At 39.6% G+C, this 72089-nt stretch overlaps 1 protein-coding gene across 1 annotated transcript; it reads left to right on the top strand.

Annotated features, from left to right (window-relative positions):
• Positions 1-16910: 16910 nt before the first annotated feature.
• On the top strand, positions 16911-67019 carry LOC130082485 (neuronal migration protein doublecortin-like). Its single transcript, XM_056247338.1, has 7 exons — positions 16911-17042; positions 32257-32687; positions 37465-37799; positions 59904-60006; positions 60965-61051; positions 65483-65580; positions 66916-67019. The coding sequence occupies exons 2-7, from the start codon at positions 32297-32299 to the stop codon at positions 66970-66972; spliced, it is 1071 nt and encodes a 356-aa protein (XP_056103313.1). The 5' UTR covers positions 16911-17042; positions 32257-32296; the 3' UTR covers positions 66973-67019.
• The last annotated feature ends 5070 nt before the right edge of the window (positions 67020-72089 follow it).

Below are 72089 nucleotides of genomic sequence, written 5' to 3'. Positions count from 1 at the left end.
ACATCCTAGTACTTTAGAGACCTTAGAACAAACAGACATGGACTAAAAGCCACAAAACCCAATTTCATGGGGTCTGATTTCTGTCATTGTCCTTCACCAACCAACCAGCCAACCAATGTTTATCCATTTACAACCTCTTATACTTTAATACATTTTTTCCAAGCATGTTCATCAAGTAAAATGAGAGCTAAAAGCCATGCATGACTAGTGAATCTGGTAAACACCTGCTTTAACAATGGCAATGAGTGTTTAAATGAGGGACAGTTTCCTTTGCTGTGTTAATTGCCTTTAATCTCAGAGAGACGCTTTTATTCTTGGCTAAATACAGTCTCTCAGACAGACCTGACATGCTTCAGGAAGGAGGACACACACACGCACACACACGCGCACAAACGCGCACACACACGCACACACTAGTTAAGCCTGTGGTAATGCCAGACACACAGCATGGGCACAGCACAGGGTGGGTCGAGTACTTTTCCCTTCAATGCCATCACTGATTATAACATATCAAGGACTCTGGAAAAAGAAATCAAGTAACAAAAAAGCACCATGGTTATAGTTAATGCTACAATTCTTGGATATAATATCATGGTCATAGCATGTTTTTCGACATATATCGTGCTATTTAAGTACATTAGTGTGTCATGTTCAAATGGAAAAGAGAAAAACGGCTGATAATTTCATAACATGCACATTGAACCTATGCTTTGTGTTTTGTCATGGTTTTCCAGAGATCTCTCATTAAACGGTTGCTCTCTCCTGCAAACCTTCATTCCGATCCACACAAAAGACACTCTGCGTCCCGTAACCATGACAATGGAACAGCAGATAAAAGAAATCCAGGTCATGTCTTTCAGTTAACCTCCCCCTCCCTGCCTTCAACTCGTTCCTGTTCTCATTTGTCATTATTCCCTGCCTGTCTCCCTGTTAAGTTGCCCACCACACCCCTTCATTAGTTAATAGTTTGTGGATATTCATCAGCTTTCATAATCTTTATATTAAATGTTTCGCCTCTGAAATGACCTTCCTTTTAATTTGACATCGCTTAGTCTCATCACCAAACAACTGCCACATATGAGACCACTTTTCAAGCAACTCACGACAAATAAAAAATTGTTTACTCAAAATACACTATTTATATATATTAAATATAAATAAATATACCCGTGGACTCTGATCTTCATCTTTGAAACATCTCTACGAATATATATAGGCTATATTATGATTATTATTTGATTAATATACTGACTGAATGCAATAATAATGAAGATTATTATTTATAATCACTAACAGAACGTATTAAAAAGTACTGTTTGACTTTTGTCAAACCATTGTATGTTTTGAAGTATACTATATAAATATGGTAATCATTCCGTACCATGGTTTTACCATCTGACAGTGACATGATAAAATATATCTATTTTGTTTAAAGTCTACAGGGCTTTATATAAAACAGCAAAGGGTGTGTGTTCATACAGATAGTTCACACAATAATATGTGATGAGACTTTATTACACTCGATCTAACTCAAGCACAGAGTAGACACAGCTGTTTTCCGGTAAGAGTCTCGGTTGGTATTTTCCCCCTTATCCCATCTATATGAGCTGATCATCCTTTCCAGGAAATATGACTCAGCATCCTCATGTGTGCTTATTTGTGCACAAATATGTCAAAGATAAAGAACGTGAGAGTGTCTATCTATCTATCTATCTATCTATCTATCTATCTATCTATCTATCTATCTATCTATCTATCTATCTATCTATCTATCTATCTATCTATCTATCTGTCTATCTATCTATCTATCTATCTATCTATCTATCTATCTATCTATCTATCTATCTATCTATCTATCTATCTATCTATCTATCTATCTATCTATCTATCTATCTATCTGTATCGGTGCAATTTCATTATAACAATATAGTCTGACGTAGTTCTGTGTTTGCCAAAAATGACAGTCTGCATTTGTTCAAACTGACACTTCACATTAAAACTCACTTCCCTTTGCACCATGTGTGCTGTGAAATGTCCTTGTAACTTTGTAGTAGGATCTTGCTACCCATATTCCCAAATCTGCAATTTAACCATGAAGGAAATCTGTACATGTGTCACATGTATTTTGTAGGATATTTTTGTAATGTCACATGCAGATGGAGTATATGAAATTGATTTTAAGTGGCATTACGTGTCCTGTCTGCCATATGGGGGCTCCACAGCTCCTGCAGTGTCACTGTGCACACCTGACTGAGCGCCACTGCGTCTGGGTCAGCTGCTTCATGCTGGTGCTCTGTCGCTCTGGATGTCCTCCTGTTTCTCGTTTGCCCCTCCCGGTTCAGCTCTTATTCTCTCTCTCTCTCTCTCTCTCTCTCTCTCTCTCTCTCTCTCTCTCTCTTTCCTGTCGCCCACACCCCACCGCCCAGACATCTGCTGCCACCTCCTATCATCTGTTTATATCTTCCTTAACCAGACGCCACAGTAACACACATGCACATACACTACCAGTCTACATACTGGTTCCATGTTTACAGAAACACCAGCTGTATGTCTGTCCCTTACAGTCATCTTTACAGCTTTTATTGAAACCAAGCTGGCAAAATGTCTAGTTTACGTTATAGAGATGAATACATAAGACTGCCTGCACAGAATGACATAACTTTAAATAGCGTTAATTCCTTAGGATCCTGTTCAAAAAGTTGCAGTTTATTTACAACTATCTAAATGTGTCATAGAGGATTATGTGTTTGTTTGGTTCATTTCAACGTGGCTTCTTTGGTAAACCATGCAGGCTTTGCAAAGAGACTTTTTATAGAAAGATATGGACCTGGCAGTAATGCTGTAACATGTAACCGTGTTAATTCTAATGCCTAATCTGTGATCAGTGCTTTTTCATAAGTAGGGACTCGTGTACAGCTAGATATACTTTTTGCATTTGTGCGCTCAACAGACTGTGATCGACTATAATGCTCAGTGCTGCAACCTTTAATGCAATGGGAGTAGATCTACAGTAAATATAATGCTTTAAACAACACTTTTCACGATTAAATAATCTTGACAGCTGTAGTTAAAAGTTGTCAAAAGAGTTCCATATGTAGGCTATTTCAAATGCAAAGATGTTACCCAATCATAGCAGTGGGCGTTTACACTGAAGTTGTAAAGGAGGCACGCCCATTAAACAGAGCATTAAAATCAGGAGGGTGAACATCAGGGTAGTTTCTGAATTATGACAGTTTTTGATCTCAAAATCCTACTAACATTATATGGTAAAAAAAAATAAAAAAAATAATGTACAGACCATTCTTATGATAAATCCCCAGAAGGAAAATTGTATTGCTTGGTTGCTCTTTCAAAGCTCAAGAGACTTATCTAAGGCTGTCACAAAATTAAATTGGAGAAATAAAAATGACACACATCAATTAGCTCAGACTGTTTAAGAGTTTGATGAGAAATGTCTCATGAGATCTTGACTTTTTGATTGCAGACTGCGGTAACACATCTGAGCACACTTGAGGCATTGTTGAGACTAAAGTGCTAATTTGTGATCTCTTTTTAATCTCATTTCTATCTAGGAGAAACAACTGAGCATTTAAAGATACCTGATTTGTCATTATATTCCTTCTTATGGGTCATCACAAGAAAAAGAAAAAAAAACACTACAAAAAATCCAGGCAACTTAAATGCAACACATCTCGCTTTAGTTTTAACACAATGGTTCATAGGAAGTGCATGGTGTTTAAAGCTCATAGTTGTCATGTTGAATCGGGCTAAGCGGTGAGACTGATGCTAATGGCAACAGACTGTGGAGTGAGATGGGTAACGGCTGTAGTCTAGAAACAGAGGCTATGAAAGAAACGTGGCACGTGTTGCGTTTAGGACAAACAGTGAGATGTCCTGACTGCCTGCTGAGACCCTTAGATCCAAATCTCCCCCTCTTTTCCTCTATTCAACCCCCCAACCCATCGCCTTTGTTCATTTTACAAAGTATTTAAATCCACAATCCCTGTCCTTCTTCTTCTGGTTAAATCCTTTACCCCCAACCGTTCCTCTATTGTCTATGTGTGGTGAAAGCATCTTTATTATCATGGTCATTTTTATGTTTTCAAAAAAGAAAAAAAGGCATAAGTGAGATTTGCTCAGTTCATGTTTTTAATGAGTTTGTTAAATGTTAGTTGTTTGCAGCTATAAACTACACAAAATGCTATGGTTAATGCATTTATTCAGACCATTTATCTCTTAATTTACAATCATTTATCACTTTATTTAAATATTAAATATTCATATTTAAATATATAATTTATATAAATACATGTGGATGTATTATATCCATTTATTTATTTGAAAATGTAGTGATTATACGATATTTATATTTAATTATATTTAATTATATGATATTTATATTTAATTAAGTGTAGTATGTCATCATACATCATACAAAATCCTAATCTGCACATTTTTCATCAAGTTTCACAAGTTTCGTCTGTGCTTGATGGCATTGCAGGGCGTTGCAGATAAATGAATTTTCTCAGGTAAAGTGAACTTCAACATGCCCTGCTCAGTGAGTAAGAAGCAGTTAACGCTTTGTAGGAACCTTGTGAATCGAAATGCAGCCTAAGAGAGCTTCTACTTTTACTGCTTACTTAGAGATCACAATTTTCATCATTAGGGGCCAAGCACCAAAGGTGCAAAGGCACCTATTGTATCTGTCAGTCTTCCTCTTCTTCTTCTTCTTTTTCTGCTCTTGAAGTCTATGGCTGCCCAAAGAACCGTTTGCGAGAAAGTTAAGAAATTTGGAACATAAATAGAGGACAGTCTGAATATTAACCACAGAATATTTGGAGTCTTATATTCCCTTCCTCTAGTGGACCCCGACTGAGGCCAAACAACAAGCAAAATCCACTCTCAAGCCAGGAGAGGAGGACACTGTAGGACAGGTGCAGCAGGGAAGAGGGGGTTTTGGACTCGAGGCAAGCTGAACCACATGGTTCAAGGCAACATCCCAAGGTTCAGTAGCAAAAGGAGGCGGACAGATGCACAAAGGCACTCTCGCAGTCAAAACAGGGACAGTGGACTAACTGGGAAAACCTGGAGAAACGTAAGCTCACCTGGAAGGATCTCGTCAGCTGAAAAAAAATGTTTTTCCAAGGCTGCTACACCTGGAGTCGCAATCAGGTCCCGAGACAACTGGCGATTGTCCTGGAAGGAAGGAGAACCACCACCAATGCCCTTCCTCCTCCAAAGCTTGGATTCTCAAAATCCACCGCCTTCATAAGAGCAGTACAACTTCCAGTGAAGCCAACAACAAAAATGGAAACTACCCTACTGGACGCTGCCAGTAGGGTAGATAATCACAACTAAACTCAGGCAGGACCTGATCCTGTGGTCAACTTCGCAAAAGTCCTTGTTCATCATGGAACTAACTGTGCCATGGGAGGCTACTATTGGTGAAGCGATTGAACGTAAAAGGCTGAAGTACTCAGACCTAGCAGCCGAAGCAGTACAATGGGGCTGGGGAACCCAGTTGCTTCCCGTAGAGGTTGGTTGCAGAGGTTTTCTAGCCACAGCAACAACCAGGCTCCTGAAGGGGTGGGGAATCAGAGGACAGGCCTTCCGACAAGCCGTTAGGTCGCTGTCAGAGGCTGCCGAGTGAGGCAGCCAATGGCTGTGGTTAAAACAGAAGGATCCCAAATGGGCTGCAAAATGACCAAGAGGAGTAAAAGCAGAGGGGAGCGCATCTGGGATGCCAGGTGTCACTGTAGATTTGAGATGTCGTGGGCCTATCAACGAAACACTAAGGAAGGAGGGTGCCCACCTGATGACCCCAATGAAGTGATTACCCCTACCCCCCACTCAAGATGTCAAGAAAGTGCAGATTTTTCTAAGGGATTGTACTATCATGTCCTATACGCTCAACAAAGTGCCACCAACTGTCCGCAAGTTGCTCTCATGTTTATCCTCACTTGAACTCTTGAACCGTATGGGCTAGAAACGAAATTGGCCATTTTGGGTGTAGAACATTTAAAATTTAGTTGTTAAATGCTTTATTTTGCTAACTCATTAGCGTATCCTTATGAAACCCAGTATGTGTTATTGGGACTATGCACTGAAGGTACCCAAGAAGTTTCAGAACAGCGTTACCTTTTCTCGTCAAAATGTATAATAAACAAAATTTTGCATTTTGAAAATGCTAATAGCTTTTGATTAATTTTGTCTAATTTATTAAAACTTGTCTTGATGGATTCCTTGTGTCATAACAAGAACAAACGATAGCACTGATAGCAATATGCTAATGCTACCTTAACAAGCTATCAGAAATTTCCTACTTCCCACTTCTGAAATCGTGATTACGAGCTTGTCGCGTTCAAGTGCTTTGTTGTCAGAAAGAACAGGAATCATGCAGGACACCAGATTTATTCTTGCCTATTCATTGGGAAAATCTTATTAAAGCCCAAATTATATTTAGCGCACCATTCATGGACAACTCTATAAACATTCATTGCTCTAGCTAGATAGTCAGCTTGCTGACTATTCCAGAATTTAGGGTAAAATACAGGCTATTTTCGCTGTATATAAATCATACAATATGCTTCAAATGATTATTCATATTTGTAAATATGCAGTACTTTAAAGACAAGACAAGGCGGTGTAGCTGTTGTGGAAAAAAGTAATAAAGAATTGCAGTCACAGCAGCAATCGTTCTCCCCTCTGCCATGTTTAAAGTTTATGGCCCGCCCATCTCGGGAACTTGGGTTTCAAAAGTTCCCAAGAACACCCTAGCAATCAAATAGCCACATGTGAACACCAACTCTGAACACCTTAGCAACGGCATAACAACAACCTGGTAACCACGCACAAAATCCTAGAACCACTCGCATTGTGTTAAAAAAAAGCTAAATTTTAAGATTCAATTAATATTTTGTTCCTTGGTGCAGGAAGAAATTTCAGCATTTTCTCTCTCTTTTATTGAGAGGGCAGCAGCTGTGTGGAAGTGTGATAGAGATTGTGGTCAGCTTGTATCAGAGTAATGTGTGATATGAGCTGGGTTCAAGAGGCTGAGAATGCAGAGACAGCTGAAGACTGAAGAGGCAGAGAGAGGCATCTAAAAAAGTATCGGCCCACACGGAAGAACCGATAGAGACCTTTTGGAGCAACTAGAAATGAGTGGTAGTTTATGAAAAGGAAAATATTATATTGAAACACCTTTGGGTGGCTCGCTTTTGTTGTTTTTAGTCTTAAGGCTCATTCATACAACTATCCAAGGTCCACACTACACATATAGCGATAACAACACAGAGGAATAATATCATTGGAATTGTTTTCAGAACAATGTTTTTCCAGCTGAGGAACCATATTTTTAAGAATGTTAAGTAGCCTGTTCTAAGGGCGTTTGCCTTTTAAGAGGGTTGATGCTGTTGTTAGTTTGTTCATTCGGTTTACAGATTATCATCCAATTTTGTTGTTGCCTGTGTTCATTTAATTGCATGAACACCTATGTGTAACAGTCTGTGGTAGTATTAAAGCGCATGACGACAACACGATGAATAAAGCAGAATTTAATAATAAACACAGGGGAAATACAAAACCACATACTACATTGACGAGAACCGACAGGGGATTGATCAAAACAGGGAGCTTAAATACAAGATGAACTCAATGACTGACAGGTGTCAGCCCGAAAAGGCGAATCCTCGTGCCATACAATGTCCAACTGATTTTTGGAGGTGGGCATGGAGCTGGTAAAGGACAGGGACCAGGAGGAGTTGAAGACAGACACCATGGTGGAGCCGACTGCGCAGCTGTAGACCCAGAAGTCCGTGGTGGATGCTGAACTAGCTGAGGCTGATTCGGAGGGACGAGGAAGCCCGGAGAAGTCCTAGGGCTGGCAAACCACAGTGGAGTCGAGGGAGCGCAGAGCCGAGACTGAGTCGAAGGGCTGACAGACCAAGGTGTGCAGATTTGGGCCTGAAGGCCTGATGTGAAGCTGGGGGCTCAACCTCAAGACAAGCTGGTGGACGGGGAGCATGAGATGGAGCTGGAGAGCCACATGGAGCAAGCGGCGGGAGCAGAGCCGAGGAGCTGAGCGACACCAGTGGCACCGACGGATCCAGGGAACTGGATGAAACCAGCAGAGGAGATGGGGCGAGAAAATTGGGTGAGAACATCGGAGAAGGAAGATTTCCGGATAGGACCGGAGCATCCAGGCAGCCAGACAGGACCGGCCATCCAGGCAGCCAGAAGGCGTCTTCTCGCAGGGTTGGGGAGGGGTTCTCGGGAGAGAAGTGGATCATAGATCTATCAGGCAGTGATCCGCTCCTGGCTCTGAGACGGACTGGGCAGCTTGCTTCGAATAGGGGAAGACCCAGGCAGCTGGTTCTGGCTCAGGCTCCTTCTCTGCCTCGCTGATGTTACATGGAGGATTGCCCTGCTGTAGCCTACACCACCAGTATTCCACCAGCGCCCTGTTCTCACAGGTGATGAGCCTCTGCAAGACTGGTTGGTCCATGTCAAAAATTGTGGCAGTGTTAAAGCGCACGATGACAACATGATGAATAAAGCGGACCTTAATAATAATCACAGGGGAAATACAAAACCATGTAATATAGATGAGAACCGACAGGGGACCGAACACAACAGGGAGCATACTGTCAGGGTTGTGGTGCGGGTTGAAGAAGAGTCTGAGGCAAGAAGGCTCCAATTTAAACATTTACTGATAACTAACTCAAAACAGGTACAGGCAGGCAAACAAAACTCACACTAATACAACCATACATAGACGACGACCGACAAAGACTGAATGAACAGAAGCAAACTAAATACAGAGACAAATGAACACTAACGAGGTGAAGACAGGTGACACAGATGATGATGACGAGGGACAGGTGGATAATGAGGGAGTGAGTACAGGTGTGGAGACGAGGAGGATTCTGGGAAGTGTAGTGAAGATGACTAAGACAGACAGGTGCAGACGAAGACTGTGACAGAACGCCCCCCTTCAACAAGGCGCGACCTCGCGCCGTAGAACATCAATGGGGTGGGGGGGCGGGCGCCCTGAAGGCTGGCCAGGGCGTGGCCAAACTGGGACGGGAAGCCTCCAGGGCGGATCAGGAAGTGCAGGCGGCCAGGGCGGGGCAGGACGTGCAGGCGGCCAGGGCGGAGCAGGACGTGAAGGCGGCCAGGGCGGAGCAGGACGTGGCCAGGGCGGAGCAGGACATGGGCGTGGCCAGGGCGGTGGGGACCCTTCGAGCGGCCATGGCGGTGCGGACCCTTCGGGCGGCCATGGCGGTGCGGACCCTTCGGGCGGCCATGGCGGTGCGGACCCTTCGGGCGGCCATGGCGGTGCGGACCCTTCGGGCGGCCATGGCGGTGCGGACCCTTCGGGCGGCCATGGCGATGGAGGCCCTTCGGGCGGCCATGGCGGTGCGGACCCTTCGGGCGGCCATGGCGGTGCGGACCCTTCGGGCGGCCATGGCGGTGCGGACCCTTCGGGTGGCCATGGCGATGGAGGCCCTTCGGGCGGCCATGGCGGAGCCCTATGGCCCCCCCAAAAAAATTTAATGGGGAGAGTGACAGAGTCATTACTAGTCTCTGGGCTGGACGGAACCAGCAGTGAAGGGGTCTCTGGGCTGGACGGAACCAGCGGTGAAGGGGTCTCTGGGCTGGACGGAACCAGCGGTGAAGGGGTCTCTGGGCTGGACGGAACCAGCGGTGAAGGGGTCTCTGGGCTGGACGGAACCAGCGGTGAAGGGGTCTCTGGGCTGGACGGAACCAGCGGTGAAGGGGTCTCTGGGCTGGACGGAACCAGCGGCGAAGGGGTCTCTGGGCTGGACGGAACCAGCGGCGAAGGAAGCTCAGGGCTGGACGGGACCAGCGGCGAAAGAAGCTCAGGGCTGGACGGGACCAGCGGCGAAGGAAGCTCAGGGCTGGACGGGACCAGCGGCGAAGGAAGCTCAGGGCTGGACGGGACCAGCGGCGAAGGAAGCTCTGGGCTGGACGGGACCAGCGGCGAAGGCTTGATGCAGGACGGATCTGTCTCAGGCTGGGCAGGCATGACATGAATCATCTCAGGCTGGGCAGGCATGACGTGAACCGTCTCTGGCTGGGCAGGCTGGACGTGAATCGTCTCTGGCTGGGCAGGCTGGACGTGAATCGTCTCTGGCGCAGGATCAGCGGGCTCTGGCGCAGGATCAGCGGGCTCTGGCGCAGGATCAGCGGGCTCTGGCGCAGGATCAGCGGGCTCTGCTGGATCCGGGGTGAAAATGGACGGCGTGGCGAAGATGGTTGGAGGCATCACTGGGGTGATGGTGATGCGGAGACCTCTCTCAAACAGGATCCTGATGAGGTAGTCTGTTAGGGTATGGCCCGCCGAGTCCATCTTTTGTTTGGTCGGTCGTTCTGTCAGGGTTGTGGTGCGGGTTGAAGAAGAGTCTGAGGCAAGAAGGCTCCAATTTAAACATTTACTGATAACTAACTCAAAACAGGTACAGGCAGGCAAACAAAACTCACACTAATACAACCATACATAGACGACGACCGACAAAGACTGAATGAACAGAAGCAAACTAAATACAGAGACAAATGAACACTAACGAGGTGAAGACAGGTGACACAGATGATGATGACGAGGGACAGGTGGATAATGAGCGAGTGAGTACAGGTGTGGAGACGAGGAGGATTCTGGGAAGTGTAGTGAAGATGACTAAGACAGACAGGTGCAGACGAAGACTGTGACACATAGAAGATGAACATAAAGACTGACAGGTGTAAAACATTGGTAATCAGGTGTCCTTTAAAGGGATACTCCACTTTTTTTGGAAATAGGCTAATTTTACAACTCCCCCAGAGTTAAACTGTTGAGTTTTACCGTTTTTGAATCCATTCAGCCGATCTCCAGTTCTGGCGGTACCACTTTTAGCATAGCTTAGCATACATCATTGGAGTGGACAAGACCATTAGCATTTCTAAAAAAAAAAATGACCAAAGAGTTTCGATATTTTTCCTATTTAATACTTGACTCTTCTGTAGTTACATCGTGCACTAAGACCGACGGAAAATGTAAAGTTGCGATTTTCTAGGCTGATATGGCTAGGAACTATACTCTCATTCCTGCGTAATAATCAAGAAACTTCACTGCCGTACCATGAGAGCAGCAGGCGTAATGATATGACGCAGCGCCTGAAAATAGGCCACCTTCCGTCAACACAACGGAACTATTTTCAGGCGCTGCCTCATATCATTACGCCTGCTGCTCTCATGGTACGGCAGTGAAGTTTCTTGATTATTACGCAGGAATGAGAGTATAGTTCCTAGCCATATCAGCCTAGAAAATCGCAACTTTACATTTTCCGTCGGTCTTAGTGCACGATGTAACTACAGAAGAGTCAAGTATTAAATAGGAAAATATCGAAACTCTTTGGTCATTTTTTTTTTAGAAATGCTAATGGTCTTGTCCACTCCAATGATGTATGCTAAGCTATGCTAAAAGTGGTACCGCCAGAACCGGAGATCGGCTGAATGGATTCAAAAACGGTAAAACTCAACAGTTTAACTCTGGGGGAGTTGTAAAATGAGCCTATTTCCAAAAAAAGTGGAGTATCCCTTTAAGGTCCAGGAAGGGAGCCATGGTTTTAAGCATGGTAATATGAGCTGTACACATCCCGGTCAATGTGCCAGCCCATCCAATCAAATCAAGGGAAACTGATGGGAAAATGGAGAAGAATGGGATTGCAAAACTGCGGATAAGAACATCAATCAGTCACGTCAAAATCCACTATTCTTACTCACCACTCCACTGCTCCTGTTATCAGACAGGTTACTTTTGTAAAAAGAAAATTCTGACTCATACAGTTGGTTTGGACCCCTTTGACTTTCATTGTATGGAAACTGCTTTTATTTCTTTTTTCTTTTTTTTTTTGTTACACAAGAGAGCCATATAGGTTTGGAACGTCATGAGGGTGGAGTAAATTATTACTGCTAATTTGAACTAATTTATACACTTTATTATGCCCTTCCCTTGCTAACTTCTCTCCTTCTCGTTCACTTGGATGTAAGTCATTGCTTACGTTGCACGAGTGCCAGAACTCTTGCAATGGGTTTAAATGGAATTCCCTATGCCCTTGATCACTTGTGGGTAAATTAAGTAGGATAACTGCGAGTTGCTGCTGGGACGTCACAATCGTGTTGTATTGTGGTCTATGGAGCTGCCTGAAGTGTACATATGAGTAGACTCGCTCCCTCTGTCAAAATCGATGGGTCAAGGGTCTGTACAAAAAAACTTCCCTTGTCTACTTGAAGAAGTTTAATCCCCTTCAAAATGGTGGCAGGGATTCCACCATGGGGAAGTGCTTGGGGAAGTTTGCGAGTGTATGTCTAAAAGTGGTGTTAAACGCAGCCCATTTCAAGCCTAAAGGAACTATATCTCGTTGTTACTTCTGGAATTAAGAGAAAAAGAGAGAATGATTTTATGCAAACCACCAATTTCAAACAATTGTATCTTAACACAGATACAAAAGACATGGGGTAGACATGCCACAAAATAATTAGCACTCTTAAATGTTTAAATATGTCCAGTGAGTGTGTGTGCATTAATGTGTGTTCTTCTTCATTGTTTTCATTCTGCCATTACAGACAAATCAAGAGAAGTTAAGGCCAATTAAACCTCATTAGAAGGGAAGGGGAGAACAAGCTTTCATGTGTCAGAATGACATGGCTGGAATAGGCAAAGCCTCTTCTTTTGGCTATTATTTTTACTGAGGCGTGTTTCAGTATGACAAAATTCCTAAGCACAGGTAGGTCAAGAGTCAGGAAGTGATGCGAATGGTCTTTCTCATCCCAAACACACGCACACACACACACACACACACACACACACACACACACACACACACACACACACACACACACACACACACACACACACACACACACACACACACACACACACACACACACACACACACACACACACACAGACACACACACACACACACACAGACACCATTATTATATAGAGACATGTAGACACACAAACCTGCCCATGATGCTTTGGAGTTGCTCAACTTACAGTTTTTTACAATCACTTTGCTACTATTTTCAGAACCTTGATGTCATTTTTCAAAACTCTAGACACAAAACTCAAAACGATAATCACTTGTAACACAGGCTGTCTAATGTTCAAAACATTGCATTGTGCATTCACATCTTTAAAGAAATCTTGCACTTGCACAATCATTGGTTCAAAAAACAAATTAACTGTGAAATACCATTGAAACATAACTATAGATCACCCACACACAAGCAACCGATAGTTTCACTGTGTCATTGTTCGTACAATCATTAAATATTGTAGAGCAAAATAGGTGATACAGGTTTCATTATGGTACTACATGTACAGTAAATACATCTCTGTAAAAGTACTGCAGTAGTAGAGAGAATATTACAGACACAGTGGAATCATTGTGAACAAAGTTTGTAATATATTGATGCAAAACACTACAGTGCAATCACAACATGGTTTTTTGAATCAAAGCAAAAATATAATTAGCTATGAAATAGAAAAGAAAAGACAGTACTGTAAAACATCAAATGCAGTGTTCCTCAACTTGCTGTAAGAAACTAAACAGGAGTGATTACTGTACTTCTACACTGTCATCAACTCTGTGTTGTGGATTTGGCCACAGGTTCTCATCTACATCACAATGGATGTTGGAAAATGACATCTTGGAAAAAAACTTTGGCATGGCGAGTCCAGGCCTGACACTGCTCTGCTGTGATTGGCAGAATTGGACACGCAGTTACAAGGGCCTGCATCTATACAGTACTGTACTGTCAATACTGTACATAGTCTGAAAAGGTGGTACAGTATTTGGCACCATAGACACAGTGTCTGATGAAGCATTACAGTATGATAAAATATTAGGCTACATCCATGGATATTGTAGTCTAATTGGTTCATGCCATGCTAATTGGTGACAATGAATCTCATTATCTTGAAACTTTCATGATTTACTGTAAACATGGAAGATTGTGTGTCTGTTTCCATACAACTATGCATTAAGAGTAATGCAACAGTTACTTATCATTTTGAGCAGTTGTATCAATTGATAGTTAGATCATTGTAAGGAAATGAATAGACACTCATTTGAAATGTAATGTGTGAATTGCCTTTTGAAAGTAGTACTTTGATGTTAAGTTGTGTCATATTGAACAGGTGATTTTTGTTAAATGAACAAATGATCTAAGTTTTATGTGTATTGTATCCAAGCAATTGAGAAAAGGGTTAGAGTTTTGAAAAATGTGCTTTTTGATCATTGGTTGTGAGTTTTGTGTCTAGAGTTGTGAAAAATGACATCAAGGTTCTGAAAATAGTAACAAAGTGATTGTAAAAAACTGTAATTCCCATCATACTCAAACTCAGTGATGTCACATATAGTTTCTGTATTGTCAATCGACATAAATAATGAGTAATGAGTGTGTCATCCAACTGTGGTTTCTATTGGCAACTGCGCTAATCTTGGCATGAATCCAAATGTTGTTCTCACAGACTGTTGCTGCCATTAAAAGGGTTGAGTGTGAGTGTGTTATTCGTAAACGGTTATAATGTCACACAGTTAATCTTCTTTTATCATCGATTTGACACATCACAGGGCATGTGTTTGCTCAATGATTTGGTCCAAATATTTGAATCTTTGAAGTGAAGAGGTCATAGATCTGTACAATGAGCAATGAATAACTGTGTCCCTTAACCCACATGCAGCAGGCTTTACAGTTACGGACTCTTCAAAGCAAAAAAAAAAAAAAACTGTTTGCAAGTGCATGTGTGTTACTAAATGATTTTTAAAAATGATATATATAAAAATAAATAATATGACATTAATAACAAGGTGATGCCAAAGTTACAAACCTACAGTTTATTGTATTTTTACATAATGTAATTTTGTTAAAACTATATATAATAATGAAAACATTCAGAATGCGATTTCTTTACTAATTACTGTGTAGACAGTCTCATTTATGAATTCTCAAACCCAACCAAATGGGCAATATATTGTGATAGACATTAACTGTCCTTTCAATACTTTATTAAACAAATAAAAAAATAAAATGTTATGCTAATGACATTTAAAACATAAGTCACTTCTGTTGTTGTACATTATTATTATTTTCATCCCACTCTCCTGTGCCAGATGCTACATTTTATGATGTTTAATGTGGTTGAAAATATCTACAAAGTGATTAGTTTTGTTTTATATTTTACTGTGAAATTGTTATTTGTAAGTTTATCAGTTCAAAGTAATGTATATCTAGTTTAAAATAACAACTCTAGTAAGCAATGGCATTAGTGTCACTGATAAACATCAAATATACAAGTTCTGGTCCTGGATGATGATGAATACAGTTTCATCTGGACTAAAATCTGTGCACAGCCTACCTGTGTTGAAAATAATGAGAAAATATGCTTGGTAAAAATCATAGAGCATTGTATTGCTCAAATTCATGTGGCCAATATGCAAACATAGGTCTAAACTAGATCAAGGAATTCAAATTATGCCAGAATTGCTCATGTAAAACGAAGGTAAATAGCCACCAATATGCAAACATGGGATTAAACTAGATCAAGGAATAAAAAATTTGTCCGTTTTCCCCACAATCTCCCTTTGTTTCTTAAAGTGAAAGTGATGTGAAGGCCAAGTATGGTAACCCATACTCGGAAATTGTCCTCTGAATTTTACCCATCCAAGTTAGTGCGCACACATTGTGAGTAGTGAGTAGTGAACACAAACCCAGAGCAGTGGACTGCTATTTTCCTGTGGCGCCCGGGGAGCGACTGGGGGTTAGGAGCCTTGCTCAAAGGCACCCCAGTCATTTCCTGCCGGTATTGACAATCGAACCCGCACCAATCTGGTTGTCCCAAATGGCACCCTAAACACTCTTGGTTTTCCTACGAGTCCGCACTTTCGTGACATAATGCCGCTTTGACTGTCGGGAAGAAGTCTACTGCAGAGCTTCAGTAGGGGCTCGGCGAGGGCACATCTCGACTGCAAAGAGGGCTCAGTATACCCTTCCGACACTTAAAATGACAAATGCGACACCCTACGGTCTCATGGACTTAACGGACATGCGCACGTGGCAGCCATTGTAAGTCCACAAGTCTGTAAGGGCATATGAAGTGTGCCATGTGGGACAGGGCCTGACTCTCTAACCATTAGGCCACAACTGCCCTTATTTACTTCCACTTTCTTCCATTGTTGCAGACAGGAAATTATGTAATGATGTAAATGTTTATAGTATGCTCAAGTGGTCTTTCAAATATATAGGCCTATAAATATAAAAGATGTCAGTTCTTTTGTCACTGAAGTCGCTTTGCTAGCGATTTCTTATACACACAACACAAGAGGAAAAATCAAACATATAGGCACACAATGTGCCAACTTTCAGTACACGGTAAGGTATTCTATTGTGAACATTGATTGCAGTGCGTTCCACTACAAGGTTAGGTTCTTTTGACTCATTAGAAATGTTATTAAAGTGATAGACAAACAAAAAGTTATTATTTACTCACCCTCATGTCATTTCAAAACAATTTAGGTCAATTAGACTAAATAACAATTATGATAACTGGATTTTTTAAATTAAAGTATTCTTGTGAAAGGTTTTAATATAGGCCTACTTTTTTCACAAACTAGGCCTATTGATTGAAAATATAAGCAGTGTTAAGTAGCCTATAGGCTAGTCAATAATTGTGTACTCAGCAGTCAATAACATCTTTAACTGTAGCACATTCAGCTTCAAGTTGAGTTATTGACTCGTTAACGGTGTATTAACACATGAATGCAGATGTTTCTGGACGCAGCCTGCAGTGGGTGTTGACTGTGCTCAGTGGGCGTGTGCGGGGCGGCGCTAGGACCGCGCGGTGTGCCGGTAGAGAGGCATCGCAGGCAGAGCAGCTGAAGCGGCAGACAAAGACACGGAGAGCAGCGCGATCCTGCAGCATCCACGCCCACCCACACACACTCACACAGCAGCAGCAGAGCACTGTACCACTGGTAAGTCAAACGCCGGTACACTTTTACTTTAAAAGAAAAACGTGTTGATCGACACGTATTTCGTGTAGTTATGCAAATGTCTAGTGAGTTACTTTAATGTCAGATGTATAAAGACAGATTTTTGGGAATGTTAGTGGGTGACCAGTCATGGTTCAAGGTTCGAGGCAGCATGCATATATATATATATATTTAGATATATAAATTAACCATATATCTAAATGTAATACATCAACATAAGTGATAATAAAGCAAAATACAGGCTAATAGTAAAAAAATTAAAAAATAATAGTAATAGGCTATATCTCTTACCAGGAACAATTTGCCCTTGTCAAAAAATGCTAAAGGAATGTGCCTCCTACAGGATTTCTAATCTGAAACCCATACTAATGGGATCAAATAAGAATCCCCAAAAATCAATTAAGATCTTATGTCCTGGTATATGTTGTGTATTTTTTATTACAACTGTAATGGAATACCGTCTTGTTACTGGACAGTTAAGAGAAATCACAAACTCACAAAAAAAAAAAAAAAATTGATGAGATATTTTGTCTTATTGGGAATAGTAAGTAGGGAGCTATTGGGCGTTACAGTAAGTGTTCTAAAAGATCTGGAAAAGATTTTATAATCTTACAAGAAAATTCCTATTAGGGTAATTTTGGGTTAGTTCCAAATTGTCTATTTTAAAAATATTTAAATGCGAATTGGTAGCAAATGTGAGCGGAACTTTATTGTCTATATGAGATTTAAACTGCATGGTACTCTTCTCTAATACTCAGGAGGTTGCAGTGTGTGTGAGTGTGAAGTATAAGACACATCCTGAATTTGCTGTAGTGCAGCATGTGCCAAAGAGACACAATGAAACAGGCTCGCAGAGCACTCTGGGCGGGTGTATGGGGGGAGTGGGGTATACGGACTTGCCCCTGGAGACCATTTGCTTTCACTATGACCAATTTTATCCTTCTCATTGTGTGTGATTCAATGTGTGATGTGTCAAATGAGAATTTATTAACCAACAAAAAACTCAATGGGAAAAGTTTGAACCTGTCATTGTGAAAAAGCAGTATGTCATAAACGGCAAACAGACATTTGGCTTATGACTACCTTTACTGGCGGTCTTTCCCTTACAAAAGAAGTACCATGGTGCAGTGATGCTTTTACATGGTACAACCACTATGGTTTTGTTGACAAAAAATGCTTTCTTTATAAAGTAAATGTCTATCTAAAGTATTTCTTTTAAAAAATAAATGAAGAAATTCAATGTAAGACAGAAATATGCCCAAGTAGAAAATGAACATGAATAGGGACTGGGGCTTTCAAGCTCCAAAAAGGCAGAAATCACCATAACAGTTGTCCAAATGACTTATACACTAAATCTCCTGAAGCCAGACGATAGCATTGTGTGAAGAACAGACCGAAATGTATGCTTTAGTTTGGACATTCTGCTAAACATCTCATATTGTTTTCATTGGATAGAAGATTTTGGTTGATTGGTAATGAGATGAGAGTGAGTAAATGATTTCAGAATTTGTATTTATTAAAAGCATAGGAGGGGCTGTCTGTAATACGGTCATGAACTGGTATGTCTGGATGACACTAGGAATCTTGCTGATTCAGTGCATCTCAGTTGCTGGGTTCTGGTGTATGACTGTGCATTTGAGTCATCTCTGCCCATCATGGGGGGATGATAGGAGCCCTTGTGTCAGCTGTGGCCCAGGCCCAATCCCCCCCTGCACCAGTGATGGCCGTATAAAAGCACTCGAGGTGTGTAGTGTGTTTGTGTGACCACAATAAGGATGTAATCCCTCTTTTTTTTTAATACTGGTACAGAGGGACACTGTCCATAGGATTAGACAAATAACAGACTCATAAATCAGCACTAATGCACAACAGGGAGGGGAATATCTGTGGGCCACCTCAGTCATGGGCGTCGCCTCAACATTTTACACAGGCTTTTTGTAATCAAACCTTGAATTTTTCTTTAATGTCACATCTTAGTGTGCATGTCGTTTTCAAATTCTCTCGCTTCATACGTTTACTGTGTGCTATATGTCTTTTGTTTACAGATTTCTCAGCATTATTTTGTGTGTAATCCAAGGTGAGGCGAGAGGGGTAGTAGCCAGGCTTTAATTGGAAAAGCTGCTGCAATCCCTTCTGGCAGTCACACTGGACACAAGCCCAGGTCTAAATGCCACAGACCGCCCCATTGGCAAGACAACCCCCCCATACCATTTGTGCTAACTAATTACCACAAATGCATAATAACAGCTAGGCACTAGAAATCGCTAATGTTAATGATATTTTTAAATCCTATTGTAGAAATCTTGCTCATGCATACCTCAAATTGTGTGGCTTAAAGGGATAGTTCACCCAAAAATGAAAATTCTGTCATTACTCACCCTCATTTCATTCCAAACCTGTAAGACTTTTGTTCATCTTCGGAAAACAGATGAAGATATTTTTGATGAAATCTGTGAGCTTTCTGTCCCTCCATTGACAGCTACGCAACTACCACTTTAACGATAAAACAAATTCATAAAGAGATTGTAAAATCGTAAATCGTGATTCAGTCCAAATTTTCTGAAGAGACTTGATCGCTTTATATGATGAACAGATTAAATTTAGGCTTTTAATCACAAATAAACATTGATCAGTGAACATAAAGAGAAATTCAACAGTACTTGCTTGACGCGCAAGAACAAACCTCATTGGTTCTTGCGGAAGCTCAAATGTGTTGCGCAACACGAGAATGAACCTCATTGGTTCTTGCATGTCAAGTGAACATGCTTGAGCTTCCGTTGCGTTTACCACAACTGATGTGTGAGTTGATGAATGTTTAAATGTGAATAAAGGCCTAACTTCAATCTGTTCATCATATAAAGTGATCGCGTCTCTTCAGAAAATTTTGGACTAAACCGCTCAATTCATATAGATTTACGATCTTTTTAAAGTGTCAGTTGCGTAGCTTTCAATGTAAGGACAGAATGCTCTCAGAGTTCATCAAAAATATCTTTATTTGTGTTCCGAAGATGAACGAAAGTCTTATGGGTTTGGAATGACATAAGGATGAGTAATTCACCAATTTTGGGGTTAATTATGCGTTTTAGCTTGTTTAAGAAATTTTCTATTAGAACACCTTAGAAACCACATAACAAAGTTATGTCGACCACTCAGAACACCCTAGCAGCCACCCATAACCTAGCAACAGCATAACAACCACTCAGAATACCTAAGGTAAAGTTTAAAGACTTGGTCACTGAAAAACCCATAAAACCCCAAAACCCACCGCATCCCCATCAATGTCTATGGTGGTTAAAACCTCAGAAAATGTAAAAATGTAGTCTGCATAATCACTTTGAATGGTTGGAAAGTAAGTCCATGTGATGGTCTTTTGAGAATGTACAGAATTAACTCTTTCTTTCGCTCTCTCTGTAGTGCCGTGTTTTGATTTTGGATTGGGTGTGAGGAAGTCAAATAAGGTGACATGTAGCAACCTAGCTCTCAGAAATCCCATCATTACAGGCTAAAGATAGTGGAGGTCAGGCTGTGGGTGCTGATTAAGGAGCTAATTGAGGTGTCGTCAAGCTAGGTAGCACTGACAAGCATTTATAGGATTCCTCTAACTAAGTCAATAGAAATGGAAGCACCTTAGCCATTTGACAAGTCCTAAAGGATTTGAAAACAGTGCAGGTCTGAAAGTACTGTGAATCTGTGCTATGAATATAATAACACATGACAAATATCTTAATCATTTTTCCAAAATACAAATGAGACTATATACAAAGATTAAATGGAGATGTTTGCTTTAGCCTCTTGCTTCTTAGTTTTTATCATTCGAGACCACCTCAACTCCCCACCCACCCCAGTGATATCGCTTATCTCCTCTAAAGCTTCAAAAGCCAACTCAGCAATGCCAACAATGCTCAGATTTGTCAAGATGTCAGGAATCTAATTATCTGAGCTTTGTTGCACATTAATTTTAATGCAAGGATTTTTTTTATTAAAGGATTTTTATTAGAAATACCGGCAAAATCAATCATAGTTAAATTAAACATAACATGAGAATTTTCCTGAGATTTGAAAGAGCAGCCTTCTAATATTTAGATTATTTTTAGTCAACTGTTAATGCCTCTTCTTAAATGCTGATATGGATTTGTCATTTCATATCAAGCCTTAGATTAATAAACCATGCTTTGTGTTTGCTGTGTCAACACCGTTATTGATGAGTATCGATTTTTAAGCCTCATCTCAGTCGCTGAGCATTTTTTTTATTTTGTAGTGTTTCCCTCACTGAAGTCAACATGAAATCAAAATGGACCTTATTGACTTTCTTGAAACAAATTCCTGTGAATGATTCATCGGTGTTATTCCAAAGGGGAAAAAAATTGTTTTGTAATTTTTCATCGAAATGTAAACCTGAAAATGGCTTTTTGGCTAATGTCACCTCAGTGGACACAACTGATTAATGGTGATTAGTTAGGCACTATTTTAGGGTACTGTTGTAGTAATGCAGCCTTTCTAAAATCTTGTCATTGGTTAACAGTAATTTAATGCTGGTTATTATGTAAGTGATAATGTACATCCAGCCGGTTAAAGCGGAGGGGTCTTGTATCACCCTGAAGGGATTTATTTTGCGATAACAACTATCTGGATGTAATTTATCCCGCTTATTACATGACTACTTGCAACATAAGTTATTAATTTATCACAAAATATTGATTTGAGTTGAGGTACTTTACTAGCTCACTGAACTCAAATCTTCCGCGAGGAAAAACAGTTTCTAGCAGTTTTGAGCCAAGACAAATGAACACGTTCAAACAAAACAGACATTTAATGTACAATCGAACCAGTTTCTGTCAGGACCACTATAGTCAAATACGATTGACAATTAACATACAGTTAGGATTGGCGGTATGGTTCTGTTCTGGGCAAGAACTCCCTGCGCATCCATGCAGCCTAGCATGGAGAACAGCGATAACCCCCCTTAGGGTAAACAGAACAGAACCAACATGAATGTATGCAGATATCATTAATTCAAGATTTTAAAGTACAACATCTTTCGAGAATTTATTCTGATTCAAGGGGAATCAGAAGGCCAAATCCTGACTGGACGAGAGGAGGAGCTGGGGATGGAGGAGGGTAATTAGCTCCTGAGAAACACGATAGCTGTTGATAATACTGAAGGAGATTATATATGTATACAGTGATAGGCGTCGTATTCCTATATGTAGACGTTGATCAGCTGAGAGTCAGCTGATGCGAGCTTGACTAACGTGACCTGCCAGAACTGACGCTACGCTTAATTATTACACAACTTTTCACCACACAAATAATTAAGGGGTGGTAAGTATCGATTTGAGAAAAGAAATCGTTTTTAAAACCGTATCTGTTTATTATCTTATAATCCATTACATTGTACAAAAATCATTTTAGCAAACGAGACAATCTTCCACAATAATAACATAGGCCTACTATTCATACTGACGTATTCAGGATTTTTCAGATGATAATTTCTTTCACAGACATCTCAGTAACATGTACTTGTGTTTAAAGGGTTGTAATATGCGCATGTAACTTTACATGTGTCCTTTACAACTGCTTACTGATTTGTTACCCAGGTTGTTTTCTGTTGTAAAAAATAAAGTAGGTTAATCACTTAAATAGTCTAATACTGCCAGAGTTCTCTCTTTAACTCTGTCATACTGTTACTTTCTTACTCATGCCAAGCAACTAGATCAAATCAAGGACAGTTGTAGTGTTTGGCATTTCTGTAGTTGTAGATGACGTCTGGAAGAGTTTGGTTCATGTTGTGGACTGTAGTTGTAGATGACGTCTGGAAGAGTTTGGTTCATGTTGTGGACATGTCAAGAAGACACGATTTTCTGTGGTGCGAAAGATTTTCCACTTTACATGCACTTCCAAAGGATGAAGACTCGGGCTCAAATTACTACCGTTGAACCAACGGCATCGCTACTGTTTGTATCACTGTGTACACAAGTGTTGAAGAAGCTTAGTTACTGACACATGCTGTAAGCGGTGGACCAATCACAACAGACTGGACCATCTGACCAATCAGAGCAGAGTAGGTTCATGGAAAAGATGAAAAAACTTTTAAAATACGGTTCTATGGAATTCTGGAAGTTTTAAAGGCTTTTATTGACAAAAAAAAAACACTCAATAAATGCAAAGAGTCAGTATATACATGTTGACCCTTCTTCTTTACATAGACTGTAAAAAAATATGGACGTAGTGTCCGTGACGTCACCCGTAGGTTTCTGAAGAGCGTTTTTGAAGCCTAAAGTGGGCGGGGCCGGCCGTCGCCATCTTGGCAGCGCGTCACCTTTCGTCACTACCGGATAACAGAAAATGGGCAAAAAGGCAGGACGTGGGTGGAGCTACTGGCCTCGCGTTAAAGTGACAGCTGATTGAAGAATTAAAGCCAATAGTTAAAGTTCATGTTTTTGCCCTTCGAAATATTATAATAGTTAAAAGACGTAACTAAAAGTGAGACTGTGTATCGTGATGTATTATTATTCTGCTATAAAAATGTATTATCATGCAGTAAATCACAATATTGCTCTGAGCTTGATTCATGCGCATGTCAGTCAGTAGGGCATCGCACCTCAAGTTCGTAAAGAGCTTTATTCAGTCCATTTTAAAATCCGATTTTGGCCGCCTCTCAATTTCTCAAATGGGTTAAACCAAAAATATTACCTCAAAAGTTCAAGTAAATAGCACTAGAAATTCACGCTCATTCAAGGGTGTGCATCTAACGTTACTGCATGGACGGAGGGAAAGCACTGAAACCTGCAGGATTTCATCTGACGGCACTTTATATTTAACACTAAAAATTTAATAAGCATATCTGTTCCGTGAGAGCAACAGTAGCGCATAACGAGTGTGGTCTCTAAATTGTCAGACATCCATTGACGTTAGTGCATGCGAGGAAAACAACTGGAAATACAGCGCTGGTTCTCTCCATACTTAACAACGACGGAATCCAACGGCGTGGGCGAAGGTATAATGCGTGTATTAAATTGTATGAAATAATCCCGAAAAAAGCACAAACACGGCAGAGATGGCAAGTACAGCAGCTGCTGGAATTAGCTGAGGTGACGTTATCAGATAGCAGACAAACGCCCGCAATCCGCCTGTCACTCCAGTGGCCACGCCCTTAATTATGCAGGCTTAATATAATTTAAACGATGAGTTGTAAAAAAAATTCACCCCCCTCACAGTTGTCACGAATGGCAAAATAAGCTATAAAGACCAAAACCACTTTTTGCTCCAGGCTGTAAACATGTTTTTTTTCTGCTGTAAAGTTGGGCATTTTAACATGGGGGAGATGCAGATTTGACTCACTTCTGCAGCCTGCCTCAAGCGGTCAGTCTATGAATTGCAGTTTAATTCACTTCCGTGTTGGTTTCAAGAAAGAGACAGGGAGGTTGCCGCTTGCTTCTTCATAACCTCTGCAATCCACTCGGGTATAATGCTGGATATCAGCTTTGGGCCAAATCCTGACTGACGACAATCCATTTTAGTGAGAAAACCTTATTAGTGATCAGAGTTTATCACAATTTGTGGGCTTCTGCTTGTCTACTCGCCTTTTGAGGATTGACCACAGGTTCTCTATGGGATTAAGATCAGGGGTTTTGCCTGGCCAAGAATAAAACATTTCAATGTAATGATCTACAAGCCACTTCATTATCACTCTTGCCTTGTGACATGGTGCTCCATCATGCTGGAAAATGCACAGATCATCATCAAATTTCTCCTGGGTTGTTGGGAGAAGTTGCTCTTCCAGGACTGTAGCAAGCCTCAGGAAAGGAGGTGTGAACTAGCGAACGCTCAACGCAATATTTTAATTATAAATTAAACATCCACAAAATGAAAGTAAAATGGCAGCCCCTCACGGACGACTGGGGCATTTAAACATAATAGAAAAACAAACATGAAGTCCCAGGCCTGGTCCTCTCTTGTCTTGCAGAGACAACTGCAAGTCACTCCTCCTTTTATCCTCCTGGAGCTCCTCCGTGAGACTTGAGGCCGTGAGACTTGCTCATTTGCAATCACGCCACCGGCCTTGCTCTGTTCCACCGGCTCTCGGCCCCGCCCTGTTTGCCACATACCCCCATCGCCCCTTGCAAGCCAGGAGGTACCCTCAAGACTACGCTCTACTCCCCACCTCCGGGGGGCCAGTCATGGCGGCCGCAGCACCTGGTGGTAAGGACAGTCCGGAAGGACGAGGAGAGACAGAGGAGAGAGATAAAAAAAAATGAAGCCCCTGACTCCTCCAAACCGCCAGCAGACGCTCCAGTTCCACTGCCTCAAGTGTCCTTGGTGGCACATGCTGCACTATCCAACTCGATGGCACAGTGACTTCCTCACAGCGGCGAGGGCTCTATGACAGCGGTCCCTCTATCCTCCAAGGTTTCGGCACCAATGTAACAAGGTTTAAAGTTTAGGAAAAAAGGAGGTGGAACCGGTGAGCGTTCAACATAATACTACTTAACTATAAAATAAACAAACACAAAACGAAAGTAAATCGGCTGCCCCTCACGGACAACTGCAGCATATAAACATCATAAAAACAACAACATAAAGCCTCAGGCCTGGTCCTCTCTCATCTTACACTGTCGTAACTCCTCCTTTTATCCTCCCGGTGCTCCTCCGTGAGACTCGAGGCACGCAGTGTGGCACGCAGGTGACGCTTCTTTATTCATGGCAGTGTTTCTGCAACCCGTTCTCATCCCAAGGCGTCATCTAACTGACGCTTTTGACCATGTTTGACCATGCGTCAACATGCCGACGCACATGGTACCCCTTAAGCGTCAATATGAGACGCGCCTCCTAGTGGTCTAACCCTAACCCTACCCCAGACCTAAACCTACCCATAACGGAAGCGTCATCTAACTGACGCTAAAGGGTGCCATGTGCGTCGGATTTAGACGGATGGTCAAAAGCGTCAGTTAGATGACGCCCGAGGATGAGCGTCTCATATTGACGCTTAAAGGGTACCATGTGCGTCGGCATGTTGACGCATGGTCAAAAGTGTCATTTAGATGACGCCTTGGGATGAGAATGTGTTGGTTTCTGAGCAGAACTGTGATGGATTGATGGCCTCAGGATTTTTCACTGTTGGCATGACACAGGACTCTTGGTAGCGTTCGCCTTTTCTTCTCTGGACAATCAAATTTCCAGATGTCCTAAACAGTCGGAAGAGGGCTTTATTAGAGAAATTAGTTTTGAACCAGACTTCTGCTGTCCAATCATTGTACTTCCGGCAGAATTTCAGTCTATCCTTATTGTTTTTCTTAGAGAGAAGTGGCTTCTTTGCTACCATTCTTGACAGTAGGCCTTTGTGCGAAAGTCTTGGCCTCACTGTGCGTGCAGATGCATTCACACCTGCCTGCTGCCAATATTGAGCAGCTCTGCACTGGTGGTGACATGATTATGTGGCAGACTCCTCAGGAGAAGATGGTCCTGCCACTTGCTGGACACTCTGTGAAGTCCTGAAGCCTTCTTCACTGCAGTTCATTCTCTCTCCTTAAAGGTCTTAATGATCCGGTAAATGGTTCTTTCAGGTACAAAATCCTTTGGAGCAATTTCCTTACGCGTGAAACCATTTTGATGCAAGGTAATGATGGTTGCACATCTTTCTTAATAGGTAACCATTGCTAACACAAGAACACAATGATTGGAAGCACTTATTCCCTCCTTTTAAAGCAATAAACCTGCTCTTATAATCTAATCAGAATGATAGTGTGATTTCACCTGACTAGTACTCATTCACACTTTCCAGTGTGCTGATAATATAATTAGTGAAATGATGTTAGCTGGTCATTTTGTACCAGGGCCAAAAAACTGTGAATTTTTTTTTTTTTTTAAGTAATTAACAAAAACTTCTCAATAAACCACATAATTTGATGTACCATTCATGTCCGTGGCACAAACTACACAAATTATGCATTAAGTTTTATACTTAGCTGTTTGAAGGTGGGTGAAAAACTTGTTTTAGGAAGAAATAAAATGAAAGGGATGGAATCAAACATGGATAGCGATGAGTTAAACTCCCAGTACGGCAGTAATCCATTATTAGAGGGGTTGTATTGTTATTTAAGTGACTGTCCCTCTCCAGGCGGAATTTAAACAAAACCTTTAATCGACCAAATCCAGGACACGGTGTGATATTTGCCAGACAGGGAATAGGGAGCAGGAGTATTGACAGCAGGCGGTTCTGCAGACAAAAAGAGTTAAAAACATATCAGGACATTGATGAGTAGTTATTGATTTGGCTTTGAATAGGAGTCTCTCTCTCTCTCTGTATGTGTAATATGAGGTAGAGTGGTGTGAGTGGTGTAGCTTTATTGATCCATTGTTGGTTTATGGGGGTATGGGGGAGTATTTTGAGGGAATGTGTGCTCAGATGGTAAGAGAATGAGAATATTGACCAATTTCTGGGACAGCAGAAGGTGGGTGGGGCAAGTATAAGTTGTAAAAGTCTTGTTGGGGGCAGGAGACCTCTGTGACAAAGAGATGGACAGATGACCACTGTTTATTGAAATCAGATGGGGCATATGTTAGTGTGCAAACACACACACACACACACACACACACACACACACTGTGTCTGGTTTACGATCTTTGTGGGGACTCTCCATAGACGTAATGGTTTTTATACTGTACAAACTGTATATTCTATCCCCTTACACTATATAACCCATTATATATCCCTACCCCTAAACCTACCCATCACAGAAAACTTTGTGCTATTTTAGATTTTCAAAAAAGATCATTCTGTATGATTTATAAGCTTGTTTCCTCATGGGGACCAAAATGAAATAAAAATGTCCCCATAATGTAAACATTTACTGGTATTATCATACTTGTGGAAACATTTGGTCCAGGGAATATCAGCACCACACATACACAAATGTGTGTGTCTAGCACTTTGAGTGCATTATTAAGCATGTGTGCCGTTAGTGTGTTTATGTGAGTGACTTTTACATTCTTGCGCTTGCTTAATCACTTTATCCTCAAAGAAAGGGTGATGTGAAAAGATACAGTTGGAACTGCAGCAGAGACAACTGTCCTTTTCTAACACTCTCCTTCTTTCACTTTCTTTTATTTCTCATTTCTTTTGTGGAGGGTAGAGAGAGTTTTGTTTAAAGAGAGCAGCTGTGTTTTCGAAGTTCTGGCCCTGGTCCACATGGAGCTCAGTGGCCAGGATCTGCCTTCCTCTCAGTCTGGACTTTAATCAGAGAGAGAGACATGAACTCTGTTCCAAAAACTTGTGAGCTGCCTATCTAGACATAATGTCTGTTACAAAAGCTAGGCAGCAACCTTATGCTACCTTCCAAGATATCAATTTTTTTTGGGGGGTGGCAACTCTAAGGTTATCCCAGATTACATTGCAATATGCTCAATGAGGAAATCCAACCAAGATGATGTATGAATGTAAACTAAATTTAATAGTGCAATCCAAATGAAATGGATAATTTATTTTAATCTGAATGTGTATGTATTTTAATCCTTAAAGCATTGTGTTGTGCTTGTGCTTAATGCGCTGTTTATGCGTAGTATTATTTTGTGTTTCCAGATCAGTCATTAATGAGGTTCTGTTTAGGTTAGGATGCTCCCTTAGAAGACAGATGCCTAGATAGATAAGACAGCAAGACAGCTTACTAGGGTTTGAAACAGACTAAGAGAAGATGAAATATGTTTTAGTCTTCTAGCCAGCTCTGAGCAACAATAGCATTATCCATTACTTTTATCACATAAACAATTAGAACTATTAAAACTGTAGCTGGTTTCACATGCTTTCTATCTGATCCAGACTGTCCATTTAAGGCCAACAGCAGTCCATGCTGGTCTAGATGGTTGATCAGCTGAGCCACATGTTGGTGGACCTGGTAGGTCATCTTGGTCAAGCAAGTTAAAGCTGGTCTGAAAATAAGAGCTGGTTTGGAACAAGAATGCTCCAAAACTAGCTTGACCACCCCATGGTTTGACCTGGTTTTCTCACTCTCTCACAAAATTTATTTTTGTCTCATTATTTAATTCCTTCTTTTTTTTTCTTATTATTGGATTCTATGATTTTTCATGTATGTTTGTTTGTTTTTAGTTCTCCATGCTTTTACAGAGAGTTGTTGCTCACCCTATTTGAACATAATTTTAGAACATCAAATTTGCATGTATGTAAATGTTGCACTACTGTAAAAGAAGCCACTGGTTTATTTTACAAACCTGGACAACTTCTACAATGATCTCTTTACCCAGCCCACACCTGAAAAGTTTTTTTTTTGGAGATAAAAAACCATCCAATGGCAGTTGTGTTGGAGTGTTTCTGTGGAAATGGAGGCTAAATATATGTCCGCCTCTCCTCTTTTGTTTCCTTCTCACAGTTCTCGCTAACGGTGGAGTGGTGGGTAGTGGGATGATTTTAGTAGCATGATATTGTAGGTGGAATTCCAATGAAAAGTCAAGAATTTGCATATAAATAAAGACCAATGCATATATTTTAAGATTGAAAATGATGCATAACCTACATAACCTTAAACTTTTTTTGGAGTAATTGTTTATTGCACAATGCAAACGTCTTAATATTAAGCCTAAAATATGTTTTAATATCACTATTAGTAAGATATGATCACTGACTATATAATATTAGTCTTTAAATGCAAGATATTTAAAGGGATACTCCACCCAAAAATGAAAATTCTGTCATCATTTACTCACCCTCAAGTTGTTGCAAACCTGTATGAGTTTCTTTCTTCTGCTGAACACAAAGCAAGATATTTTGAAGAACGATTGGAACTTGGGCACCATTTACCGGTACTTCCATAATATTTATTTTTTCTACTATGGAAGTCAATGGTGCCAAACAACCGTTTGGTTCCAATCGTTCTTCAGAATATCTTCCTTTGTGTTTAGCAGAAGAAACAAACTCATACAGGTTTGCAACAACTTGAGGGTGATGACAGAATTTTCATTTTTGGGTGGAGTATCCCTTTAAAGTGTACCTAAATTATGCCTGCAATAGTTTAATAGTTTAGCACAATAACATATACTTAAGTATATCTTTAGCACTTGAGGATAACCAAAGTGCATTAAGTACAAAATTAGTAGGCTACATAATTAGTAAAATACTTTAAAGGGGTCATATGATGGTTCTAAAAAAACATTATTTTGTGTATTTGGTTTAATGCAATGTGTTTACATGGTTTTAGGTTAAAAAAAAAAAGTCATTATTTTACACATACTGTACATTATTGTTGCTCCTCTTTCTGAAACGCGTCGATTTTTACAAATCCCATTGTTCTTAAAAGCGCGGTGTGCTCTGATTGGCCAGCAATCCTGTGCATTGTGATTGGCCAAAAAAAAAAAAAAGATTTGGAACATCAGCTCCCAAACATAGACTGTAAAAAAATGGACAAAGCGTCTGTGACGTCACCCATAGACTTTCTGAATAACGGTTTTGAGGCCGTTTATGGCGGGTATGGGCGGCGCCATCTTTTGAAAATCTTGGGAAATCCTAACCCCGCCCACCTTCTGGCCAATCCATATATGGGTAAAAGGGCGGGCTTTGTGTGAGATTGAGCCGGCCGGTGGACGCGCCACTTCAGCCAAGCAGCCTCAGCTATCTGTACCGTTACAAGATCGACTGGCAGACTAGGCTACTTTTTACAGTCTATGGCTACTATATTCACTGCAAAGCTGCTGAGGAGTACAACCCATCACAATATATTAACACTCCAATGTGACGACAAATTTATTAATTTGGCAGACGCATTTACAGTGTTTCAAATGTCAGTTATAACCGGTTATAACCATAGGCATAGGCGTAATTTGCGGGTGGGACGGGTGGGACATGTCCCCACCACCTTTTTTTTTTTGCCAGGGTCGATATTGTCCCCACTCCCCACCAATTTTGAACTTGGACGTGCGCTTTAATCCGTTGCGAAGACTCTCTATTCGTTCCGGTGAAATCACAAAGTAAAATGCACACAAACGTGTCCCTGCTTAATATACAACCACTGATAAACATAATTTTAACGTACTTTAAAATTAAGTGCAACCAATAAATGTATTTAAAACAAACAAACCGGTCAATATTTGTTTTCAGTTCTTCCAAGGGTTTCAGTTACCCAGATAAATGGGTAATGAATGGAATGTTGTGAATCTGCATTTACAGTTAATGATCACGTGTGATTTGATGTTGACGTGTAGTTTCCATGCTTCATCTGTGTATCCTTTTAGAGAACATGGGAAGCTTGTGTTGCTGTTGCCATGGATACTGGCTAGTGAGGAACAGTTGATTGATTTAACTGTTGAATATGTTGTTATCAATGCTAGTATGTACTGTATAAATGTGTATAAACTCAGTGAACTTGTGCGTATGTCTATGTTCTCAATCTGCAGTAAGTGCATTTAAATACTGCCCGATGACTAGTTTAAAGATGACCATACCTTCAGTTTTCTTGTGTTTAGTTTTTCTTTGGGAAACGACTGTCTCCACAGAGAATTTTTAATAATAGCTCATGAGTGACATTGAAATGTGTGTGGGTCTGCTGTATGTAGGCCAATCCATGGTGGAGTGTGTGTTACTCAGAGAGCATGTGTAGATGTGTTGTACTTACACGATGGTAGGCGTAGATCGACAAACACACTTGGCTTCAGTGTTTCAGGTAAAACGTTTTTAGAATGAATTACAGGTTTCTATTTTACACACTATTTGGAATTCTGTCGCTTGCTCGTATCTTTGGGCTGTGTTTGGAGTGACAGAGGTGAATTAAGACCCCAAAAAGCATAATGATATTCATGAATTCATCATTTGTGACATTTGTATATAGGCTAAAAACCTTTTGAGGAATGATTAAGATGTGTACACTCACAATTAAGGGTTAGTTCACCCAAAAATAAAAATTCTGTCATTAATTACTCACCCTCCTCATGTCGTTCCAAACCCGTAAGACTTTCGTTTCATCTTCGGAACACAAATCTTGTTGTCCTCCATTGAGAGCTATGCAACTCCTACTTTGACACTTCAAAAAGTTCACAATTCTGAGGAAAAAAGTCCCAATTGAATTGTAAGAAAAAAAATTACCTTTTGTATTTTTTTATTCTGTGGTGGAAAAAAGCTTTCCTAAGTTTGCTTTCCCTAGTCAGACCAAAAATAATTCTTGTTTGTCTTTTATGTTTTTTCCCGTTCTATTAGACCCATAATTCCTCAGTACAAGACCTCCTTCACCACCACTATGGATGCCCCCTCTGAACACGTTGCCATGGAGCTGGACTTCGGCCATTTTGATGAGCGGGACAAGGCGTCTCGGACCTCACGAGGTGGACGGCCCAACGGCCTCCCCAGCCCCACTCACAGCGCTCACTGCAGTTTCTACCGTACACGCACCCTCCAGGCTCTGACCAATGAGAAGAAGGCTAAGAAGGTACGGTTCTACCGCAACGGCGACCGCTACTTCAAGGGCATCGTGTATGCAGTGGCCAGTGACCGTTTCCGCACATTTGATGCGCTTCTGGCTGACCTGACCCGCTCTCTGTCTGACCATATCAACCTGCCACAGGGGGTCAGATACATCTTCACCATCGATGGATCACTGAAGATCACCAATCTGGATGAGCTCGAGGAAGGTGAGTGTTTTGAGTTAGGCCTTTTTGTATTTATGTTAATGTTAACCATAATGATTATTCTCTATCATTTGCATAGTGTTGTTTAGCAAAAAAAAAAAACATCCACAAAGATGTTAGACTAAATACATTATAAAATACACATGTCATGAAACATGAATTCACGTTGGTTGATTTACCAAAAAAGACTTTCAAACTGCTCTGAGCACTGAAACACCTGATCATGAGCCGCACATGTGTAACAGTGTTGAACACAGTGCCACGCTTGACTCTGGAGCTCGCAGCACATATTTATCTGTTACTACTGTAAAGCTTTATTAAATAATTTTAGGATCTCATTAAATGCTTTCAGCATTTTAGCAAAATAATTTTGTTTCTGTATTTTTAAAATGAACATACACTCACCTAAAGGATTATTAGGAACGCCTGTTCAATTTCTCATTAATGCAATTATCTAATCAACCAATCACATGGCAGTTGCTTCAATGCATTTAGGGGTGTGGTCCTGGTCAAGACAATCTCTTGAACTCCAAATTGAATGTCAGAATAGGAAAGAAAGGTGATTTAAGCAATTTTGAGCGTGGCATTGTTGTTGGTGCCAGACGGGCCGGTCTGAGTATTTCACAATCTGCTCAGTTACTGGGATGTTCATGCACAACCATTTCTAGGGTTTACAAAGAATGGTGTGAAAAGGGAAAAACATCCAGTATGCGACAGTCCTGTGGGCGAAAATGCCTTGTTAATGCTAGAGGTCAGAGGAGAATGGGCCGACTGATTCAAGCTGATAGAAGAGCAACTTTGACTGAAATAACCACTCGTTACAACCGAGGTATGCAGCAAAGCGTTTGTGAAGCCACAACACGCACAACCTTGAGGCGGATGGGCTACAACAGCAGAAGACCCCACCGGGTACCACTCATCTCCACTACAAATAGGAAAAAGAGGCTACAATTTGCAAGAGCTCACCAAAATTGGACAGCTGAAGACTGGAAAAATGTTGCCTGGTCTGATGAGTCTCGATTTCTGTTGAGACATTCAGATGGTAGAGTCAGAATTTGGCGTAAACAGAATGAGAACATGGATCCATCATGCCTTGTTACCACTGTGCAGGCTGGTGGTGGTGGTGTAATGATGTGGGGGATGTTTTCTTGGCACACTTTAGGCCCCTTAGTGCCAATTGGGCATCGTTTAAATGCCACGGCCTACCTGAGCATTGTTTCTGAACATGTCCATCCCTTTATGGCCACCATGTACCCATCCTCTGATGGCTACTTCCAGCAGGATAATGCACCATGTCACAAAGCTCGAATCATTTCAAATTGGTTTCTTGAACATGACAATGAGTTCACTGTACTAAAATGGCCCCCACAGTCACCAGATCTCAACCCAATAGAGCATCTTTGGGATGTGGTGGAACGGGAGCTTCGTGCCCTGGATGTGCATCCCACAAATCTCCATCAACTGCAAGATGCTATCCTATCAATATGGGCCAACATTTCTAAAGAATGCTTTCAGCACCTTGTTGAATCAATGCCACGTAGAATTAAGGCAGTTCTGAAGGCGAAAGGGGGTCAAACACAGTATTAGTATGGTGTTCCTAATAATCCTTTAGGTGAATGTATTTTAATGACCGTATATTTATTATTTTATTTATTAAAATAAACCAAAATAGTCAAACATTTTGAACAAGTATCAACTTAGAAATTAAGAAAAAAAAAAATATTTTTAAGCTAAAGTATTTTTGTAAATTGTGAAAAAATGTTTTGCCCCATGCTGATTTTATCCCGTGTGTGGAGTAAAAGGCCCACCTTGCCACCTCATCCATTTATACGATTTTTAAACAAACAAACCACTTTTATGATTTGTTTTCACACAAAATCTGTTGCTCCATCAATATTCAATAAAAAAAAGATTTTATGCAATCATACACTATAGGGGTAGTGAAAAGCATTTTTCTTAAGGTGTGCCTTTAGCCCCGTTGTACCCTATTAGTGTGTGACGAGCACTAAACCAGTTGTTAGTAAAACACACACTGCCCACCTGCACTAAGCTCTCCAAGAGCTAAAAGCAGATTGGTTGGCCTGTCTGGTTGCCATGCCAACAGTAATGTGCCCATTAAAGGTTGACACCAGCTTTTAATCCTGAACATTCACACTCACACATGTCTAAGGCTACTATACCAGTGTAACAAAAATAGCTGAAACTGAGATTGAAAGCAGAAAACACTTCAACCGAAATTATGTACAAAACAAGTATTTTATGTAGTTCAGGCTGAATAAATTGTGGTTATTAGTTTAGAACAAACCATAACAACTGTTTAAGGAATATCAATACAGTGCCGCCTTCCAGGTCATGCATATATGGAACATGTCCAATGTACACATGCAAAGTGGCTTGTTTTCAACGTTGCTATTTGGCATAATTTAACTTAAACTTATAAACCACAGAGTAGGCTAGTGTTTTCAAACTGTGTCGCTCATGCATGCTAACATTTTAGTCACAGGTCAAAGATCAGAGGGCTTAGCAGTCATTCAGTACGTTTAACATGGTAATTACTTTAATCCAGCTCTTAAGTTGTATGGAGTCAATGCTAGTGCACTTCTCCTGTATGGATAGTTCACATGGGGAAACACATTTTGGATGTACTTTGAGTCGGTTTGTTTGATAAATCAGTGACCGCAGCTTTATCAGCTAAGTGTGGCATAAATGATCAGAAACGGAAGTTGTGATAGTCTTTTCTTCCCTATTGTGACGTATATCCGAGTGAAACTGCTTCTCAAACAAGAAGAAATGTAGGGAGGGACTTGATTTAGTCCATCAGGAATTGATTGGATAGTTGGATGGTTGTGGTTTGCTATTGGTCAGAGAAGAGAAGAGATGTCGCTGTAAAAAGGAGGGGAAGTTATTTAGATTAAAGATGACGAGGGCACATGTACGCAATACGACACTTCTATCATTTAATCTATAATGTACCCTCACTTTTTCTTGCATACTGGCACTTCTCATATGTTGTCGGTACTCTCATCCCCAATTCATCCTCTCATCCATCCTCTCAAGCATATAATGATTTTCGGGTAGCACTTTTATTTTTCAGTCCTGTTCCCTGTGTACACACCATGTACTTATTAGTAATTACAATAACTGGGTAATAAGGTACTAACCCTGAACCTACACCTAAACCTAACCTTAACCCATTGACATTATTACCCAGTACTTTTTTATGTAAGAACACTGTATACACGTAAGTGCATATACTGCAAAATAAAGTGCAACTGATTTTCTTTTATTTTTTTTAGTTTAATTTCTACCCACCAAACTATTTTACCGATTGGAAGCAGCAAATGTTTTCCACATGAAAAGACAAGACATTCTTCATTACAGAGCAAATCTGCTTTGTCAGTATATGTTGAATCTGAGATGAATCAAGCTGGGAGCAGACAGCAAATAAAGGAGCCTAGAGGAACATGCTCAAAATGTGTGGCACCCAGACACACACACACACACACACACACACACACACACACACACACACACACACACACTCAACCGCTAAACCGTGTTTTTCTGGAGCTCAGCTTTTTTGTGTCGCCTGCTGGTGTGATACATCTGCATGTTAACCGCACTGCCTATGCATTTAAGAGTGTGGCACGCACACACACACACACACACACACACACACACACACACACACACACACACACACACGTACGTTCTTATACAAACCTAATACTATTTTCTACAACCCCTCACAGAAACAGTTTAGAATTTTAATATTTTCATTATTTAGTGTGTTTATTAAGCTGTTTTCCTTTGACTGCTCCCCATAGTCACAAATATCCTAAAGGAATGTGTACAGGATTCCTGATGGAATTTGTGGCATGATTTGGAGGCAATTTTAAAGGATCCTAATGGAATTGATTGCGAAACAATTCCCACATTTCCTACAAAGTAAATGTCCTACAGGATTTTTAAATTATTTTCTCTTTGGATATTTAATAATAATATTTATCATATCTCTACTTGTATTGTACTGTAAACATGTTTTGTTCCTGTACAATTAACCCCCCTCCAGGGGTTTTACAGGGCCAGTTTATCCTATTAGTAATCATAATTATTGGAAATAATTGGGAGTCTTATTGGGAACTATATCTAAAATCTATTTTTTGTTTGAATCCGATGAAGTCTACATACGTCTGGCTATTAAAACTAATTAGGTCAGGCATTCTCAAGCATTTTCATACATTTTATCTTGACACACCTTTTCATCAAGTTGTTTTTTTATCAGGACACATCACAAGTCATGCTTAAGTTCACATTCATGCAGTTAGCATATTATTTTATCGTAACTTACAATAGAAGAGCTAAAGATATTTGCAGCATACAACGCCACGTTTATTAAAAAGCTAGATTAGAAGAGAAATACAGAGTGGGAAAAGAAGAGAATTTTATTGATTTATTTATTTGCAAGTGAATTGTTTTTGCTCGTGGAGTGGTTAAGTGCTGGCGGAAAAGGTGTGTCTTCGACTGCTTCATGAAAGATGTGATTGTTTCAGCAGTTCAGATGGAGGTTGCAGCTCATTCCACTAGAGAGAGCAGAGAGGGTGAAGGTTTTGGAAAGCAATTTCATTCCTCATACATCATGGAAGCAAAACACTGCAAATCAGCAATAGTTGTCATTTGAAACCAAAGCTGTCAGACTAAATGTACTGTAGTAGAAATGTGTTGAGCTGTTCAACCAGTCATCTTTCTTTCTCTGTTTCTGTGTTTTCCACCTCTTCAGGTGAGAGCTATGTTTGCGCCTCCGAGAACTACTACAAGAAAGTGGACTACACCAAAAATGTGAACCCCAACTGGTCGGTCAACGTGAAAGCATCAGCCAGCCAGAAGAACATGCTAGCCAACCGCTCCGCCGGTGAGGCGAGGGAGACCAAGGACTTTGTGCGACCCAAGCTGGTGACGGTGATGAGGAGCGGGGTGAAGCCGAGGAAGGCTGTCCGTGTGCTGCTCAATAAGAAGACGGCACACTCTTTCGAGCAGGTGCTCACTGACATCACAGAGGCCATCAAACTCGAGAGCGGAGCCGTGAAAAGGATCTACACACTGGATGGCAAACAGGTATGGGAGGACGGAGTACACTTATACACTTGAATACACTTGAAAGTGTGAATCCTGGGTTATCTTGCTTCAAGTTTCACATTGCTCATAACTTACCCGGGGTTAACCATTAATAATAAATAATTGTGTAAGAATGAGATGTTAATTTTAACTTTTGATAATAACACCAGCTTTCCCTGTATGTTTACAGCATTAGTTGAGAGAGATTTTTTTCCTTGAGTAAAAATTAACATGTAGGCACTACTGTACCTGATAATTAGCCAAATTAATCAATACTGAATCAAGATCAGAATCAATCTCAAGCTTTTGTATCAAATCACAGCCTCCCTCCACCCCGCATCCCCCATCCATAATTCTCACTCCAAGCTAAACTCAAAAGTTGGCAGCCCTGTTTCATAAGCCGGTACATTCCTAACCTTGGGTTAATGTCCTTATTTGCATATTTGCGGTGTTAGTGTCATTGATTGGACGAACTACGCGACCAGTTTACATAAAAGCTCTAGCATTTCACATCCTTGGCGGTCTTTTCTTCACTCAAATTGTGTTTTCTGTCACCATTTAACATTTTCCCCATCAAACACTGAAACTACTGTTTAATGTGCAGTGTTTCCGTGACTGTCCAAAACATGTGAATATGAGCCACGTGATTGGTTGTCTGTTACTAAGCATCTAAACAACATTCTAACACATCATCTTTTCACACACTGTACATGCTTGCCACCGTAATGCGGGCTTAACACTCTAGAAGAGGTCTCCTGAGTAGGGTTTCATAACCCCGGGTAAAACCTCACTTCTAACTATCAAGTGTGAAACGTTCCTTTACAAAAGATTAAAAGAAGGGTTAAGAATGATGTAATCCCGGGGTTAAGCGCAGTGTGAAAAGACGTTCTGAGACACTGTATGCAGAATCTAATACGTAATCACGATAGAGACAATGATTCAAAAGCTCTACCTGTTGACAAATTTCTTCAGGTTTATCACATCTACTAGTACATATGAGTGTGTTGTATTGTGGGAGACAGAATCTCACGCAGTATGATCTGTGGTAACCTGCACATTTTGGCAGTTGTAGTAGGTCCACTATGTGTACACAGTATACATACTACAGAAATAGAATGAGAAACATGGAAGTATGCCATTCCGAATGCAAAACATCAGAGTATATGAACAGGTACTCTTTGTTTAGTTTGATTATTTTTATGGGTTTTTATTTTTTATTTTTTTATGAATTGCCAGTCATTCATAAAAGTAAACCAATGCAACACACACACACACTCTGTAATAATCAAATTCCACTCAGCTAGGTTTTATGCTTCCTGTGGGAGTCTGCGTTGCAGGCCAAATATAATTTAGCCATTCATTCAACCTCACTAATGGAAGGTTTTGGTTCACAGTATAAACCACTGCCTTTACCATCATTAAATTAGTGTTCTTTAATGCTTCTATTTAATGTTTGTGTTCCTGTAAGTCATTTTTCGTTGACTCCTGAAATGTTTCCTGTCAGCACCAGTAGCCAAAATATTGATTTTCAGCTCCAACTAAAACTCCCCCTTCCTCCAAAACCCAGCTAAAACCAGCTTCTGATTGTTTGGCTAGTTTAATCATTTATGGTCATTAGCTCTTCTAAGCTTGTCGAGATGGTTAATTAGCTGGACTACCAGTAAGTAGATTAGGTTTCAGTTTTAAAAACCTGCTCGCTCTACTGGAAAACTCAATTAAAACCAATTTAAGGTACAAACTGTGTTCTGGAAGATGGTTGCTAGTTACTAGCCGGCCCAAACTGGTCTGGTTTAGGTAGACCAGCTGGTGGAGACCTGACTGAGCTTGTAAACCATTTTAGATCAGCAACAAGCCATGTAAAACCAACATGATTCATTTTAGCTCCATATGTATAAAACACTATCAGCTAACTGTGCTGTGTTTATTAATGTGCAGCTGTACGTGTGCTTGCTTTTTGATTTGGATCATCGGATCTTTAATCCTTCACGTCTGCTTCACTTTGATATCATCATTAATTGCAGCTGTAACATGCATCTGCAGAGCAGCAGGGACGTGACCCTCTTTTAACCTTTTGCTTTTCTCTTTCCTTGTTCTCCTTTTCTGTCAGTCTCGTCTACTGTATCCCTCCGTCATTTTATTAACATTTACATAAGCATGTTCTCTTGCCCCCTTTATCTCACTCTGTCCTTCCTGAGTATCCTTTGTATTTGCTCACTCAAGCAGAACTGCTCCCTAATGAGTTCTTAAGAACCGGATTCTGAACTGCAAAATTCAGATAAGATGAAAATCCAGACTTCTACCCACAATTCATAGTAGCAAGAGAGAATGTAGATCCTACACAAGACTTGTATTTTTGTAACTCTAATAACTGAAAGTTTGGACTGGATAACAGCAATATGTCAGGAAAGATTCATTGAATTTCATGTTAACTAAAGTAGGAAATATATTTTAGCATGAACTGCATGCTGGGAATTATATTTCATTGAATGGTGCTAAAAGGGCATTAGAGTAGATTAAGGGCATATTATAGTATGATCAACTTTGGCAACAGAAATCTTAGATTTTTGGCATATCCAAATCAAATCCATTTGGTTGTTTGTAGACTCAACAACAAAAAACACATTAAGGTTCGTTTTTACAAACCTGGTCCAAGCCACATTCATGTGGGGTTTGAAATCTAATATGGGATTTTTAAAAGACAGTAATATATTGTTACAAGCTCCGAAATTTTGAGTTTTCCATTCGCTCTTTTCGAACTGATGAAAATCATGCATGCTGCTAACACTTACATCATTACTATGGCAACTGATATTAGCAATACTGGATTTTGACCTCACAGATCCGATTCCAGCACTTGCAGAAGGACAGAGCGGATATTCAGTCCTAAATTTTGGATTTGAAAAGCAAAGCCGAAATGTTTGCACTGTGAACAAAGCATGCGCTCACTGAAGCTTTTGTCACACATATTTAGACAAGATATAACAAAGTAATGTCTGGACTTCTTTAGCTGTAGACTCTTAACAGGTCTTTCTGGTTTATTCATACCATCTTTTTTAGATGTTGTCCAGACTTATTTCAACTGCTCATCTTTGTTTGCTTTAGTATTACTCTAACTGATTGTGTGTAAAAAAGAAAACCATTGAAGCAAGGCCAAGCTTCCCATTTTACAGTAAGAAAGATATTCAGATTATAGTGCAGCATGTCCTTCTCGAATAAAAAAAATACATAATTTATCATCTTGAAGGCCATTTTGAATTTAAATTCCAGGTGAGGTTTGGAGACCTTGCTGGAAAATCCAATTCATGGCAGGTCATTTACGGTCGTTATTTCTTCCACTCTGGGTTAGATTATTAGCCTAGTTAGGTGCCTCTGACTAATTCACATTCAATTATTGATAATATGCATAGGCTTTTATCCAATATGACCTATTTTTTCATATTTTTCACTCTACCTGTTTCTGTCTCTTTCTCATTTTCTGTCACTGCCTCTTCCAAGATTAAATTTTACTTTTATTTGTTTAGACCCAAGACATTCAAGGCCCCCATGATGAAGTAAAAAGGGAGGGAGGGAAAGAGAAAGTCAGATAGCTATTGTTCAAGGTCCCTCAGTTGCCGTGAGGCATACACATTTCAAACTCTCTCTCTCTTTTCCTCTAAGGCTTGTGTCTCTAAAGGGTTTGCCAGCTCTGTGCTGCGCGAGTGTGTTTCCTTTGTATTAAGTGATGCACTACACACACACACATGCTAACAGATGGAGGTTGTAGGATTAGAGTGTTCTACAGAGTTAAAGCCAAGCTGTTTCTATCCCACCCACTCTTCTTAGATATGGGTAATTGCAGCATTTGCTGTGGTCCCACTGGAGTCTCTTATGTCTCACACACTTAATCGCTGACAACAGCAATCTCTTAGCTTCCGGCTGAGGGATTCAGAGTCCAGGTTTGGTAGGATGTCACCCCTCACAGCCTGTTTATGAATGTCTTTGCATTATGTAAGAAAATGTGAAACCAAGTGCCATTTATTTTAAAGATAACACAAACACGCTATTCGGAATATTTTTCTTAGGAGGTTTAATTATAAAACAACAGATATACTGTTGAAAATGAAGACTGCTTACGGTTGTCAAAAGTTAATGGATCATGTTTATAGTTAATGTGGTTACTCAGATTAGTTGGTTAGTTACTCAGTGGTTACACACCTTTGTGAATTTAAAGTTGGCATGAAATGCAAGTTGCGATCGTCTTTTCTTCTCTACAGTGGCGTATATCCGAGAACAAACTGTAAGCTGTCAGTCAAGCGGACTTAACTTGTGTGATACATCTGCTGTCTTGATCTTCTTGATCATCTTGCTGTGCTTTCAGTGGCCATGCTAATGGTTTGTCAGAGCTGCGTGCTTTGCTTTCATTGACATGCTCAGATTAATTCTCACAATTGAATTGTCTTTATACCGATGAGCCAAGACCCCTAGGTGTTCTGTGGTGTCTGGCACCAAGACGTTAGCAGAAGATCCTTCAAGTCCTGTAGGTTGCGAGGTGGAGCCGCCATGGATCGAATTTGTTGGACCAGCACATCCAACAGATGTTCAACTGGATTTAGATCTGGGTAATTTGGAGGCAAGGGCAATACCTTTAGCTCTTTATCATGTTCCTAAAACCATTCCTGGAAAATGTGCGACTAATGGCGCTTTTCCACTGCATGGTACGGTTCGGTACGGCTCACTTTGGCGCTTTTCCACTGCATGGTACGGCTCGCTTCGGCTCGCTTTAAATGGTACCACCTCTGTTGAGGTTCCAAGCGTGCCGTACCGATGCTAAAATGTAACATGAAAACACTACAGATCACTTATTGGTCAGAGAGAATCGTCACTACCAGCGTCATTGGATTTGCAACACGAGACACCAAACCCGCTAGATTTAAATAGTCAGCAACAGCCACCACAGTATTATTTGTTCGCACAATTTTTTGAACGACTTGCTTGAAAAAGAAATAACTAAACTTGAAAAAAGAAATGGCTGAATCGCGTTGACTGGTCAGTAGACGAGGTGCATACGTTTCTCTCGTTGGTGAAGGGGAAGGGGCGAGCAGGAATGAAAACGTTTTTCAGCAACTTTAACGATCAGTCTATAATCCCACCCACTTTGAAGCGGTACTAAACTGCAGTGGAAAAGCGAGCCCGAGACAAGACGATTCGAAAAGTGATGCGATTCTTACCACTGCCAACCGGGTTCAACCCACAAACCTTGCCTTTTCTGAGATACTCTGATCCAGTCGCTTTGCAATTTGGCCCTTGTCAAAGTCGCTCATATCTTTATCCATAGCATCCAACACGTTGATTACGAGAACTCAGACCTTAATATGTGGCCTTGTTAGGAGATGATCAACGATATTTGCTTCACCATGTTTTGGCTCATCAGTGTATAGCTCCTAACTTAATAAAAACATACTGTGTTACTATAAGGAATTATTACCTGTATGCAAGTGTAATGTACTTTATCTAAATGAAATACATCCACATCCCTCGCTTTTGCTCATGTGCCAGCGACTACCCCATTGGTATGTGTGACATGGGTCTAATTGGGCAGTTAGGGTTAGGTTTAATTCGTGTTAATTAATTAGAATTAAGAACTGTAAATTTGTACTGCATAAAGCCAAGCTTGCCGTTTTGAGAAAACTCTTGCCTTTTTGAGCTTAAGGTGCATCAAAATGTGGGTGTGGCATCTGAAGCTTTTGGGGTTTAAGATTATGAGGGCACATGATTTGAAAACACAAAAAAACAGGAATTGTCCGTTTTGATTTCATGATGACTTTAAGCTTTATGGAGCGGACAGTTATTACCAGACAATTTGCATATCATCATGTGTGTGGTGCTGAATTTTAAACAAGATGGAAGGGGGACTAGAAACCTTGTGCTGTACAACACATGGACAAGGCATATCCCGTTTTCTTGCTGCCTCTCAAGCTCATAAACTCGGAGTTCTGTGACGCTGTCTGCGATGATTTTCATGTGGAGGTCAAAGTGGCGCATGATGCTCGTGTTGAGAGGTGCGTCTCCTCTCTTCTCTCTCAGTATCGGCAGCTGCTATGGCTGGTTGCTAAGCAACCACATCTCTGCACAAAGACGGAGCCCAGCTGGGGTGGACTAGTCTGCCAGTCAGCGCGTCCTTCCGGAGGTGTGATTGTGAATGTGTGAGTGTGTGTGGAGGGGTTATTGAGTTTACTGTATGCATGTATGAGCTGAAAAGCTTACAGCTCCTTGTTGAATCATATGATCAATAAAAATATTTTAAAAAATCGCCCCAGCTGTGTTTATACACACTTCTCATTATATAAGTATTTACTAGATTTTCACCTTTTTACAAAAAAAAAAAAAAATCCTTGCATGTGCAAAACTCAATGCTAGGGTGATAAGGTTAGATTTGTTGGCAGTCAAAACAGTCGGTCCCCTGGTCTTTCCTTAGATACAAGTCTTTGGAATTTTCATCCATTTTATTGTCTTCCAGGAGAAAAATGTAAGTCATATAATAGTTCACCTCTCCTGAACGAGCCACAAAATTTCAGGTATCATTCATGTCTGTAGCACAAAACAGTGCAGTAATGGTGTTGCTTGCCTTAGCAAACACCCTAATAATTATATACTTATGCAGAATTGAGCATGGAATATGATAATAAAATATAGAGGAATTTATTAAAGCATAGTTTGATTTTTTGTGTGTGTCTGAGAAACGGATTTTCAGCCTTGATTAGAAAGGGGTGCAATTTTGTTTAACATATTCTGAAAGAGGCATAATTATTCTCCGTCTGTGATCACGAAAACGGCACCCCTTCATTCCGGGATCTCCTCAGAATAACGCAGGCAGGGCGAGAGAGACAAAGAGAGATGGGGCCATTTTGTTTCTCTTTCCCTGTATTCGGCTGCAATCTAGTGGTTGTGCACTACACTATAAATCTTGAGCCCCTTGTGTAGTACTACACTCGACAGTATCACACCTCACAGCTGAGACATGATTAGTGTAGCTCATCATTTCTGTATGAAAGGGGTCATGAACTGCATTTTTCTTTTCTGTTTCCCGGGGTGCACTTATAATATCAGTAGGATTTTTACTCTGGAACCTTAAGGGTGGGGAAGAAGTTATCAAAAAAAAATTTGATTCACAAATCAACCTATATTATTCCTATATGGTGAAATACAGTGAACGTGACTTCACCAAGTGTTCCTGGATTAACATTGATTGATCCTGGAACAACATTCCAATCAGATTTGATAGACAAGTTTACAGTTTATATCAGGTTTAGGCTTGCAACCAGGGTTAGGTGCTTCTACATCAGTGTTTTTCACCTGTCATTTCCCTCTGATTTTTGGCGTAATTTATGGGTTAGGATTAGGACTACATTTTCGGACAGGAATGTTGTTCCAGGACCAACAAAATATGTTAACCCAGGAATATGTCTTACTTGGCAAAATCACGGTGACCCTCTGGGGGCTAACAATTTCTAACAATCAGCCATTAATATCAATTGGAATGGGTCTTATATTTTAATGGTTAGTTCACTTTCTTCTTTCAAACACAAACGGAGTTATATTAAAAAATATCCTGGTTCTTCCAAGCTTTATAATGGGAGTGAATGGTACCTTGTTTTTTGAAGCCCAAAAAAGCACATCCATCCATCATAAAAGTAATCCATACGGCTCCAAGGGGTTATTAAGGCCTTCCGAAGAGAATCAATGTGTTTAAGAAAAATATCTATTCATAACTTTAAACTATAATATCTGGCTTCCGGTAATGGCCGTACGCGAGTCGTGTTCTGGTGGAAGAGTGACCTCTGACCCGACGCATGACTCGAACTCGACTCGTGTACGGATGTTACCGGAAGCCAGTCATTATAGTTTATAAAGTTATAAATATGGATATTATTCTTACAAAAACGCATCGCTTCTTTTCAGAAGGCCTTTATTAACCCCCTGAAGCCGTATGGATTACTTTTATGATGTATGGATGATGAGCTTATTTGGGCTTCAAAAAACAAGGTATCATTCACTCCCATTATAAAGCTTGGAAGAGCCAGGATATTTTTTTAATATAACTCCAATTGTGTTTGGCTGAAAGAAGAAAGTCCTATACACCTAAGATGGCTTGAGGGTGAGTAAATTATTTTTTGGTTTGAACTAACCATTTAAAATCAGTGTAAATAGTTCAATAGCTTAACATGTATTAAAAGCAGATGGAAATTCAATTAATATTGATAAAGGATTATAAATATCAGTTTGCAAAGAAGTCTTTAATCTAAATTATTCTAAATCATTAAATGTTACCTTAATGTTTATATATCCTAATGTTATTGATAACACATCTGTCAAGTTGCCAGACATAATTGAATATATTGATGTCCTACTTAAAGAGACAATAATATTGTCATGTTATATTAGAAAAAAATACATGCTACATTTTGGCATACATGACATGGCAGCTATATTTATTTTATTTTAATCTATTGTATATTTTGTGTTATATTTTTTATTTTAACCAAATGAGGCAAACTATGTTTTTTTTAAAAGATGGCTACCAATGTCCAGGGTGGATCAGTTTCTTTGTCCAGCAGGTTATTTGTATTCCATTCGGTAACTAGTGTGTGCAGTACAAAGCTAAGATATCTCTCTTATCAATGCTGTAAGCGCAGTTAGGGGAGGGGTGTATGCGCTTACCTCCAGAGGAAGATGGACGTCCAGTATTAAAATTCAGCACAGTCTTTGTGCTGCCAGAAACAAAACTACGAAATAACCTTCTTAATATGCGGATGATCTCACTCACAGCCAATCAGATTCTTTCATTCCCTCACACATGCCCTTATCTGTCTAGCCATTCAAGCGAAGGTTTTTTCCTCTTTTCTGTTCTGCTGAGTGAGCGGGCTATAGACAGCAAGTAATCACAGAGGATGTTGCTATGGCGACAACAAATCTGCAGGGCGAGTGATGGAACAGCAATTGCTGTGACAATAGTGCTGCAGGAATACGCTGAGTGGACGCTTTATGTTCAGCTTCACAAGACCAAACACGTGGTGGTACAAGAAACCATTTAAATCTACTGTACCACACACCCTCAGATTACATACTGCAGTGCATTTCTCTACTGTATTTAATGCAAGGGCCCCTGACAGATACACCCAACCTCCTGTATGCTCTATATGACTGCTTATAACACACCCAGTTTGAATCCTACATCAGTCAGCTATGAAACAGCTGGCCAGACAGTTGTCATGACAGCAGTGTCATATGGGACTTGTGGGCAGTGTATTATAACATCACTTTTGAGTGTGACCTTGCAGATGACTGGAAGGGAAGAAAGCAGCAGGGCAGAGGGACAAACATAAGAAATATTTATTTACAGTGTAGCGCTGTAATGTTGTACTGTGTCATGTATTGTGATTGCTATTTGATGACAGACATTTGATCTTATATTGCTGCTACTGAGACGTCCGGGCAAAAAGAACAAAGAGACCTCACTCTGCTGCCAATAGTTGCTTTTTAAGGGCATTCACACTCATTCTTTACAAGAATCTATGGATGCTTGAAAAAAATAAAAGGGGTTACTGCGTCTTTTTTCTCGCAATTGCGAGTTATAAAGTCAGAATTGGGTGACATAAAGTCAGAATTGGGTGATATAAAGTCAGAATTGCGAGAAATAAAGTCAGAATTGTGAGAAAAGTCAGAATTGTGAGAAAAGTCAGAATTGCGAGACTGTCAATTCGGACTTTTTTTCTCGCAATTGTGAGTTTATATCCCGCAATGAGATGTAAACTTGCAATTGTGAGATAAAACGTCACAATTTTTTTTTTTTTTTTTTTATTCCGTGGAGGAAACAAGCTTCCATAAGAATCAACTAAGACCTCTTTCAGCAAACAAATTAAAAAGAGTAAAAAAAAATTGCAATGACTTTAAAGTGGACTCAAATTTGTGTATAGCCAAAATCGCACCCGGCTTTAGCTGAAAACTGCAGGGAGATCTTTAAAGTCAACATGAAATCAAAATGGATGATTCTTAATTTTATGGAATATTGTAGTTTCTATTATAAATTATTTATACATGCACATATAAATTTTTTTAATTCCTGTGCCCTCGTGATTTTTAATCAGAATTACTTCCCCTCCTTCATGAAGCGACATCTCTGCTCTGATGATGTGTTTACTGGCATGAAAGCGGCCAATAGCAAACCACAACCATCCAACCAATTCCCGATGGAAAAATCAAGTCCCTTCCTACATTTTTTCTTGTTCGAGAAGCCGTTTCACTCGGATATTCCTCACAATAGAGAAGAAAAGATTATTGCAACTTCTGTTTCATGCCAACTTTAAGTCTTTGTGTTTAGTAGACAGCAGGTTTATAAACACTTCTCAATACAAATAATCTGGTAAAATACTGAAAACCAAATGTGAAAATAAAGTAATCTTGACACACTTTGTATTCCCAAATGCACGTCAAAAGCGACTCAAACTCGCAGCACTTGAGGAGATGAAGTTTGTGTCAAGCAGCATTTACTGTGACCCAAGCCGCTCAGAGACGCTGAAGCTGCATGTGTGTAATTGAACACAGTGCCCCGCTTTACTCTAAAACATGCAGTGCATCAGACCAAATTTCTCCCAATTTGATAATCACTCTCAACTGCTGGGTCGCGACACAAAAGTGGGTCGCAAGACCGTTTTGAGTGGGTTGCAGTGTGTGCAGACAAAGAAACAACAACAAAAACGTAATTCTAAAAGTTTTTCTGACGTGAGACTTTTATTTTGAAACGTGTGTTAATGCTGTTGAGTCTTCTGGCAGACGCAGTTTAAGCAGAGTGCATGAGACAAACACGTCCTGTTTCAGCTTCTGCTTTCAGATGAGATGTTGTCAGGCAATATGTCAGTGTCAATATTCTAATGTTATATTGGTAATTTGTTACAAAATAAAGTCTCTCACCTCAGAAAATGTAACTGTCAGACGTTATACTGCGCTCGTATACGCACTCTTCAATTGCAAATGCAAATGTGGAGGCGGGCGCTGTATATCACTTAACTATACATAAAGAGAAAATGAAATTTTTGCAAACATTATTGAAATTATAACATAAGTGGTACATCATGTGTTTGCTGGGAAGGATTTGCATGCAGGCATGATGTTCATTCTATTCATCAGAAATAAATATAAAAGTATACAGTATGTATATACTTTTCTTCCATTTGCTGATTCAGAATCTGGCTGATCCATACATTTTAAGGACACAGTTCATCTTAAAGCCACAATCCAGAGAAAGTCTTCCTATATTATCATATTGCTGCTCCGGGAAGCTGTGATAAAAGATTATTCAGGGTGAATAAGGATGACACTCGTTTTTAACTGTCTTTTGTTAGAACCAGTTTCTCAGCTGTTTTTTGGGATAGGACAGAGCTTAGCAGGTATTTGACTTTATGCTACTGATAAATGCCCAAACAGTATCTGCATACTTTTTAATATCTACTTTTTAATATATTTTCTAATGTGTATATATTGATTGATTGATTGATTGATTGATTGATTGATTGATTGATTGATTTACTTGAGCCAGTAAGTCTACAGAACATCTCTGTCTGTGTCTCTCTCTCCTCTCCCTCCTTTTTTCCTTTCTCTTAGTCTCACCTTATTTGCCTGTGTGTATTGTTTCTTTTGGCATACGCTTTGCATGTTCTGCTGCTATGCTCGCTCACGCACACGCACACGCACACACACACACACACACGCACACGCACACGCACACACACACACACACACACACACACACACACCTTTCTGGGTTTTTGGGTTAGCCATTAAGTCCTCTTTATTGTTCTCTTTTAAGTGAGAGCCGACATTAATTAGTGTGATTACTTGGGGCGATACCACATCTGAGTGTTTAAAAATCATTTATCATTCACGTCCTTTGCTAAATGAATAGCAGCATAAATGCAAGCGCAGACAGTCACCGCCCATCCCCAAAACAAATAGAGCTCCCAGAGGAGGGACGAGGGCTGTGTCTTCATTTTTTGTTCTTTTGTTTTGGCTATGAACAGCACATGCCTTTGATATTTTACAAGGTATTTGCGAAAGCCTCCTTAAAATAGTGTGATATAAAAAAAGCACTCGACTCAGTTTCTTAATGAATCTCATTTACTCTTATTAAATCTACACGCCTCTATTTTTGTAAATGAACAGAATTACATCTCAGACATATCAGTAATCTGAATAGCTAAATTATAGGCTGATGTTATCTGCCATTATGAGCCAGCATTATAATTGACTATTACAGATAGGTAATTGACAGTAATTGACTGTTATCGACACAATTTTATTTTGCACAATATTTACACGAAATATGCATTATCACTTGGCATAGTACTTTGAAAAAAACACACTTCTGTTAATCGGCCAAGTACTTAAAGTGTGATTATCAGCTTCATCTGAAAATAGCTGAATATTAGCAAACATGTCAGTCTGGCAGTATTACAGTGTATTAAAGCACTGAATCACTCGTATATGAAGCATTCACTTTGTAGGCTATATGAATGTGCCAGCATCATTCATATTCATTGATTTGTCTTTCTAACCATTTATTTGCAGTGATCTGAAAAATAAATATGAAAAAATATGAATTAAAGGTAAAGTATGTTGTTTCAGTGACACTAGTGGCACCTAACAGAATTACAAAATAAAGGGTAACACTTTACTTGAAGGGGTGTACATAAGACTGACATGACACCTTCTTAACCATGACATGACATATGTCATGAATATGAAGTAGGGTTTATGCATGTTTATGACAACTGTCATTAAGTGTCTTTCGCTCAATAATGACATTTTGAATGCAAATATGACATTGTTTAAGATGTCTTTGTTATGACACCTTGACATAAACCATAACATCATAACCTGTCAGTGTCTTTGTCATGACAACTTGACATTAAATTAAGTTAAACTGTCATGTGGTTGGTTTTGACATTGGCTGTCATCAGTCCATTATAACTGTGTCATGAATATTTTTCGTAACCTCAACTACAGTGGTACAAATTGAATTTGTCATTAAACAGTTATAATGGCTTCATGACAGCCAATGTCAAAACCAACCACCTGACAGTTTAATGTAATGTTAACCAATAAAGCTAAGTGGTTTCTTAAGTTTGATAATTAATCTGCTATGTCATGTTTATGACAGGTTGTGTTGTCTTAGTAATGTCAAGTTGTCATGACAAAGACACTGACAGGTTATGATGTATTGTTTATGTCAAGGTGTCATAACAAAGACATCTCAAACAATGTCATATATGCATTAAAAATGTCATAATTGAGCAAATGACACTTAATGACAGTTGTCACAAACATGCATAAAACTTCCTTCATATTCATAACATGTGTCATGTCATGATTATGAAGGTGTCATGTCAGTCTTATGCACACCCCTTCAAGTAAAGTGTTCCTTCCAAACATATCGTTCAACGTATCTGCGCCGGGTGTATGTTGTGACATGACGCGACACAGCTGTTTGAGTCTGTCTACACAAGACATTTGTTTTTCTGAATGGCTGTGTGATGATGCTGTATGGTATTGAAGTGTCCATTGTAGCGCGTTCCATCGCAATGTCCCATTCGCTTTGACATGTTCATGACCTGTTTAATCTTTGACGGTCTAAATGCAGTGAATTTGGGCTTTATTGTCTGTAACCAAAGATGTTCCCATGTAATGCGAAAAGAGCTGGAATGAGATGTATGGATCTTAGCAGACTTTTATGTTTTATGATGCCTGGGAGGCTCTATGTTTACACTTTTGGTGGAGATAAACCCATGAATGACATACTCATAGTAGTCAATGAACAATAAACTGGGTTAAGATAATGTATTTTGTAAGAAAAAATACCAAACATAGCCTACTTGAGCTTTAAATATGAATGTTCATATGGATATGATTATGAATGATATGAGATCTGATATAAGTATTATTCCAGAACATCTGGATGGTGTTAAGAATATTATCCAAGCTTTTGCTGTTTTTCCTCCTCATATGGTATCAGAGTGATATTTGTATAATGGAACTGGCAAGATGTTTTAAGACTAGCAAATATTTTAAGAATGATATTCTAGTTTCCAGCTGAATTAGAGGCAACCTGTTTGATTGTTAGAGAACCTGGCACCTGTTGTTTATATCTAAATCTGAAATTGTGCAGCATTTAAAGCTACATTTGTAACTTTTTGCTATTAATGATCAGTGCATAAATAAAGTTATATACTGTATATATAATAAAGTTGTTTGTGCCAATGCATATTCCCAGACAGCAACATAGTGTCATCCCAGATCCGGCCCACATCTGCTATGTGTGGATTCCACGTGTACCAAATGTGGGCCGGATCTGGGCCGACACTATGTTGCTGTCTGGGTTGAAACATTAAAATAAAAAGTTATTTGTGTGAACGCATATAATTCGCCTTTGGCTAAGCCACACCCTAGAATGTAGATTGACCAATCACAGCGCAGCCAAGAACGAGCTCCCACAGAGGTCCGACACTTTTTCACAGCGCTTCATTGCCTTTAACACAGGTGTCTCAAATTTTTGGTCTCGGCAGGCTATTACCGTCGTAGTTTTATCAAAAATATGGTTAAACGTTGTGCCTGGGGCATTTGTAACACAGATACGCGTTTCCCAGAGAGGTTGGAGGGGGGTGTCCGTTGTTTTCCCTTCCCAAAACCGAAGTCAAATCCTGACAAGTGTCGTCTAGCTAGCACACACTGCTAATAAATACAACGTTATACTCGCGTAGTCCGTTTGCTTCGTAATAACGATTATAGAAGTGAATAGAGACCTACCCAGCTTTGCATGAACAGTGTTGCTCCTTGACATTGTTAGTCCCAGCCTCCGTCTCGATTAGTAGGATATGCGGTGGTTCATTTTTTGACTGTGACCGGTATGCTTTTGCCTCTATTTTAGATGCCTTGTTGTTCCTTGCGTTTCACCTGTCATGAACGTATGCCTTCGAACGTATATTGCAGCCCCTTTTGACTACTTCTATCGGACACTTTATTTGCTGCTTTATAAGGCCCCGTCCACACTACTGCGTTTTCGTTTAAAAACGGAGGCCTTTTGCTACGTTTGCACCTCCCGTCCACACTAAAATGGCAAAAACGGAGACCCAAAACGGAGAAGTTTAGAAACGCTGCCGATCCGTTTTTCGTCTTTAGAAACGATGACGTAGTAGAGGCTCACGCTCGGCTCTATGATTGGGTGTCATCAGTCATCAGTCATGGCGTATATCTTTGCTAGCAGCTGTTGTACAAGTCAATTCTGCATTTTACAACGCTATAACTGCCTACATGCGCCGGAGTCAAGCTATTATTCGAGCGATCTGTGACAATTCCCGTGTACAGCGGCGGCGTTGACCGTACATGGAGCGTCGGTTTGGGGTTAACCCAGAGCAAGTTGTGTTTACACCAGCACGCGCAATGCCCAGTGTTGGTGAATGGTCACGTGATCCGCGTTTTCAGTCGTTTTAATGTGGACGGAGATCAATTCTAATACGCTGCTAAAATGCTGGTGTGGACAGAGATCGTATTCGTTTTAATTATCCGTTTCTAAACTAAAACGCAGTAGTGTGGATGGGGCCTAAAAGTTTGATCAAATTTCAGCAGGAAGAGCTGTCACAGCATAAGCCATGTTGATACCAGAGCCCAGATGAAGTTTGTTTGTCGGACGTAGCAACAGTAACTAAGGGGGCGGGGCTTAGCCAAAGGCGAATTGTGGTCAAAGTTTCATTCGCGGATAAGACTGACCAATATTGAGTTGCCTACATCTTGGATAAGATTCCTGAAAGTTTCGCACCTACAGCACACATTACAGACATGCATAAACGCGGATTTGTTCTACATGTCTAAGGTACATAGAGTCTTTTAAACTCCTTGATTTTGCTTAACAAGTTAAAATTTAATCCGAATGCACAAGAAAGTATAGTACAAATTATTTACATCTCTCGACAGAAAGGTTTTTGCAGGTTTTAATAAAATGTTATTTAATAACAGTAGTCACAATAAGCATATTTCCAGGAGGACGTGCCTCAGGCTTAGTATTGCCAACTCACTTATCAGACTCCTCGGTAATCCTCGGCAAACTTCAACAGTTGGTGGAACCGGCTCATTCTCCCAACAAAAAAAAAAGTGTTATATTGTTATATTATGTGCATATACACACACCTATATTACACACTAAAGGAAAGGTAAAGAAAAAAGGGCAAAAAAGCAAAATAGATGAACTCATCTTTGTATCTGACAACACACACACAAACGCAGGCACAATATACCGTTGTGAACACCTTTCAGACTGACCACTGCTATGTTCATGTCTGTGTGCACTGCTTGATATGTCCAGGAAACAACATTCAAACAATTAAGGACTTTGTTAATAATGGACAGGCTACAGACTAGTGTGTGTGGGTTATATGGGGACTCCTGTGTGACCTATATTAAATTTAAGGGTGTGTTTGGGAGGGGTTATTGACGAATAAGAGGCATGTGGCCCTGGCAGCTGGTTAGGCAAGGATTAGGGGCTAAAGGGGGTGTCATTCTATGTCTTTTATTTGTGTGCGAGAGCCATAAGATGTAGTGATTATTATAGCTGTGAATATAATAAACAGTCACATGTAAATCTGCATTTCAAGTTGACTTTTTGAATAGCATTGTCACATGTCGCAGAGCCTGGATTTCAACTCACCGCATAAAGCCTGGTCTGCTTTGAAGATTATTCTGGCCAAGTACAACCCATTTAGATAGGAGGCCATCTGAATGACATGTAAAATGACCAACTACAGCTTGTTTGTATGTGACATTTAGGCAGAACACTAATATAACCCTAAGAAGCTTACAGGTTTTTCTGTTTACTTGATGCTAAATATTTCAAACAAAACTTTGACCAGAAAAAAAAAATCTGGCAAGAGAACAGAATCAAACAAAAAATATGACATTTCATAAACTCACAGGAATGAGTGTCTTCCTACACACACACACACACACACACACACACACACACACGCACACACACACACACACACACACAAACACACACACACACAAACACACACACATATGCCGACATGCACAACCTTTCAAAAGGCAGCAACAAAGCAGAGCTAATTGATTCATTAATATTAATTAACATTAAGCATTGTTTTTTTTATCAGATCACATGCATGATTTATTATGCATGACATATCACTAAACCTAAAAGTCTAAAAATCACTGTATATCTCTGTTTGAGTGACAGACTCATAATCAGCAGTCAGTCCCTGTTGACTCAGTGGTCCGCTGGGAGTCTGGCATTTACAATTTTGCTCTGTCTAATATTTGTTCCTGGATAGAGTATCATTTTCATAAAAATGTAATGTTGATGAGATCGAATGTTACATGTTGTCTTTGTGACATATATGTTTGCAGATTCCTTTGAATGAGACATACACTTTTAGAGAAAAAAAAAAGGTTCAATGTGGGTTTCTTGATTCATTTTTAAAGAACCCTTTATTCCCTTGCAACATAATGTAATGTTTAAAGAAAGTATAGTTTCATGTCTGGTAAAAATATTTGAGCTGCATGGGACATTTCCTTAGTTCACCCTCCACTGCCAGGTGAGAATGTCAACTTTAGACCCTGCTCATACACATCCACAAATGTATTAACAAATAATGTAATAGCTATTTTTCTAAGAATTGACTTGGGTGCATGGAATCATATGACATTCATATGAAGTTCCTTTTAGTGAGTGTGATGGAGACAGGAGCAGTATAGTAGCAAAAAAGTACCCAGCATGCAAAGATTCACTCTGCACACTCAAACAAACAAATTTTTATTATTATTTTATTTGTTTACTCATTGAACCCCCTAATGCCTCTAGAACACACAGGGACACATCAAGTGGGCGAATGTTCAAAAGGACAGTGTGTTCAACGGTTGCATGATCAAAGGGATGTGAACACAATGTACCTTTATCTTCATCAGCCATATTCTTCTTAACTCATTTAATAAGGATAGTGTACAATAGGATGCGTTATTTGAATTAGTCTTTTATATTGTACTTTTTAAACCTGGTAAATAAATCAGTTTTAATGCAATGTATTGACATTAACGTTTTTGTTTTGTACAGGCCAAAGCATTTCTTGGTTGTTCTAAAATTACGTTGTTCCCACATATAAATGATTAGTAAATTGAGTAAATGATTAAAAGAAACTGTATTTTATATACAGTGGTCCCAAAAAATATTTGGACGGACAGACAGACAGACAGACAGACAGACAGACAGACAGACAGACAGACAGACAGACAGACAGACAGACAGACAGACAGACAGACAGACAGACAGACAGACAGACAGACAGACAGACAGACAGACAGACAGACAGACAGACAGACAGACAGACAGACAGACAGACAGACAGACAGATAGATAGATAGATAGATAGATAGATAGATAGATAGATAGATAGATAGATAGATAGATAGATAGATAGATAGATAGATAGATAGATAGATAGATAGATAGATAGATAGATAGATAGATAGATAGATATATAGATAGATAGACAGATAGACAGATAGATAGACAGATAGACAGCCAGATAGACAGATAGACAGATAGACAGATAGACAGATAGATAGACAGACAGACAGACAGACAGACAGATAGACAGATAGACAGATAGATAGATAGATAGATAGATAGATAGATAGATAGATAGATAGATAGATAGATAGATAGATAGATAGATAGAAAGACAGGTAGACAGATAGACAGGTAGACAGACAGATAGATAGATAGATAGATAGATAGATAGATAGATAGATAGATAGATAGATAGATAGATAGATAGATAGATAGATAGATAGATAGATAGATAGATAGATAGATAGATAGATAGATAGATAGATAGATAGATAGATAGGTGGCAAATATACTGAATATGTTAAGTTAGAATTAAAAGTAAATAAGAAAATAATACAAATAAAAATAATATTCACATCATTTCACTGTTAGTATGAAGGTCGCCTCTGTTTGTTTGAGGCACTCTGCCTTCACTTCTTATCATGTCACATGACAAAGCAACACCACACATCACCCGTCCCTTACACACACACACACACACACACACACACACACACACACACACACACACACACACACACACACACACACACACACACATAAGTGATCATGATCACTGCTGCCTGTGAGCTGTAAGTAAATAATTTAGTAATGTAGGACCTTCCTAGATGATGACCTCAGGAAACCCGTCATTGTCATTTAAGGACAACTCTATGAATTCCAGCTAAATAATTCCGAAGCTAGATGGTTATAGGGACTGAAAACAGCTCATTTGATTGGTTCATTGATCCAGGGAGGCCCACGCCCACCAGACCTGCTTATTCTTCTTAATTAATTCCCATCACTTCTGGCAATGCAGGCACACACACAGACACACACACTCAAATGTTTCATGTTTCTCTTGCTCACTGTGATCTGAACTCTGTTAGTTCAGTCTGTCACATTGGCTGGCAGGAACAAACTCTGTTAGTAGTGTCTGGAGGTGACATGAGGTGACAGATGAGGGTCAGACACACACATACACCCTGAATCTTAGCTTCCAGTTCCACTGCACTTACACACTACAATCAGACGCGTGCATAAACAAAAAGCACAGAAATCACGGCTCAGAGTATCTTGACTGAAGACCTCTTCCCTTCAGGACATGCTAACACTGATCCAAATTCAGTATTAGAATGACTACCAGACCAATCGGACCCAGCTCTCTTTTTTTTTTATCTAAATAATTGATTGATGTAAATATTTTTGAAAAGCTACAATCTTTCTTTAGCAGTCTCACACTGAAAATGTTCTTAAAATATAATAAAATGATGTAATTAAATGTACTATTTATTATTATTTTTATGTCGAGGTTACAACATTAATGGGTTACTTCAAGTAAATAATTTAGAAGAACAAAAAGGAGAGAAAAAATTGGATCCCTAATTATGGGACTCTCTAAACATCTGGAGTGTAAAAGAGGATAGCTGATTAAAAAAACAATACTTGCAAATTTGCTTGTAACACAAAGGCAGTTTTATTCTGTTTATTTATATGTGCATGAATAATATGCCTAGAGAATGAAGGAGAAATTATCCCCCAGCATTGTCCTTTGGGGACATCACTGTTGCCATGGTTTCATCACGCACCTCTTGACCTTTGGCCTCTTTGACCCTGAGCTCATTCTGTGCCATAGGGGAAAAAATATTACTGAGATTAAGCGTAAAATTTATCATACACTTGAATTTATATTTTGTGCTGGACTGGGTGTGTCTGGGAACAATTTGCAGATTGTGTGTCCCATGAGGCCTTCTTTATTGTCCCATTTTTATGAGCGGTTCTGAAACACACACACACACACACACACACACACACACACAGGAAGGGGAGAGGGCAGCAGGTGCAGGGGGCTGGACTGACACATGATTGACAGGCGGATTGATTGCTTTTGAATGTCAGCTTGGATAATTATCAGAATCTGTCAGTAAGTGCCATACCGCTAAGGCAGCAAAGTGGTTTAACAAGATATCGTAGTGTTTTTTTTTTTTTTTTCTGCTTTCTTTGACACACTCCAGACTCTTGACAGACACAGACTTGGATATTAGCCTGAATTTCATTAATAAGTCATTTATAACAAGATCATCATAGAGCTCACGGCTGATCATTACCGTAATCCTCAGACCTGGAATTATGCGTTTCACTTTTAACACCAAAATGAATCTGTAATTTCAGTGATCAAACGACAAAACCACAATACATCAAACAACAGTCGTTATGCAAATTCCTTATTAACTCTTTCCCTGCTAGCGTTTTTGAAAAAGGTTTCCAGCCACCGCCAGGATTTTTTCAAGGCCCGCAGAACATTTATGAATATCTGAACATATGAATCAAAAGACAGAACAGACCCTCTAGAAGCTAGAATAAAACCTGTTTAATTATAGCTTCTTCTTTTTTTATCAACACTTGAATGTGGGTTTCATTTAAAAAGGCAACATTTTGAGCACAAAGCTGATAAAATCGCATTTTTGTCAAAGACTACGTCTGGATCGGATTCAGAAAGATGATCAAAACACAGATGGAGTAGATCGAGTTCATCAACACCCCCAAAGCTTCACAGTCCTATAGCTCGTCCTGGGTCCACATTTCATTCAGTATAACATTAGGCAGATTTGATTTATTTGCACAGCAACATACTAAAAACACTCTAAACATGTTAACATAAACCACCCAGAACAAACCACATATAGCAACACCCTTAGTAGCCACCCAGAACACCTTAGCATCCTGCCAAGAAAACATTCTGCATTTTTCCAATTAAATAAATACTGATTTTCAAATTAGGACAATCTCAAAAAGAGATTTTGGGAGGTTTTGTCAGATTTAGCTCACTTCTGGGTATACATTTGTATGTAGGTAGGGGTATGTATACTTATATACACACACACACACGCTCGCACACATCCATCCAAGTATGCAGACACACACCCTGCTGGCCAGCTGTTCACGGCAAGGGCGGCATAGATTAGCTTTGTCATATATCACTGTCTCTCTCTCTCTCTCTCTCTTTGTGTGTGTGTTAAGTGATAGACTGGGGTGGGACTCTTTACTTGGCTGGTGGTGACCCAATTTTAGCACAGAATGTCAAATAGCTGTCTTCAACAACGTCCAAAACATTTAGTTGCTAGCTTATGAACAACTGGGGGAAACTCTATGTACGAATGTATCTGTGGCAGAGACATGGCAGAGATACATGTCTTAAAATGCTGGGTTAAAAACAACCCAGTTTGAGTAATTTTGGCAACCCAGGACTGGGTTAAACAAGCTCAGTGCTGGGTGGGTTAAATGTTTGAAAGTCGGGAATAAACCGCATGACGTGCATGCCTTTTTCACATCCATATTTCCAACCCAGCACCATTGGGTTACTGATGATGAACAATTATCAACTCAAATTGGATCACATCAACCCAGCTTCCTTATTTATCTTTGTTTCAATATGTTGTTGCTTATCTTCTTTGTAGGTGACTTGCTTACAAGATTTCTTTGGTGATGACGACGTTTTCATTGCCTGTGGACCAGAAAAATTCCGCTATGCACAAGATGACTTCTCTCTGGATGAAAACGGTAGGTCACACCTTTTAATAAATAGGCCTAAGTGAGAAATCTAATATTGGTGATCAAATAAATTGGTTTTTTGTGTCCATTTTCACAGCTTAAAATAAATCTGCCCGTTTTTAATCTCTACATTTATAATTGTAACTCTTGTGTTCCTCTTGCATGTTCTTACAGCTAAGTCTGTTTTTTTTTGTTTTTGTTTTTAGAGTACAGATTCTCAAAGATAAATGTTACATTTTTCCCAGACAGCAACATAGTGTCGGCCCAGATCCGGCCCACATCTGGCACACGTGGATTCCACTGGGCCGACACTATGTTGCTGTCTGGGTTACTATGTAGAATGAGGTGTTGGGTATCCACCATGTAACATAATTGTCTTGCAACTAACCCAACTCTGAACAAAACTAACTTCTTTAATTAAAAAAATCTATTAGTAAGAACATGAAGAAACTTCTGTGGTTAACATTATTCCCATTTCAGACCAAACAGAGAAAGTTCTCTAATTCAAACACATATCTACAGTAGTAAAATTAATCATTCTATTTTTAGTCCCTTTTTTTATCAGTAAAGCCTTTGATTCGGCTGATCACAATATTTTCATCCAGACTGGTTAAGTTTTTCAAGTTATTTTTTTTTACTTGAAGACTAGACTGACATATCTAACATAATTTTGTACACTAATACCTTTGCTATTTTTTCTATTGCCGCAGAAGCAGCTCAGTTTAGTCAAGTCAGTGTGACATCTGTATAATCTCAGTAACACTTTCAGTCTGTGTGTGTGTGTGTGTTTTAGAGACGGTAGTGAGAGCAGGAGGAAGCTGCATGCTATTGGATGTCGTTCATTTAGCCTCTCAGAATCAGGCTTTCAAATGGCTTAATGCATTATTCAGATTCACATTTGCATATGTAAATAGCCAACGTGCGACTCACATGGGTGTAATAAGGTTCTCTGTTTCTCTTGCCGTAGAGTGTCGGGTAATGAAGGCCCCTAAAGGACAGAGGGGCTCCAAGAGTCCCGGCCCAATGCGACGCTGCAAGTCTCCGGCTGATTCCAGTGAGCCTATAATTATGTGATTCATGTCAGCTCAACACACCTTTAACTCCACACTGAAGCTTTACTAACTCTAGTCAATTCCACATCAAGCTAAAGCATCACAATTTATTGCATGGATGATTGGCAAGCTTTCTACAATAATACACTTTATTTTCTTCTGAACTGCTTTGTCCATTATATTATATTAACATGTTTATTTTTGCTTACACCGTTAAATTATGCATGATTATGAATCATCTGTTATTTTGATTTTGATGAGATTTTGAACACCTTGTCACTTTAATTTGGTTTTTGTTTATCTGTCATAATCTCGCAATTGCTCATGTTTGTGTGTGTTCTTGCAACGGCCTGTGCAATTAACCTTCTGTGTGCATAAATGGTTAATACTGTCAGAATGATTTAAATATATGTCATACATGCATAGCTACTAAAGTAAATAAACAGATTATTGATGGTTAAACCTCAAAGACCCACTGCAACAAAACTGAAACAGCTGTTTAAAGCAGTTAATAATGAATTAATGAATACCTTTTTTAATTAAATGTACAGTATGTTACAACTACTTACAAAAGCAACTCACACAGCAGTTTTTAATCCAATTCGATTTCTTTTCACAATTTGTTCAGTTAAAAAATTCACATGTATATATATTTTAAATATTTGTCATCATAGTCTAATGAAACTTTAAAGAGTGCTCTGAAATGAACGTACTGAAGTTCTAGCTCACTGGGAAGGTCTTTGTAAAAGTCAAAGCAACTGCACTGAAGTCCTCTTTTGCTTTTTCAGCTATTATATCAGGGATCTGTATGCTATATGAATATTCCAGCATCATAACACTTCAGAGAATATCAGAGAACTGCTCTGAACATATCCGAATTTCAGACTCTTTGCATGCTGAGAAAGTTTCTCACAAAGACAAAAAATCACCAAAAATAACTAAATATGCACAAACATCATGCTTCTTATTACGAAGGAAGGAAGGAAGGAAGGAAGGGTTTGTGTTTAAAGAAGGAAGGAAGGAAGGAAGGGTTTGTGTCTAAAGAAGGAAGGAAGGAAGGAAGGAAGGAAGGGTTTGTGTCGAAAGAAGGAAGGAAGGAAGGAAGGAAGGTAGGTAGGGTTTGTGTCGAAAGAAGGAAGGAAGGAATGAAGGGAGGAAGGAAGGAAGGAGGGAAGGAAGGGTTTGTGTCTAAGGGAGGAAGGAAGGAAGGGTTTGTGTCGAAAGAAGGAAGGAAGGAAGGAAGGGAGGAAGGAAGGAAGGGTTTGTGTCGAAAGAAGGAAGGGAGGAAGGAAGGGAGGAAGGAAGGAAGGGTTTGTGTCGAAAGAAGGAAGGAAGGAAGGAAGGAAGGGAGGAAGGAAGGAAGGAGGGAAGGGTTTGTGTCTAAGGGAGGAAGGAAGGAAGGAAGGAAGGGTTTGTGTCGAAAGAAGGAAGGAAGGAAGGAAGGAAGGAAGGAAGGAAGGAAGGAAGGAAGGAAGGAAGGAAGGAAGGAAGGAAGGAAGGAAGGAAGGCAGGAAGGAAGGAAGGAAGGAAGGGTTTGTGTCTAAAGAAGGAAGGAAGGAAGGGTTTGTGTCTAAAGAAGGAAGGAAGGAAGGGTTTGTGTCTAAAGAAGGAAGGAAGGAAGGAAGGAAGGAAGGAAGGAAGGAAGGAAGGAAGGAAGGAAGGAAGGAAGGAAGGAAGGAAGGAAGGAAGGAAGGAAGGGTTTTGTGTCTCAGGAAGGAAGGAAGGAAGGTTTTGTGTCTCTGAGGATTAAAAGATGAAGAGAGAGGACGCCTGTCACACAACTTTGAGTTTGATGTAAGCAGATAGATTTGCACTGTTACATGTTTAATATTTTAGATAGGAAGGATCACTCAATCTTCCGTGGGAGACTGAAGTCTGGGGACACTTTTTAATCTGAGGATGAGGGCAAAAAGGCCATGCTTGCTTACTAGAGGATCAAGTCTAATAAACAAAAGAGTTTAGGTTATAAGCAGATGTGCCCATCAACAGTGCTGTCATATGAGGTCAAATGTAAGCATTATTACTTTGGCAGGGTTACATGCAGAGGTGGTGGCTGGGAAAGAGATGAGATTTTAGTGATAGGAGGGAAAGGAAGCATTAATATGTCCTTGTTGACCTTTCCACAGTCAGCAGAGTCATGATATGACTGCCATCTTGTGGTGGCAGAACCTCATTTAGTTAAAGGGATAGTTCACACAAACATGAAAATGATGTCATCATTTACTCACCCTCAAGTTGTTCCAAACCTGTATGAATTTCTTTCTTCTGCTGAACACAAAAGAAGAATGTCGGTTGATAGGCCCCATCTCCATACTATGGAAGTCAAAGGCGTCCATCAACTGTTTGGTTACCGACATTCTTCAAAATATATTATTTTGTGTTCAGCAGAAGAAAGTGATTGCCCCTGCAGACAAAATGCGTCATTAAAATGTTGGTTCTGTGTTCTGGAAGAAGAAAAATGTATAAATATAGGTCTATTTGCTAACATTACTTTATTTTTTGGTGTACACTATTATATACAGTAGATAACCTCAAACCTAAAAGCCAGACATGGACTCAAAGCCATAAAACAAATTTTGATTTTCATGAGGTCTTTAATATGAAGAATATTTGTTTCACGAAAAAAGACTAGCTCATTTGTGCATGCTAACTTTTCTTGCATGGCCTGTGTGCTTTAAATCAGTGTATCTGTATCACTGTGCACACTCACTGGTGGCTGGACTAATGTTTTTTTTTTAATTATTATTCCTTTTCATGTTTCTTTATATCTCTCCCTCTTGTTTTAAAGCCCACATTGTACGTTTTGTATTGAACTGCTCTCCTTTTGAAATAAATGAACAAGGACATTTCAAGCATTTTATATTTGTTTTTTTTTTTGTTTTTTGTTTTTTTTTGTTTACCAGCATCAGTTCTGTTTTATACATCCATTTAGTTCTCTATTATTCAGATTCTCTTTCATTCCATATTTTACACCATTATTTGGGTTCAGAGTTTTAGGTTCAGCTTATTAATTTCAGCAAGGAAACCCTCTCTTCTTCTTTTAGCAGTTTACACTGTAACATCCAAAAGTTGGCAAAAAAAAAATGTAGGCAATCAGTTACATCAAATTTTTTTAAGTTAAGAAATTCAAAGTTAAAGTAAGCAAAACTGGCAGATTTTTATTTTGTACTGTCAATTTTAATTGCTCTTAACTTGAAATAGTTGCATAAGCTAACTCTTAAATTTCACTTAAAATTAACCATTTTTTAATTCTTAAATATTTTTTTAGAAATGGAAACTTGCTAATTCAGTAAATGCTAATGCTTTGAACGAGTAAGACAATATAGAACATGTAACATGTATCTGTTCTCAAACCGAGCTCATGCTCCACTCATCACCCCCCAAAAAAGAAACTCTTCTAAATTAGCATAGCAAAACATTAAACACTAATCTTACACTTAACATTAATCTTGCACAAAAAAAACCCTAAAAACATTAACTAACACTTAATTTTAGCATTTACTCTCACATTCGAGTGTCATGGCAAAGCATTGTGGGAAATAGAAATCCCAGCCCAAATTCGGTTAAATTGAAGTTTGTTTAAATTAACAGAAACAAGTTAATAAAACTCAAAACAGTAAAGCCATTCATATTACTTAAAATGTGTAAGTTTTGTGAACTCAAAAGATAAAGAAAGTTCTACATACTCTTAAAAGTTAATTTGATTGAACTAATTTGTTCAATTTAACTTTATCCTATGCTCAAACCAATCAATTATTCTGAGCATAAGGGTTTACAGTCTTGAATTATATTGTAGGCTCTTCATATTCTTTAATCTTTAGCATCGAAAGCCTAGGGGCAAGCTATTGTACCTAGCGTAAAGTGTGACCCAAAAAAACTTTGTATGGACCTATTTGCTTTTTTAGGAGTGTAAACCAATCATGAACACACAGCAAGGCTAACTTAGAGAAAATCTGCATTTAATTAGCACATGAAAGGCTAAGATCAGCACCTTTTTTTTTTACATATCTCCTTATCCAGGTCTTCCAACAGCGCCTGGCTTTTCATCTGAGATTCTGTTCTCTTTGTTTTATTTATTCATTAGCTGGAGCGGTTTTAAGGCCTGGCGTCTGGTCCTTAGGTTTTTGTGCTGCTTAAAAGAAAGCCTTTAGTACATTAGTACACACACGATCACACCACTCTCACATATAAACACAGCTCTGGTGTCTCATAGCAACCTGCTCTATTCGTAGAGAGATGTGTAAATGAGTTCCAGCAAACAGATACACACACTAGCAGCTGGCTAGACGACAGTTGACAACATGATTACACAGAAAGGAGGGAAGACACTGCCTAACCCCACAATTTGTCTTTTCTTTTCCCTTAATCTTTCTGTCTGTGGCTCTCCTTCTATCCCTCTCTTTCACATTTGCACTTTGTATTTCGCTCTCTAGCTAACGGAACAGGCTCCAGTAGTCAGCTCTCTACGCCCATCTCTAAGCAGTCGCCCATCTCGACCCCGACTAGCCCCGGCAGCACTCGCAAACAAAAGGTAATGTTCTGTCAGTTCCTCTATCTACCACCTAAACTATTCCTTCGGATCTCTTTTCTGAATATGTTTGGAATGGCATGTTACCATACTGTTGTTCATTTTCTTTCAGTATGCATGCAGTATGTTAACTTTGAACAAAAATGAGCACACTGCATGTAATACTGAATTCCACAATGCAACGCGTTCCACTTAACTTCCAATTGTACAGTAGGCAGAAGTATGCTAGTATTTCATTGCAAACACAGCCATACTGTTAGGGCCAGATTTACTTACAGCTTGTGCCAGCGCAAACTACTGTCAGGGTTTACTAAAGACATGCAGTGAACGTCTTGCATTTGCATTTGTAGGAGTTTCCCTTTCATGTGTTTCACAAATTTATGGGAGGAGAGTATTTGGTTACACTTTATTTCGATAGTCCACTATAAACATTCTACTAACTAAGTAACTTTGCAACTACATGTCAACTTATTCTACTACTGTAATAACCCTAACCTAACAGTCTACTAATACTCTAATGAGAGTTAGTTGGCATGTACAGCAGTTGCAAGGTGAACGCCATTTCACCAAGTACAACATCAACATCTTTGTTGATCCTGGAATGACATTTGAATCAACCAATCAGATTTGAGATTAGATTCAAGTTTAGTTTATGTCAAGTTTAGGGTTGGGTGCTTCTACATCAGTGTTATTCACCTCATATCATATCCCTCTGATTTTAGGGATAACTTATGGGTAGGGTTCGGTTTAGGGACAGGAATATGGTTAGGACTAAAGTTTTGGACAGGAATGTAGTTTCAGGATCAACAAAATATGTTGACCCAGGAACATGTCTTACTTGGCAAAATCACAGTGACCATAGTGGCAAATTAATGAGAGTTAGTTGATCTGTATTGCAAAATGACTTATAGGTAGTAGAATTTCTAAAGTGGACTACTGAAATAAAGCGTAACACAGTATTTAAATAAATACTGAAACGTGAGGATGGTTGCACCATTATTTAACGCACAAAAAAGAATGAACCCATTTTGCGATCGACGGGAACTGCAGAGAACAGTGAGAGCGTGATGGAAGGGAGACAAAATGTAACTTTGCCAACTGTCGCCTGCGCCTGTGATGTTAGATTACCCGCACCTGATTCTCATCGGCTCTGCTGGTTTGCGACCCGCTAATTTGTGTTCTTTAATTTGTGCATTATCTGGGCAATTCCCACTCCAATCTGCGCTTTTATGGGATTGCGGCCTCACGCCAATTTGCTCTGTTTAGTAAATCTGGCTCTTAATTATGATGTGAACATAATTCACCATGACTTACCCTATACCCTCTTTTCATCTCTAGGATCTATACTTGCCTCTGTCTCTTGAAGATGAAGATTCACAGGGGGAGTCCATGTAGACTCTTTCCGCTCCGCACGCCGATCAACATGCCAGTAACAGAGGCATCTCCGGTGCTATCTGTCTTGGAAACATCAACATCACCATCACCGCCCTAGTTGCCAGGGTGAATGCACGCATCACCTTTGCTGCCCCTTGGCCGTCAGGCTTTAGACCTCGAGGCTTTTCAGCGATGGTCAGTGCACTATTTGCTGCTTGAGAATTTGTTGCATCCATTTTCTGTGTTTTGATAATAGATTTGTAGTGAGTGATGAAAATGTTAAGTATATGCGGGGCATATGCTGCAGTTTTCACTTGTATTATAACAACAAACACCCAAATTTGTACATGTGGTCTGCTGTGGGAATTCATTTTATATATATGAGAAATTTGAGAAACTTAAGTGTTAACACACAGCAGGTCGGTTTAGCTCTTTAAACATCCAACCATCATTTTTTAAACCAATAGTTTTGACTTTTTCATACTGACTTTTTTAAAAGCTTGGTCTTATGAATTTCAAGCAGCAAATAGTCATTTTTACAAGGGTGTAATAGTCTGACTTGTACAAGACAAAAAAGACCAAAAAAAAATGTAAAAGAAAAAAAAACGGAAAAAAAACTGGTTGCACCATTAATAATTTTTATTAATCTCTTTTTGTAACCCTCTCTCTCTCTCTCTCTCTCTGTGCAATGGTTTAGTGTGTTTTAAAGCCCATGAAGTTGAAATAGAGCCCGCAGAAAAGACTCTATTCATATCACTGTAAATAATGTGTACAGCCTACTCTAAGACACCAACATCAATGTTTTTGCATTGTTGCGATGACTTTAAAACATAGATATAATGTTAAATGACAATAGCTCTGGAGGTACTCATTGAAAATTGAGAGGGGGCCATATAACAAGGTCTATTTGCTTTCAAAAACAATCACATTCAGTTTTAAAAAGGTAAAAGTTTAGGTAATAACAGGAGCAGATTTCTGTTCAAATGGATTGGATTAAAGGAATAGGAAATTAAAACCAGTAGGACTTATGAAAAGATTGTCCAGTCCAGTTTTCTAAAGCGCTATGATTGCTCTATGTGAGGAACTGACCATTAAAGTCCTTATTCACTGAAACCTTGCTCTCCACTGCAGCTCTTAAATGTCATTCACAAGAAAATGCTGATGCAAGATTTCATGCCATTGTTTGTCATTTGTGTTATATCCAGTTGTGACGCATCAAGTTTGAAAACGATGAATATGCGGGGAATTTTCAGTGAATAATGATTTTTTTTCTCACACAAAGCTATTGTAAGTCATATGAACCATTTCATGGTGCTTATTTGAAGCTCCAAATAGCCTTGTGGTATGAAAAAGAGAAGCATGAACATTCTTCCAAATTAATACTTTGTCCAAGATAAAATGTCATACAGGTTTAGAGCGACAAAATGATGAGCATTTCCATTTTTGGATGACTATTCCTTTTGAAATTGAGTTTGAACGTGTCTTTTAAGGTACAGTGTCCTTTTTTTTAGAAAGCCAAAGTTATGTTGAAAAGAGGGAAGCTGAAAAATAATATTTTCTCTGAAGCTGAACAAGAACATCACACCTGAACATTTACATATTAGAAAACCAAATACATACAATATGATGATGGAATTCAGTGTATGATAGCAAATTGCATTCATTTCTCAATCACAACATCAAAGCGATTGATAGCAAGTGATATCTGTTGATCAACTCTTTGACAGACAAAAAAAAAACCTAGCACAACAAAACTGCACAAATCAGACAAACCCTTTGATGATCCTTTTTAAAATATATAATTTCCATTCAAGTGTCTCAAGATGATTTTTCACCTTCCATGGTGCCTTTTATACACCATCCTCTATGAAAAAACGCAAAACAAACAAAAAAAATTGACAAGAAAACGATAAACACTCATCTGTCAGTTGTTTACTGTATCTTTATGAAATGTTTGATATGAAGTGGGGCTCAAACACTAACTATAACTACATCCTCTGTAATCTGTTACTGTAGTAGTTTATCAGGGTAATTCTTCAGACATGGTGCAGATGCTCTCTTTTCTCCGATAGTGCTGTAAACACAGTTGCTTGTGTACTGATATTTTTGGGCTTGGGGACATAAAAAAAAAAAAACTCAGACTTCCTCTCTGATTATCATGTACTTCCTGCTGTATCATCGTGACTTGTTTTGGTGATGTCATTCTGTGTATTAAACTTCTCTCTTTACTATTAAAATGAGACGCTCTTCTGCTCCTGTTTTGACTGCAGTAATGCTCATGAATGTCTTCGTTGTTGGTTTGTTATTGTCTGTTGGTATTTTTTTGTTCAGTGAATTCTAAGCACATGACCTACATTCATGGCCTAATTTTTTCGCTTGTCCTTGCCTAATAAAAGGGGTCATGAACTGAGAAAACCAATTTTCCCTGATCTTTTGTCATTGGACTATAAATAGCTACATACAGTAAGTTTCCGAACTGAAAATTTCCGTAAACAGCTCTTATTGAAACCAGCACAACGACAGCACAACACAGCCTGCAGTCAGACACAGATATAACACCTACTTCTTCAACATTGCCTCTTAGTAAAGTGATATGGAGAGACTGAGAGACACTAGAATCACTTGACTAAAAATAAAATTACCTTGGTTTTTTTATTTTCTAGTATGTGAATGTCTCAGTAGAGCATTCGACACAGGCTGTGCAAAAAGACTTTTCGGCAGTTAACACGGCAGTTCACTTGTATCAGCTACTATGAATAGAAAAACCAATTCGAACAATATGGCAGAAAACAGTCCTGCCTTCTAAATAAAGGAGCCATTTGCCAATTGGTCGCGTCATCGCGTCACTGCAGCTGCCGTTAGAAGCTCCGGTTACCATAGAAACAGCCCGGTCCTGTCCACAGTGGCTGGACCAACTTACCCATATTTCCTGCTTTTCAACGCATGAAATTCAAGAACTGACTGTTCACTTGTTGCCTAATATAGTGCCCTCCACAATTTTTGGCACCCCTGTTTAAGATGTGGTCGTGGACTTCTAAAAATTCTCTTTTTTTTTTAAACAACATAGAACCCAAATGCAAAAAAGAGAAAAATCCAACCTTTCATTTAAAGGGATAGTTCACTTTGGAATTAATTTTTGGTATGTTTTAGCTTACCTCAAGGGCATCCAAGATGTAGGTGTCTTTGTTTCCGCAGTAGTTTCAATTTTGATATTTTTAGGTCAAACCGTTCTTGTCTGTCAGTCATATAATGCAGGTCTATGGTAACTTCCTCAAAGAGCATGCACAGAGAAGTCCAAATTAAACATGATTTAATGACTCGTAAATGTAAGTACACATTGATGGCCTAAGACACAAAACGAGCGGTTTGTGTGAGAAAACGAACAGTATTTATATCGTTTTTACCTCTTGTAAAACACAGCCACGTCCAAGTGATCTGATGGCGCCGGCGCTTCGGTCTTTTCCGGAAAGCGCCGGAAGTTATCTCTCGCGCGTGTACGTCACTCATACAATTGTTTTATTTTTGTATTGTTTTTATTGTTTTCTTTTACGACGGTTTAAACATCCCGGATAAGCGCAAATTAGGACCATTTTAATTAGCCGTCTTACCTACAATCTCTGTTCTGTGTAAACAATGAGTGACGTACACGCGCGAGAGATCACTTCCGGTGCTTTCCGGAAAAGACCGAAGCGCCCGCGCCCTCAGATCACTTGGACGTGGCTATGTTCACAAGAGGTAAAAACGATATAAATACTGTTCATTTTCTCACACAAACCACTCGTTTCGTGTCTTAGGCCATCAATGTGTACTTACATTTACGAGTCATTAAATCATGTTTAATTTGGACTTCTCTGTGCATGCTCTTTGAGGTGGTGACCATAGACCTGCATTAGATGACTGACAGACAAGAACGGTTTGACCTAAAAATATCAAAATTAAACTACTGCGGAAACAAAGACACCTACATCTTGGATGCCCTTGAGGTAAGCTAAAACATACCAAAAATTTATTTCAAAGTGAACTATCCCTTTAAGTACATTACTTTGGTGGTAAAAAAAAAAAAAATCACACATTTAGACAAAAAAAAAAAAACTTGAAATCATGTGTCCCACAATTATTGGCACCCCTACCAATTCCGTGGAAAAATTTAATAGATTTTTTTTTTAAATATATTTTTCTGTAGTTGCTAAAGTTGGTTAGGGTATCTTGGAACTTTTAATTAGTAATTCATGACTTCCTGTTTCCCTGGGGTATAAATATGATGTGACACAAAGGCCTAATTCTCTTACCCATTTGTCAACATTGCAAAAACAAGAGAACACACCATTCAAGTAAGGCAGATGTGTGTCGACCTTCATAAGTCAGGCAATGGCTACAAGAAAATAGTCACTCGCCTTAACTTGCCCGTATCTACAGTCAGAGGAATCATTAAGAAGTTTAAAACAACTGGAACAGTGACAAACAAGGCTGGAGGAGGTCCCAAGTTTATCTTGCCACAACGCACAGTGAGGAGGATGGTAAGAGAAGTAAAAAAAGTCCTAAGCTCACTGTCACAGAATTGCATCAAAGAGTGGCATCTTGGGGTCACAAAGTCTCCAAAACAACCATCAGACGCTCTCTACATGCCAACAAGCTGTTTGGGAGGCATGCAAGGAAAAAGCCTTTTCTCACTAACACTCACAAACGTAAACGTCTGGAGTTTGCTAAGCAGCACTGGGACTTCAACTGGGATCGTGTGCTTTGGTCAGACGAGACAGGGCTGTTTACACCTGGCCACTTCATGCGATTTCTGTGATCGGATAGCTATCCGATCGTGAAAAGACCAGGTGTAAATGCCCTCCGAAACGCATTCGAGACGGATTTGAATCCGATCGCTCAAACCACTTCAGGAGGTGGTCTGGGCCGCATTTCAGACGAAACTGGACAAGTGTAAATGCATCTGGTTGTTGAAACCACATATGTATATTTTACTCCTCCCAAAAATGCTAAAAAATAAACGTGTGAGAGCGTGCTATGTCATGTTATAGTCAGATATGACGACGCTACTGCAACACGCAACACCTCAGATGAGCAGCTGAGCATCTATTCATCAAGCCAACGTGCAAACTATCGCAAATCAAAGCGAAAGTAAGTCGCAG

Source organism: Rhinichthys klamathensis, unplaced genomic scaffold, assembly GCF_029890125.1.
Source record: "Rhinichthys klamathensis goyatoka isolate OS25496 unplaced genomic scaffold, OSU_Roscu_1.1 h1tg000046l_1, whole genome shotgun sequence".
In the NCBI taxonomy this organism is placed as follows: domain Eukaryota; kingdom Metazoa; phylum Chordata; class Actinopteri; order Cypriniformes; family Leuciscidae; genus Rhinichthys; species Rhinichthys klamathensis.
Note: the sequence above shows the minus strand (reverse complement) of the source record. Positions and strands in the feature narration are given on the sequence as shown.

Excerpts from the sequence above, each read along its gene's own strand:
- LOC130082485 (XM_056247338.1), top strand. The coding sequence starts at position 32,297 with ATGGATGCCCCCTCTGAACACGTTGCCATGGAGCTGGACTTCGGCCAT. Across the intron at positions 61,052-65,482 it reads CAAGTCTCCGGCTGATTCCA|CTAACGGAACAGGCTCCAGT; the intron begins GTGAGCCTATAA and ends TTCGCTCTCTAG. Across the intron at positions 65,581-66,915 it reads GCAGCACTCGCAAACAAAAG|GATCTATACTTGCCTCTGTC; the intron begins GTAATGTTCTGT and ends TTTCATCTCTAG.